Here is a 72089-nt window from a genome sequence, read left to right as displayed (position 1 = left end):
AATTTTACAGCTCAACCCGGTATAATGGGCACTCAAGCCATCCTCAATGCAATGTGCATGACTCATTTACATACTTACGGATGTAAAATGCTTCCATTTAATTAGAAGTGCTTTATTCTCTCAACAATCGGGACTTGCCGTATTGTGAAGGATATCCATTTATTATGAAAGAAAACTCATATCAAATTTTAATACGACTACAGCGTTTGCATTATTTTAAGTCCAAACCTATTATTTAAAAGAGGAAAAAGAAAAAGATGTTGTCTGTGTTGGTTTTAGGAAAATAGCAGAGAGTTTTGTAACTGAATTCCATTCTCCACGATGGAGGGACTTGTGGGGATTATTTACCACAGGGAGAAACATTTCTTAAAACTCTATTTCTTTTCACTTTTCTTCTTATTTGTGAGTCCAAATGAAGTCATTGCCTCTTTACCATGATTAGCTCCTGCAGGCTCACGACGTCAGCAGGCACTTACTTCATCGTTGCCGACCATAAAGCACTAACCATCTCTCAATACTATCGTTCATCCTCTTATTTTTATCAGATATCAGGGAAGAATTGTTTCCAAATTTGGGCAAGAAAAATGCATCATTCGCTTCTGGGAAAGGAAAGGGATGTCCTTAGCCTTTTGCAGACTCTTATATTAATGCTTCCAATATTTCCTATTCATTTGTTTGCCTGTGGGCAGAGTCACAAAAGTAACGATAATAATGGCTTAAAAAAATAAATAAACCATCCACGGATTGCCCGAGCCGCCACCTGTTACACAGGATGCCTCCGCTCTCTCCTTCCAATTTTTTTTATTTTTATTTTTGCAAGCTCTACACCCAACACGGGGCTTGAACTCACAACCCCGGAGACCAAGAGTCTCGCGCTCTAGCGACGGAGCCGGCCAGATGCCCCTCTTCCACTTCGACCTCCTCCGTGCTCCCACCCGTCCTATAAGCCAGGGACAGAACCCCCACCCAAGCCCTGCACCGCCCAGCGCTCCTCACCCCGTATGTTCACTCCCATGGTGTTCTTTAAATGTTACTTTGAAGGTCTAATCAAAGGTGAGCTCAAAGATACTTTTTTTGAAGACTAAACCCAACCTCCCCTTTAGAACTGTATATACTGTATTTTAAATATTTAGAGGAATCTGGTATTAAAGGTCTTCCTTACGTTGCGTGGCTCTGTGCCGGAGCCTCACCTGGAGCCGGTGGTGCTGCAGGAGTGCGTCTTCCGTATACAGCTGGTGGCACATATTTGCTGCCTGGGGAGGCTGGGAAGTCGGTGGTGCCTGGAGCACGTGCCCATCGTCTGGGGCGGCGGATGCCGCTAGGAGGCTCAAGTACCCAAAACCTTAAATGTCTTCTGCAGCAGCGGCGATCCCGGGTCCGAGGCAGCGACCGGGGAGGGCAGGCGTGGGTGGGTGGGTCCTGTGGCTGGAGCGGCCCCCATGCCGGGGGGAAGCGCCGGGCAGTCACACCGCCCGTCACGGCCTGTCCTGGCCACGGGGACCCCAGGCCTGAGCCCTCGCGGGTGCTTTACCCACCTGCCCCACCGCGGGGCCTGCAGGCGTCCGCTCTTTAAAATCAGCCAGTCCCCCAAAGAAACCAGACTTCTGGAGGGGGAGTCATCTCTTTTTAATGAAAAAATATAAAATATGAATCCATTTCTCTACCTGGTTGGAGAATATTGATTAGCAGACTCTTCTTTTCCATAAATTATACGTAGGTCTTATTATAAAACTGCAACAGTGACATCCAGTGTTTAGTAAAATCAATGGCACGTGGTCTCTAAGGAGGCGAGGGGCCCTACTGTCTTGAATAAAGGTACATGTGCGTCTTCTTACACAGGAACACGTACGTGGAAATGCGCTCACTGCCCGCGTGGCCTCACTAATTGGGGGGTGATGTTCAGCATCCCCTAGAGGCTCGGCTCTGTCCGTAGCTCACATTTCGGGCCGTTGGTCCTAAAATTGGTTTTGATGAGGAAGTTCGCCGAACCGAGTGGGCATCCCTCTTCCCCGTTTATCTTGTTTCTGCTTCTTTTTTTTAAATAAACATTTTGTTTATTTATTTGCAACAGAGAGAGAGCGCAAGAGAGAGAGCACAAGTAGGGGAGGAGCAGAGCCCCGGACGTGCGGCGACCCCAGAACCCCGGGTGACAACCTGAGCTGAAGGCAGGTGCTGCACCTGCTGAGCCCCGGTCCCCCCGGCCCGGGCTCCCCTTGTTTCTGCTTCTGAGCCTAAGAACAGCCTGAGAACAGCCGGGCGCTCGCGGGAGGCAGGGGGTCCCGGGCGCTCCCCTCCCGCCCCGCCAGCTGGTCGCGGCCGCTGCATCCTTGGGCAGGTACAGCGCTCCTGCCCTGGGGAGGACCCGGCTTCTCGCTGGCCTCTCCCTGCACGGGCCTCATCTGGATTGGCGTCCTCCTGTCCGCCAGGCCACGGCACCTGTTGGGGGCCGTCACCGGATTGCAGGTTCTGGGGGAGGAAGACACCAGCTCTTTGGGACCCAGCCCAGCCTCGAACTCCTGTGGTGCCCGAGCCAGGCAGGCAACATGCATCCCGTGTCCCGTCCTAGATGCACGCCCCGGTTCCCGACTGGTAAGCCAGCTTCGGCCTCGCGTCCCAGCCTCTTTCCGCAGCCGTTCCAGGCCTGGCCGTGCACACGACTCTGCAGTGTCCGCCGTGCGGCCCGTGAGCCCCCAGCACACGCCTGTCTCCGAGCGTCAGAGCTCTCGTCCTCTCGCACATGCGCGTGCACAGCCCCCAGTGTCTCTGCTTCAGCCTCTTCTCCTGTGGGCGTGTGAGCAATCAGCTGCGCTTGCCAGGAGGCTGCTACGCAGGAAAAGCAGATACAAAGGGAATATACGGAAAGGAGCAAGTCAAACAAGGGCCAGGCTCCGTGGGTGGCTAATAAAGCCTCTCGTTTAGGTGTCGCTGCATTTCATGGACCGCGTGAAAAAAAAATTGGAGACTTAGGGTTAGCAGAGTGTTTAAAACCTCACAAAAAATATTCCTTTGACCTTCCTATTGTGGAATGATTAGGGTCTCACAGGACGTCGCAGGGGAGTAGGGGAGGTGCTGGCCGCGAGCCCCGGCCGGCTGGGGGCACACAGGAGGCCCCGCGCAGAACCCGAATCCACGACCGCAGAGCCTCCTCTCCCGCTCCCCTTTCTGGTCACGACTGTCTCTGGTCATCATGTGTAACAGGGACAACCTCCAGCCTTCATTCCCTCTTGCCCATGATTTCTGTGCTTCAGGGACGGGGCGTGAACGGCGCCCGCGGTTCTCAACCCCCGACTTCCTCTGGGGTGCGGGGGCCCGGCCCGGCCCAGCGGCTCCCACTTGGTCCGCCGCTTCCTTCTCTCCGGAGTCAGTCCCAGCCGTGAGCGCCCCCGGTGCCGGGAGCCTTCGCCTCCTTCTGCGGTTTGGGGCCTGAGCTATTCAGACAAAGCAGCGTCGGGCGAGTGTGCACCTCTCGGGGACGACACCGAGGGGGCGGCCGCTGGCTCCATGTCAGAGTCTGCTGGTGACTCCGAGGGGGGTGTGCACGTGGCTGGCCAGCGAGCGGCCCGCCCGCCGGGTGCAGCTGGGATGAGCATCTGCTCCACCTCACTTGGCGCCCGTCTACCCTCCTCAGGAATATGTCTCTGTACCTCTTGCCACTTCTCTGATTGCATTTTGGTTTCTCGTGTTGAGTGTTGAGATGTCTCCGTCCCGTCAGGATGCGAGTCCTTCGCCACATGCCTGCTTGGCAGACGTGCGAACGTTCTCTCCCCTGCACCCCGCTCGCTTTTCATGCCACTCGGAGCCTCTGGAGGACCAACGGTGCTTTCTTTTTCTTTCTTTCTTTCTTTTTTTTTTTTAACATCGTTTTCTGCTTTGTTTTCTGTGTGTCTTCCCTGTTTTATCGTTTTCTGTTTCATTTTTGCCTGCTTTTCGGTTACTTGAATTTATCAATTTGTTTGTTTATTTGTTTATTCATTTATTTACTTATAATTTATGATTGTATGTATTGACTTGAGAGAGAGAGAGAAAGAGAGAGAGGAGAGCACAAGCAGGGAAGGAGCAGAGGCAGAGGAGAAGCAGGCTCCCGGCTGAGCAGGGAGCCCGATGTGGGGCTCGAACCCAAGACCCTGAGATGGTGACCCGAGCCGAAGGCAGATGGTTAACCAACTGGGCCACCCAGGCGCCCCTTGAATACATTCTTAGAGCCCCACTTCCATTTGTCTGCAGTGTACGGGAGTGTCTGCCTTTGTTTAGCGTTTAGTGGCTACTTCTGGGACTGGACGCACGTAACTTACCACTATCTATGGGGTCAACCTTTCGTTTCTTTCAGTGAAAAGCAGACCTTATGTCCTTTCATACTTTTTTGTCTTTTCTCATTTTTAACAAAATTGTCTCAAGCATTTCCTCCGCATGCACCAGGGCCACATTAGACAACACCTTACTACTTACGTCAGACATTAGACATGATCTAAAAATCCCAACTTCAATCCCAAATCTCCAATCCCAGGTGAGTGAAGGCCTATTATATAGACACCGTGGGCTCGTTTTCTCAAGCCCTCTCTCTTTTTTCCTGATGTGACAAGATCTCTTCTTTTACCATGACGTCCCTGTTTAAATGATGTTTCCGTGGAAAGTCTGCTGCCTGCACATGCGAGTCTCCCTCCATCCGGGAACGTCTTACTTTTCCCAGCTTTTCTGAAGAATATCTTCACAGGGAAGAATGCCGGTTTCTCAGGCCTTTTCTTTTCTGTTCGTGGCAATGCTATGCCACTTCCTCCCGGGGCCCGTGGTTCCGGTGAACGCTGGCTGTCCCTCCCTGGTGAGACCTCCTTTCCCTCTTGATGATTTCAAGATTTCAACATCTCTTCTTGGTCTTTAGTTCTTATCAGTTAGACCATCGGGGTGGGCGTTGGGAATATGCGTTTGGACGTACATGTTGGGGTCAATCAGCTTCTGACGTCTGTAGGCGTAGGTGTTTTCCAGGTTTGGGAAGTTTTCAAGCGTCATTTCTTCAAATATTTTTTCAGCCCCATGTCCTTTCTTTTCTCCTTCTTGGATGCCAGTGACACGAGTGGCACGTCCTTTGTTACTGTCTTACAAGTATTTGAGCCTCCAGGTTGTTTCCTCAATGTATTTTCCGTCTGAGGTTCAGGTTGGGAGAGACAAAATACTGACAGCTGTTTTCCTTCTTGGCAGAGTAGTTGGAAGAACAGGCTTCTACCACAGACAAGGAAAAGAAACAACAAGGTAAATTTTTATGCCCCAGGTGTGGGCTTCCTGACCTATTAAAATCGGAGGCCGTCCAGCCGCCTTGGGGTCTGCTCATATCCCCCAACTAGCCTTCCTTCCTTGGGCGCGCCAGCCTGGTTGGCTGGAGCCTGGGGGCGGGAGAGCCCGACAGCAAGCCCCCCAAGAGAGGGGGCAAAGGGCATGGATGCCAGCAGAAGGCAGCTAACGGAAGCTTAGCTTCCAACCTTATTTTAAGGACAATTAATGTAAAAGAATGAAACAGTCCTACTGAGAGGCAGGGGTTGTCACCTTGGATGTGAGGGCCACATGCAAGTCGATGCTGTTTATAAAAAACACACTTTAGAAGGATACAGATTGTCCAAATGCATTGGAGTGGAAGGAGACGAGCCGTCAGACTGAGCATAAGGAGGCGGGAGTGGCGAGGTCTGGCCCAGCAGGCCCGGCTGTCAGCAGAGAGCATCCCAAGAAATAAGGACGGACGCACACTCACGGTAGCAGGGCTTATTCATCATGCAGGAGTAACGGTCTCAAGCATCTATGAACCTTCAGAACTGTAATGAATGAGACAAAAATTTATAAACTAAAAATAAGGAGGCATGAATTCACGCACACACACACACACAGAATGGTTGGCGATTTAAAACCGACCGTCCCAGTGACTGATAGAACACGAAAACAATCACGGTATAACCTGTTTCTATTTTAAGAGGTTACGGAATATTAACTTTGCAGCGGGCCAGATAACAACTCTCAATCCATCACAAAATAGAATTCACAGAGGCTGTTATCAGGCCATACTGAATTAAGCTAGAAATAAATTACAATATTGCATTAACAAATGAAGTCATGGGCTTTAAAATAGGCCACCAACCAAAGGAGTATCTACACGAGGAAATGTAAAGCATCTTGAGCCTCATGAGAAATGCAGCCTAATCAAAATTTGGGGATGCCGTTGTTTAGAAAGAAAACAGTGCTGTAAAGGCCTATTTTAATGAATAAGGGAGATGTAAACCGAAGCAGCTAAGCTTCCACTTCAAGAGGCTGAAAAAAGGGGCAGCCTGGGTGGCTCAGTGGTTCAGCGCTTGCCTTCAGCCCAGGTCGTGACCCCAGGGTCCCGGGATCGAGTCCCGCATCAGGCTCCTGCAAAGAGGCTGCTTGTGTCTCTGCCTCTCTCTCTGTGTCTCTCATGAATAAATAAATAAAATCTTTAAAAAAAAAAAAAAAAAAGAAGAGGCTGGAAAAAATGAGCGCATTATACCCAAGTAGATAGAAAAGAAAAGCTATCCTGAAACCAGAAATCAGTGAAATAGAAACCAAAAATATAAGAAACATAGACAATACAATAGGTATTGAAATGACTATAAAATTGATTAACTCCCAGCAAGACTAATTAAGGCAAATAGAAAATGCAAATGATAAACATCCGAAAAGAAAAAAGCACATTTCCAGGAATGAGGTCACCTTAAAGTAATAACATAATACTCTAAAAAATTACGACAATAAATTACAAAAACTTAGGTGAGATGGGTAATATCCTTGAAAATAATGATTTATCAAAACTATTCAGGGAGGAATTGAAAAATATGAATATTTCTACCTATTAAATGAAAATGAATTCCTAATCATAAAACCTTCCCATGAAAGTCCAAGGCCAAATGGCTTCATTGGTCGATTCTATCAAAAAAAAAAAAAAAAAAGTATATAAGAAATGGTAACAAGCTTAGCCAAATTCTTCAGAAAATATAGTGTTCATAAAAGATAGTATACACTGGGGATCCCCAGGGGCTCAGCGGTTTGGCTCCTGCCTTCGGCCCAGAGCGTGACCCCAGAGTCCCGGGATCGAGTTCTGTGTCGGGCTCCCTGCGTGGAGCCTGCTTCTCCCTCTGCCTGGGTTTCTCTCTCTCTCTGTGTCTCTCATGAATAAATAAATAAAATCTTAAAAAAAAAGATAGTATACATGAAACTAATTTTATGAGACCAGAATAATCTTGATATGAAACTGAATGAGACTATTACGAGAAAAGTAAATTCACACACTTAAAAGCATCAATCCTTAGCAAACCACTAGAAAATCGAACGCGACTTTATATTAGAAGATAATACATCAGGAACGGATGGATTTTTAACCAGGAAAGGCAGTTTGCTTAGCATTCAAAATCATCAATGTACTCGAGAACCAACCAAAGGATACAAACCCACGACTACCTCAACAGACCCAGGAAAGGCTGGCGGCAAAATTCAACCCGCGCTCGTGCTAAGCCGTCTTGGCCCCTTCCTCCATCTAAGAAGCAGACCTTCACACGCGCCAGCTAGCATCTTCCTTAAAGGTAAAACAAAGACCATGCCCCCATCTTATCAGGGAAAGATCGGATCATCTCTCACGATCACCGTTCCTAATTGTGCAGGAAGCCCAGCCAATGGAAAGAGCCAGAAAAGTAAATAGAAGAATACATTTGGAAAGTATGCAAAAGTCGTCATTACTCAGAGAAGACATATCTGCCAACAAGAAGACGCTGCTGAGCCAAGTAGAAACAAACTATGGAAACTCCTCAATTAATCTAGTGAGAGCATAGGATGCTGAGTCAATTGGTAAAAACCCATTACACTTCTATTTACTAACTGGAAGTGAAATCTTTAAAAACCTGCCACTTTATCACATAAAAATAAACAACCTGGGAATCGTTTTAAATAGGACAAATACCCACCATTTGCTTCGACGTGGATGGAACTGGAGGGTATGATGCTGAGTGAAGTCAGTCGGAGAAGGACAAACATTATATGTTCTCATTCATTTGGGGAATATAAATAATAGTGAAAGGGAATAGAAGGGAAGGGAGAAGAAATGTGTGGGAAACATCAGAAAGGGAGACAGAACATGAAGACTCCTGACTCTGGGAAACGAACTAGGGGTGGTGGAAGGGGAGGAGGGTGGAGGGTGGGGGTGACTGGGTGACGGGCACTGAGGGGGGCACTTGACGGGATGAGCACTGGGTGTTATTCTGTATGATGGCAAATTGAACACCAATAAAAAATAAATTAATTATTAAAATAAATAAATAAATAAATAAATAAATAAATAAATAAATAAATAAAATAAATGGTTGGGAGAAATGAGAGAACCCAAGTTAGTGAAGAGATGCACTCTACTCATAGTCTTGGAGGACAAATATTTATTCTTTTAAATAGTTTGGGATTAGCAGACATTTCTAAGATATCAATACTCCCCAGTGTGATCTATAGATTCAAAGCACGGCCGGTCACGTCCTCCTGGATTTCTCCGACAAGTGGAGGACGTACAGAAATGTGAGGAATCTGGAACTCCTTGGAATTTATGCAAAAGAGGGGTGAACTTGTGCCGTCGTCACAGTCGCTGTAGCACAATATTGTTGTAAGGTCAGTGGAACAGAGTGGAGGCCAGACAGGGAACCGCACACACGCGGGCTCAACTGACTTTGACCGAAATTCCCAGGTAATTCAACGGGAACGGCGAAAGTCAAAATCAGAGGCTGGACGTCGACTGGGATGAGGAACAAGGAGACTCCCCATGTACTCTCCTTGGGATGGTGAATCATTTTGGGGGACGTCACAGTCCCCTCTACAGTTACACACGCCCCTCGGCTAAACCCTGGCACTCCCACAGCTAAGTATTCGAGAAAAATAAAACACATGCACAGAGAAGGGCTTGAAAGCCAACATTCACAGGAGCCTCATCCGCCATCTCCTCCCACTGGAAAGACCCTAAATGCTCGTCCCCACGGGAGTCAATCAGCCAGTTGTAGTGTTTCTCCACGATGGAGAGCTAATTGGCAATAAAAGGGATATCGGTCCTCATATATGAGATCACATGAGTGAATTTCCAAAATATTATGGTAAGTGCAGCAGCCAAGCACCCGAGAGACCATCCCGCGTGAGTCCTGTTGGAATCAGTACAACGGGCAGAACTAATCGGTGGTGATGAAATGGCTTCAGGAGGGGAGACGCACTGGGAACGCACAGAGACCTTTGTGGCTCCAGGCAAGTGTCCCGGATCGTGTGGTGTGTGGAGTGCAGATGTGCCACACCAACCACACGAACACTCAGGACCCTGCGGAGAGCACAGAAGTGCGGCCTGAGCCCAAGAGCGACCAGGTGATGTCATTGGTTCCAATGTCCCAGGGTGGCATCGGGGGAGCCACCTGCAGATGAGCGAGGAGCTCTGGGAGAGACAGCCTCCTACCTGGGCCTGGGGGGCTTCCCCATCGGTGCAGCAGGTGGACCTGCCCCAGGCCTGGGGGGCTCCCCCCATCAGTGCTGCTCCTGGACCTGCCCCAGGCCTAGGGGGCTCCCCTGTTGGTGCTGCTGGGGGACCTGCCCTGGGCCTGGGGGGCTCCCCTGTCGGTGATGCTGGGGACCTGCCCCGGGCCTAGGGGGTTTCCCCATCGGTGCTGCAGGTAGACCTGCCCCGGGCCTGGGGAGCTCTCCTGTCGGTGATGCTGGGGGACTTGTTCCGGGCCTGGGGGGCTCCACATTGGTGCTGCAGGTGGACCTGCCCTCAGCCTGGGGGGCTCCCTTCATCGGTGCAGCAGGTGGACCTGTCCCGGGCCTGGGGGGCTCCCCCCGTTGGTGATGGTGCTGGACTTGCCCCGGGCCTGGGGGGCTCCCCCGATCAGTGCTGCTCCTGGACCTGCCCTGGGCCTGGGGGGGTCCCCTCTTGGTGCTGCTGGGGGACCTGCCCCGGGCCTGGGGGGCTCCCCCCATCGGTGCTCTCAGGGCACGGTGGCCCAGGTGCCCCCAGTCGGCCGTCATACCCTGGCACAGAGACCCAGGTGTGGGTCCAGGGTCGTCCCTCCCTTGTAGCCCTTGCTCCCCGTGCGCCCCCCCTCCCCAGGTGCTGGGAGCTGCAGGAACGGAGCCATCAAAGGTTCTCCTGGGACTTAGGGATGCTTTCAGGGTCCCCAGGCGCCGCATCTCAGCCAGGGGTGACCCTCGCCCCAGGGCCTGCTGGCGACGTCCAGGGTCGTTCCGGGGGCCACGACGGCAGTTCGGGGGCATCTGCTGTTGTCTTGCAGGTGGACGAGGAAAGCATCAGCTGCAAGCCGCCCGGAGCACGCGGCCCCGTGAGGGCCCTGCTGAGGCTGGGATTGAGGGGAGTCGCTCAGAGGCTCCCGTCGGGGTGCGCTTGCCCGCAGGGAGCTCCAGGACTTTCCTCTAAGTCACCTGCAGGGATGCTCGCTCCCTACCAGGGACGCTCTTCCCGGCACCAGGGTCTTGCTGCTGCTGCTCCTCCGACGGGTGGCGGCTGACGTCTGACAGGTGCTCAGTCACCCGGGGCGGCTGTTTCGGGGCGGCTCTCTCCCTTTACGCTTGTGTCACACTTTTAGAAAACCACGACTGTTTTCACCGTGTCAGTTCCTCGTATTGAGCTGGTCCCGTCTCCGTCTCGTATCTTCACACAAGCTGCAGATACCACGAAAGTAGCGGCTGCGTTATTGACCGCGTGTTGGCTGGCGTGCGGCTCGGGACGATCGGGTGTCAAACTGTTTGAAAGATCTTTCCGACATTAAAAAAAAAAAAAAAGATTACCTTTTATTTTTTCCGAGTAAATGTATCCAGGTTAAATTTGTCACACATCATCAAGATTTAACAGAAAAGCCAAATATATTTTAGGAATCGAGGAAATTGACTTTTTTTTTTTTTTTGGTGTACGAAATCAAAAATTTTCACAGGATTTAGGTGAAAATGACCAAGTCTAAGATGCTTGCAAACCTCTCTATTAAGGATGATAAAAAATAAATAAATAAATAAATAAATAAATAAATAAATAAATAAATAAATAAATAAATAAAAAGGACGGTAAATATTTTCCCTCCGGAAGCTTATTATGCGCTTGCTTAGGAAACATTCTGCCCTTACAGTTAACAGAAGGCTTATTTAGTTTCTATCTAAACGGTCATTAATTGTCATTATCGGGCTCCAGATTAATGATGCAAATTGCATCTAATATTCAGATTAGATTTATAATATTTATATATTTATAATATTATTTATAAAATAAATTTAAAATCTTTCTATCTGCCTGTATTGATAAGATCATTGATAAGTGGGATGCCCTGTTCCTTGCTATTGAAACTCACTAGCTTAAAAAAAAATAGTAATAAAACTCACTAGCTTGTTGTCAAGTCACACGCAGAGCCGGGGGTGGAAAGACCCTCTCAGGGCTACTAGTGATTTGGGTAAAACTCCTCTAAGGATGATTTGCAAGCAGGTGGGATAAACTGTTACCAAAGCTCACTATGAAGTAGGGACATTTATGGGGATAAATCTTTTTTTTTACTTAATTATCAGTGTCCTTAGGGCCTCCCCCCCTTGAATTACCCCCCGGACCACAGCTGCCAACGGCCGGTCCCCTCAACCCTTCGGTGCTGTTTTTCATGCTGCCACCAGGTGGTGATGTTCAAATGGATAATTTTGTTCAAGGCTTTGCCCTTTTTTTTTGGTCCAGATTTTGTTTTTCATTTTAAGATTTTATTTATGTATTCATTCGAGGGAGAGTGAGCAAGAGCGAGAGAGAGCGAGCGCGAGCAGGGGGAGAGGCGGAGGGAGGCGGAGCAGACTCGGCCTGGAGCGGGGAGGCCCACGCGGGCTGCGGCCCAGGACCCTGGGGTCATGACCTGAGCCAAGGCAGATGCTCAGCCCCCTGAGCCGCCGGGCGTCCCCTGTTTGTCCGGGTTCTTCACATAAGCTGCGACCCGGGCCTTCAGGACATGTGGCCCCATCTCCTAATCAGAAGCGTGTCCCCGCGCAGCTCTCGGGGGTGGCGGGTCCCTGGGCTGTCTGGGGTTGGCCCCGCGACCTCCTACAGCAGGGCCTGGGCCGGCCCTCGCCCCACACGGTCCCCTTGTTGGTCCAACGCGTAACAGGAGCGTCACGTCAACCGTCCCCTGTGGGACCGCCACCCACACCCGACAGCTGGGGCCGCCTTCTAAACCATCAAACACACAGGCCTTTACCTCCCTCCCCGCACCTCCCAGCAGTCGGGCCGCGCTTCCTAAGGGAGACTCAGACGGGTTTATGCTCCAAGAGAGACCCCACTTCCCGCTGGAGAGCTCCACGCGCACCCGCGGTTAGAAGCCAGAGCTAGTGGTTCCGGTGCGCGCTGGCCTCTTCCACTCCCAGGCCCGCTCCACGGCCCGCTCCTCCGACGACCGGGAGCCCGGGCCTCCCCAGCGGGCACCCCTGAAAGGCTGTACGGCCCACGGCCCTCACACTCCTGTGGAAACGGAGCAAAACGCTGTGATCCGTGGAGGAATCCTGCAGCCAGAAGAGATACACGCCTTGGGCGGGGGCGTCGCTGCAAAGGGAGAAGGCACCTGTGCCTGGCGGAGTCCCAGGGGGGCAGAGGAGTGGGGACAGGTTCCCGGGCGGAGAGGGAAGCCCTCGCGGGGGCGGGGGTCCTGCGGGGAGGCTCTGGGCCCCGGGGAGCCGCGGGGCGTCGGCTGCAGCTGTGGCTCCTGCGCGATTTCTGTGGCTCGTGCGGGAAAGTTAGGGAAGCTCCCAGGTGTTGACCACGTCCCGGCCATCGGGGATGGTCCAAGCATCACCGTCGGGATCCCCGGATGGGTTGCTGGCGACGGAGGCCTGACTCCCCCAGCGCCCGCCTGTGGAGGACCGGGTGGCTTCTGGGTTGGCCTCCAGGCTCCTTTCTGGGCTGCTTGCTGCAGAGAGCAGGTCGGAGTCCTGGCGGGAGACGGCCCGGCCATTGCCCTTGTGCTGTCTGTGTCCCGAAGCACTAACGGCCTCGTAAAATACAGGCATTTTAAAAGGTAGTTGATATAGATGGTTTCCCAGGAAAAAAAACTAAATCACTATTTTGGTGGCATTTTCCCATTTACCCTTAAAAACAGCTGGTTCTTTTTTTTCCTTCTTCTTCTTTTGGGAACCAATTCTAGAAAAACATTAATATTTAAATCCTATAAATTGCTTTCGATCATAATCGGTCGTGGAAATGAAGAGTAGCCAACACTTAGACAACCTTTTTTTTAAAAGAAAGCATTTTAATGGATGAATGGACAGAGAGGTCACATCGGTTCTGCTCGCTTTGAGCTGCTTCTTCGCTGACCAGCTTTGCCTGACAAGTCGCTCCTGGGCACAGGCGACGGCGTCACCTGGCAGGTAAAGCAACACACGGTAAACGGGAAGGAGTTGGCTCCTACTACTGCCTCGTCAAGACTGTCATGACTTTGCCATCGAGTCAATATGCAAAAGCATCTACGTTTATTAGCAACAGAGGGAAGGTTCCCAGGGCAGGGGCTCCGGGGGCTGCTGCAGCAGCTGAGGGGGTGCTGGGGGCGGAGGGTCGCTGAGCAGGCCTCTGAGCAGGCGTGTGCACAGTGCACAGGCCAGCCGCTCGCCGTGGCCCCAGGCGCCCTGCAGGCAGCAGCGTGGGGGCGACAGGAGCACAAGCCGTCCTCAGGTCCCCCTTTCATCGCTGCCAACGTTCTTGGGCTTGACCGGGGTGGGGGCCCTGGGGGCGCCCCTGGTCCTTGCCCCCAGCCCTGGGGCGCCGAGGCCTGCAGGATGCTTCTTGGGCACTTTCAAAAACCCAGCTCTTTGAGGGTCAGCATGTGCGCTGCCCTTTATTTGCGTCTTTGGTTATTTTTTCCCTCCGCAAATGAAAGGCCTACGACATTGTTTCCCACCCCGTCGAGACACAGCTGGCTCTTAAAGGATAAAGATGCAGCCTGGTCATGGCGTGGTGCTGCGACTCCCCACGACTCACAGGGAAGGCCTCCGCGTGGCTTTCTTCTAAAGCGCGGCTGCATGAGCTGCGTGGGTCCGATGGTGTGAGGTTCGCCCTTGTGCCTGGCTACACGCCCAGTGAGTCCTTCCCCATGTGGGTGAGCTCTGCAGAAGCCATGTGGAGAGGGGCAGGGCAGTGCCAAGGGCAGGGCTCCCGCAGGAGCCACCCCTCAGGGATCCTCCCCAGACCCGGGATCAGAAACACATGCTAGATCCCAACTCGGTGCACGCTGGGCGTTCAGCAGGTGCTCTCTGCTTTCTTTGAGCTCACAATGTAAGCAAGACGGTCCTGGGCGTGGCCAGTTTCCCTCATGCGGAGTCGTCATGTCGTGCATGGGCTCCGTCCTCCCCCTCCCCTGCCCTCCGTGCTTGCAGATGCGGTTGCTTCAGGCCATTTGTCCCCAGACTGTTCCTTTTTAAAAATTTTTACACGAGGTGACTTGGGATCCCTTGGCTCCGGGACTCTTAGAGATGATCCATGATGGATACAATCGACCACTTGACCTGGCGAAGACTTAGGACTTATTTGCTAATTGTAAGTAGCTAGTTCTGAAACATACCCAGGTAACATTTGCAAATGGAAGCTTTTCAGGCAAGTGTTTGGACCATCGGGGTGAGGCTTACTGTCTTCCAAGCCCCGTGTCCCCAGAGTGTTTACGCAGCGTCCAGAAGCCGCGTGAGATGAGCTCACCACATCCCTCGTCCACATGCATTTCCAACCTGGATATAAACCAGCTGAACATCGACTCTACATGGTCTCCAGGGAAATCAGAAGAGAGTAGAGACTGGGCCCTCCCGTGAGCCACGGGCTCCCGTCCTCTGTGGAGGTGACTCCGTGGACGCATCTCCCTCGTAGGCGCCCCTGCAACACTGGTGCTGCCCGGGGCCGGGGGCCTGGTGTGCAGACGATGGTGCAGCCAGGACACCCGGTGGCCATGCCATCATCACTGGTGGAACCCTTGCTGTCCTGTCCCCCCACTCCGGGGCTCAGAAGTGAGAAAGTTCAGAAAGCCGACGAGGCTCTGCACTCAGGAGCCCTAGTGGACGATTTGTTTGAAAATACGCCACGTGTCCTCCAAACCCCATCACCTGTGCCTTTTCCTTGAGAGGCCAGAAGCTGCGTTGTGCCCTCTGGATCTGGCCAAATTCTTCCAGATGAAGTTCACCCCGGGGGAGTCCTTCCTGTTGGAACCAGTTGTATGTTTTCCACTCCTTCGGGAAATTTTTCACCCACCCGGTCATCCAACAGGACGTCGTGGGTACAACACGCAGCACGACAGACACGTCTCCAGGCCCCAGAGATGAGACTGGACAACAGACATGCTGGCCCCTCACGGCACGTACCGTTTGATGGAGGAAGTGAGGACACACGGAGGAGCTGTCAGAAGGTCTGTGGGAGGCCCAGGATGCTGAGTGCGACAGACGAGGAAGGACAGGCTCAGCCAAGGAGTGGGGGCGGCCTCCAGGGAAGGGCTGGGAGCACGGGCCTGCAGGCAGGGAGGCTTGGCCAGCGTGAAAGCCTGCGCAGGGCCTCCAGCCACAGGGGACAGAAGGTCGGAGGTGGGACGGGGTCTCGGGCCGTCAGGAATGTAGGGAGAAGCACCTGTCAGAGGGCAGAGCACGGCAGGCCCTGGGCAGACCTTGTAATCTGCTCCCAGAGGGGCGGGCAGGGTCGGATCCCATGACATTTCACCGAGAGCCGCAGGAAAAGGCTCTAAGTCCCCCCAGATTTCCCAGGAGGTGTGATACTGGCCAACCCGTGCGTGCAAGGAGGGCACGCCGGCAGCTGGTGGAAAACACACTTCAGGCGCACAAGGGGCAGGGGTGGGGCAGTGAGATCGCCGGGGGCAGGGCCAGCTGCGGCGGCTGTGCCTGGGCACAGGACACGGTGAGCCCGGGAGGAGTTAGGGAAGGAGAAACAAGGTGGTGGTGGATGCGGAATGGAGAACGGGGGCGAGCGTCGGGGAGGACACGCAAGCGCCAGCGCAGGTCGGGTGCCAGGGCCGGAGCCGCAGGGACGGGCAGACCCGGGCCGGGGCAGGGCGCGGCTCCGACCGGACGGGACTGCGGGTCTGGCCGTGCCTGTTATCACCTGTTATTACTGTTTCGTTTCGCTTTGTTCTGCTTTGACGACACGCAGGAGGCGAAGGCTCAGAGGTGAGGCCGGTGCTTGCATGAAGGTTCCGTCTTCGATCCGAAGACTCTACGGCTAAGAGAGGAGTGGAGACAGGGCGTCCCGGGCTGGGAACCCATTGTGGGGAGGGATGCCTGCGAAGCACAAGCCACAGACGCGCCTGGAGGTGGGGTCGGTGAGTGCGGTCACTGTCCTCACACAGCAGGAGGGCCCGGCCTCTTGCGGACGGGACCACCGTCCGGGGGACACGCTCCCCCAACCCACCACGGTGTCCGCGGCCCAGCCTCTGCCAGCCCGGGTGACGTGCCTCAGTCTCCGTGCATATATTGCCTGTGCCTGCGTGTCGCCCCAACCTATATGCTTCCATGAGCGGTCACCTCTATGAGCGTGTGGTTCGGGGCTTGTGGCTGGAAACATGCGGCGAGCCTACTGGGGTCGCCCCGCGTCGTGCACCTCTCAGCTCCCTCGACGGCTCCCCTGGCAGGGCCGGCTTACCCACAGGTGCTCAGTCACCCCCAGCTGCGCAGCACCACGCAGAGCAGGGCTCTCCGGGACATGCGAGCCCCCCTCGAGCAGCCGGTCGGCTGGCTCCATGGCCTCACATAAGCCTAGACTGAGTCGAACCCACGCGAGACGGCGCTTCCTTTGAGGCGGGAGCTGGCTCCGGGGATGGAGATGGTGCGAGGGGCCCCAGTGGCGCGGGACAGCTAAGTGGCCACTTCCTCACGCTCTCAACGCCTACTGTCGGCTCCTCGGCGCGGATCTGGGATGAAGGCCCAGCACCTGTGCAGAAGGCCGCAGCCTCGTGATGGGTGATGGCGGGGAAGTCGCGGCAGTCGGCCAGAGAAGGTGCTTCCCGACCGCCCGGCCGGGCCCCCGGACGAGGGGAGCCAACGTGGGCGGCGAGTCTGTTGGGAGACCTTGCCGTGAAGAAGGAGGCTGCGTGACGCGAGAACACGCCTCCAGGGACCGCCTCGGGGCAGCGGGCTGGGGACGCCTCTTCAGTGTCGGGGGACACACGCCGTCTACCTCCCGGCGGGAGCCCCGCTGGGAACAGGGGCACGGGCGCTCGGGGCTCGGGCACCTGCGTGTCTTCACACCAAGTCAGCGCCCTGAGTATTCCTGACGCTCTCGCTCGCCGATTCATGTCCTCTCCGCTCGTAGAAGGACAGCAGCGTCCTTATTCATGGCGTAGATCCGTTACTTCTGGATGGTTCCCTCCTTCTGATTTATTTTCCACCACAGGGTCTGTATTTCAGACCCTTCACATCACTCCCTTGGCGGCCACTGTCCTCGGCTGCACAGGACTGAGGTCACCTGGTGTCCCGGGACCGTCCCCGCGCACACGGCCGTGCACCTCGAGTGGCCCCGGAGACGTGGTCAAGGCACCTGGCACGTGGCTCACTGTGGTACCACGTGTGTCATGACACAGAGAATGATTAGCGATTGTTGTTGGAATACACGAGTAGGGATATTTTTAGGCCAATCACATGCAAGATAACGGTGGCTGGTAAGGCGCAAAGAGCTTCTGGGCTTCGAGAGGAGCCATTGGAGGACAAAAATGAAAGGAAAATGTAGGTGCAGTTTAAATATGTAAATGACTAATTGTTTTTGTTTTAATAACAGTATTTTCAGTGGAGAGAGAATCCCAGAAGAGTAATTACCCATATGAATAGTGCACCGAGGTAGCAAATCCTAAAATACTAAAATAGATGCTCCCGGCTTCTGCGTCTCTCTTAGTACAAACTCACTGCCCTGCAGGCGGCGGCGTCACCTCAGTTTTTCCCGCTGCGTCTTACCCTGAGAGCTGCGGTGACGGCTGGAACACACACGTCCTCTCACGACCGAGTCATCTCCGCACAACGGCACGGGAGGGGCCTGGGGGAAGAGGTGTGACGGCTCATGGCCGGGGGGTGCCACCACGGCACCGGGCGGGACCTTTCGGGCTCATGGGTCGCGCTCTTGTCTGACCTTCCTCGCGCCCAGACCCCGCGCCTCCACGCCTCTCCGTCCTTGGCATCCCATAAAAGTGAAGCGCCTTATAAAGGGGGTCAGGACTCTCGATCCCCGCCCGCTGGCCTGGCACTTCGCGGGTGGTAGGTCATGCGGGTCTCCCAACAGTCACATCGGGAACAAAAATAGTGTCTGCACATGGATTTAAGGGGAGATAAACCCACGGCCCTTGGGCCACCAGAGGCCAAGTACAGACAAGCCGTCTGCTGACCCCAGAGCACGGCTGCGAGCTCTCGCACTCGCGGGATGCCTCGGAGAGTTGTCACATCACGGAAGGGGGAACCAGCACGTAGAAGGATGACGAGGAACAACGCTCCGCACACCTGCCGCCTCAGAACGCAGTTACGGGAGCAAAACTCACCGAGGATCCGCGATGGCTTTGCAGTACGTGGGCTCAAATCTGCGGAGTTGCACCACGTGAGGGATTAGGATTTAAAAATACTCACCGAGAAACAACCACCGTAAGTCCATTGTGCGTTAAAATAAAGAACATATTCTCTTGAAAAATAACTACTTCCCAGAGCGAGTAGATGAGTTAAGTAGAGGGTTTGACAATTTTCTAGATCTCTTTACTGTCTGTCCTCACAGGCAACACGGGAGCCCAGACACTCGTGCCCGACGGGCAGCAAAGCCCACGGCGGATCCCGTGGACGGCGCTTGGCACAGGCCCCACCCGGGCCCCGCAGCCGCCCTTCCCCTTGTGCCCACCAGGCCGCCTGCACCGGCAGTGCCGTGGCCGAAGGCTCGCGGCGGGCACCGAGGTCAAGGGACTTAGGTCTGCTCGCTCAGCTGGGAAGCAGTGAGGCTTGGGTTTAAATCACAGGAAAACTGACCCTTGATTCCCTTGATTCTTTGTCCCGGGAACCTGAGTCTCGAGGAAATATACACAAAATAGATCATAAGTTTTTACTCCTAAGTTGTTCCTCGTATTTATGACAAGTCGGATCTGGAAATCGATTCCGAGAAGAAGGAGTCATGACGTCACTCGTATGAGCTAAGGTGCGACGTCACGTACAGCTCAGTCTGCTCGGGGAGACTATGAAAACCACACGCCGTCTTCTGGTAAACACCCAAAACTCCTTCAAACACTTCTCTCAATAGAAACAGACACTAACACATGAACAAACAAACAAACAAACAAAAAAGACTAAAGGTCACTACTTTTCAGCAAAACTGAGGCTATTATTTTAGTAATCCTATAAACAAAATTCACAAGTACGACACGATCCATTATAACACGTACCATAGAACGTTTTTTTGTTTTTTTGTTTTTTTGTTTTTTCCATAGAACGTTTTGTGAAGCAGGTTTTAAAACCTGCTGTTGACCTAGTAAACACTTTACATATTTTTATGAGCCCACAGCTGTGTGACTCGGGACACATTCATCTATATTCTTTTTCTGTTCTATTTCTTCCTTTGCACGTCTCAATCAGTTTAAACTGTGGTGACTTTACATTTATTTTAATTTCCAAATATGACCAGAAAGAAAGGTAACAGGCTGACGGGGTTTTTTTCAGCAGTTCCCTTCCATTTACATGGGACAAGAGGCGTAAGACAGCAATTTAAAGGGCTGAATGCACATTCATCTAAATATTGAGAAACACTTCATTGATCTCCAATCTCTTTGGACAAATATTTATTTTAATACTATATCCTCACGGCTGGAAAATCACCAGCTCCATCCTCGCCACAGCCGGAGACTGAAAGCCAGTAGCACCTGAACAGCGTCACCCTTTCCCGCCTCCACCCCCTGTAGGATCCTAGCTTCGCCACTGGCATTACTATGACCAAGGAAAGCAGTTTGGGAAACAAAACATAGAAAGACGGAAGGCACCCTCAGGTGTGCGATTCAGCACGCTGGGCCTGGCAGGGGTGCTCCGTGGGCCAAGCGTTTCGAAGAGAGCTGAAGGAGCAAAATGGCAGAGCCAGATTTTCCTAACTCATTGGCCATTTCCCTGAATTATTTTCAAACAGAATAGAGCTTCCAGAAATATCCAGGCCAGGAGCGTGTTAATGCTTGAGCTTAGGGCCCCAACAGTGCAAGAACCGTATCCATCATTTTTACATGTATTTCAGAAAAGTACCCTGGGAGTCAACATGCATGAGATACACCCTTGCTCAACATAGAAATTGTTTTTATTTAGGGACCCCTGGGTGGTTCCGTCGGTTAAGCATCCGACTCTTAATTTCCGCTCAGGTCGCGATCTTAGGGTCCTGGGCTCTGCATTCAGCATGGAGTCTGCTAGTCGTTCTCCCTCTGCTCCTCCTCCCGCTCTCTCTCCATCTCAAAAACAAATAAATAAAATCTTCATGAAAAATAATTTGTAGGGATCCCCGGGTGACTCAGTGGTTTAGCACCTGCCTTCAGCCCAGGGCGTGATCCTGGAGTCCTAGGATCGAGTCTTACATCGGGCTCCCTGCATGGAGGCTGCTTCTCCCTCTGCCTGTCTCTCTCTCTCTCTCTCATAAATAAATAAAATCTTAAAAAATAATTTGTTTTTATTTGAAAAAGCAAATGTGGGATGGTGAAACAGAACCATAATTGGACAGGGCCGTAATATAGGTGGTGCCCAGGCTTCTAAAAGTCTCCGACTGGCCCGATGCACTGCATAGGGTATGGGGTTCCCCATACTACTGTACTTCAATCTCATGTAAAGAATCAGACACTGTTACTATTTTCCTTATTATTATTTTTATCATTAAATTTTGATCCTTTCCATGGTACGACATCTTCCAAGGACACAATACGCTATTATTGGGATTAAATATTAGGATTAGAAGAATATGTTGACAGCTCTGAGACACATACACCCGTTACATATTCTCACTTACAACATTTTATTTACTTGCTTCCTGTTGCTTTTAAACATATGATTACAACATGTGTGCATTTGTCTGTGTGATACACCTATACGATGTGTCCGTGCGTTTAGCGGAAAAACCAAAGCGAAAGACACATTGTGAAGTTTTTCTCTCTATGACATTAGAGGTGGGTCTTCCTTCATGTGTTTTTCTTTTCTTTTTTTTTTTTTTTACACATACACAAATACGTAGAATAGAATAGACCACGTCTACTTCTAACCTGCAAAGAATCTCTAAAATGCAGCCCAATCTCTAGTAGAGCTGCAAATAAAGAGGTTTCATGATACTTTTAAGAGTCTCAGGAAACTTGTTAAAAAGCAGATGACCTTATTCTTTCAGGTCACCCTAATGCCAGGCTGGACTGTCAGGTTGGATATGCTTTTCCAACTCTCCTCTTGGGGAGCAATCAAAACACATGCGTGCACGCACATACACGAACACACACGTGCACACGCTCCTACACACACAGAGCTCCGCCTGCCAGGAACAAATAGAAAAGCCAGAGAGTTTACAAAAATAAAACATCTCTTCAAAAGTAATGAAACCTTTTAGGGCAACCAGGTCTCCAGGGCCAGAGTGGCAAAGAAAAGAGAACTACGCAGAGGTGAGTGTATTAGGAAACCTGATCTTCCCACCTGGCCTCTTTCAGATTCATGGCTCTGTGTGAAGATGTTTCTAAGAAGGAAATTTGCCAGCGGAGCTTTGGGAAATTTACTGGGCTGGAGAAAGGAGATGGAGGATTGGGGCTCCCGAGGCAGTCCAGACTTAGGGAGCCCTCACCCAGGTGACGAGGGCTCAGCGCTTTTGAGTCTTAGTAATTCGTGTTTGAACTTAGGTTCAAAGAAAGGGGCAGGACTTTGCTAAGGCCGCGTGCTCTCAGGAAGAACCCCAGATACATCAGAGGGAAAGAAGGTCAACACATAGAGTAAACAACAGGTAGATGACACTGTAAACAGCTATGGATGGCCCAAAGTAATATAAGCATCATGGTTTAGAATTTAAATAGATGCCAATAATGTGTCTATACCACTAAGAAGATAATAAAAGGAAAAATGGTGAAAAAATGTAAATCAACTATTACAAAAGAAGAAGGGACATAAAAAGGAATTTAAAACTGTGGAAGGAGCCTCGGTGTCCATTGAAAGATGAATGGATAAAGAAGATGTGGTCTCTGTATACAATGGAATATTCCTCAGCCTTTAGAAAAGACAAATACCCACCATTTGCTTCAACGTGGATGGACCTTGGAGGGTATTATACTGCGTGAAATAAGTCAATCAGAGAAGGACAAACATTTTATGGTCTCATTCATTTTCAGAATATAAAAAATAGTGAAATAGAATAAAGGGGAAAGGAGAGAAAATGAGTGGGAAATATCAGAAAGGGAGACAGAATATGAGAGACCCCTAACTCTGGGAAATGAACTAGGGGGGGTGAAGGGGAGGAGGGCGGGGGGCGGGGGTGAATGAGTGACAGGCACTGAGGGGGGCACTTGATGTGATGAGCACTGGGTGTTATTCTATATGTTGGCAAATTGAACACCAATAAAAAATAAATTTATAAAATAAAAAAAATAGAACAGGTGAGATGATTAGAAAACAAATGAAATAAGATCATAAATAGAAACAAAATATACCAGTGACCATGTTTAATGTAAACGGATTGAACTATCCAATGAAAAGACAAAGGTTGCCAGGCTACGTGGAAATGCAAGACTCACTCACACGTGGTGCCAACAAATGACGTGTCCTAAATATAAAAGAACACAATAAGCTGAAAACAGAAGTACAAGGAAAGATCCTCCTTGCAAACTCTAAGCAAAACAAAGCAAGGGAGCTTTACAATATCCGGCCACAGAGCAAGAAAGATAACTGAATATCAAGAGGGATGTTTCACGACACCCACCGGGAAGATGTCACGATGTTAAATGTATATTCATATCTTACCATAAACACAATCTACAGAGAGCAAAGTGGACAGACCGAAAGAGAGGATAAAATCTACAGACGTACTGGAAGGCTTTTACGCAACCCTGTCAACAACCAATAAAGCAATCGGAAACATCCTTATCACAGTGTAGAGATTTGAACAATGCCACTAACATGTTGGCCCGATTGGTATTTTGTGTAGGAGTGCAATTATGGACACGCAACACCACACAATGAACCTGAGAACATTTGTGTCCTGCCGTGTCCTGGTCCAGGAGCCTCATGGCTTCGCCAGCACCCATGAGGCTCTGGCAGGGCTCCTTAAGGGAGGGCAAACCCTCAGGCCCTTCATGGGCTTGGCTGGCTGTGGTCATGGCACCTGAGTGGTCCAAGGAATCTGAAATACACTGAAAAGACTTTCCCCAAAATATGACCGTGGTTACAGGATTCCCAACCCTCAGGGCTACTTGCTCATCCAATGGATCGGAGAAGTGACTGTTAGATTGTTTGTTTTTCTTTTGGAAAGATGTTTCTAGGGGCAGCCTGGGTGGCTCAGCAGTTTGACACCACCTTCAGCCCAGGGCGTGATCCTGGAGACCCAGGATCGAGTCCCACGTCAGGCTCCCTGCGTGGAGCCTGCTTCTCCCTCTGCCTGTGTCTCTGCCTCTCTCTCTCTCTCTGTGTGTCTCTCATGAATAAATAAATAAAATCTTTAAAAAGAAAAAAAGAAAGATGTTTCTAAGGCACTGCCCTGCTCATGATACTTGTGGGAGATTCGATCCTCGTTCCCAGGCATCCATGCTTGACCAACCTCCATGTCTGCTGCCACGTGATTTCGCAGTATATTTTCCCACATCTCACTGATGTTGGACATGCTTGGGCCAGTGGAAACGGACAAGGCCCGAGGCCTTAGGAGGTAGTATATATTTTGCTTATCTCTCCTGTTCTTTGGACCCTCCATGAAAAGAAGTGGGTAGTTGCTAGTCTGTCAGCTAAATGAATCCACCTTGACTTATGGAGCCAAGTCTAGTGGGTCAAGCTGAGCCTAGTAGTTCCATCGGATGGAAGTTAAGAAATAAACACTTCTTGTTTAAGTCACTGATTTTTAGAGATGTTTTGACAGCAGCAAACACTTAGTAACACAGCATCTCTATGCTGGTAGGATTCTAAGGGCTTCGTATGGCCTGAAAAATGCAGAGTATAAGACTTATGTTCAGTGTACTCTATAATTTTGCCCCGTCTACTCAGTTTTATCTCTCTCAATTCCCTTTCATTAACCCAGGCTTTTACTAAGACGGCTCTATGGTTTAGACCATGAGGGATTACGCCCTAAAATACCTGTGCTTTGCCAAGTCCAAATATCTCTCCTTACAGCACGTTCCATAAAAATCTCTCCATTCCAACAGGTTATTACCTCGATGGACCTTCTTATTAAGAATTACATTCCTGTGATCACAGTCCGTACCTTCAAATCCACTAATACAGGACTTTAATGCCTCAGTCTACCTCATCAACACGCTGTCCTGACAAACTCCTTCAAATTCATCGATGATAGGAATTGAGATCTTATTCCTGCTAGAAGATTTGACAGTGCTTTGCCACCGTGTTTTACACAAGCTCCCTCAGATGGCGTGAATTAATGAGGAGAAATATTACGGAAAGTAGTGTGCAAAAATAAACGGGATGGAACATCTATACGGGCATTTGACTCAGCAATTAACCCTCCATAAAATGTGACTTGTTATGATTTTTCTCAGAATTAGACACAAAGAGCAGATGGAAATTGATCACTACAGATTAATCCTCTGCTATAATTAACAAAGGCTGGAGGCATGGGTGTAGTCAGGAGCAACCAGGTTGGTCCTGAACCCTCCCGGGGAACCGACAGCTGCAAACTGTGCGTCAGGGTGGCTGTTACCTCTGCGTCCGTACCGCATCCCTGTGAGGCCTCTGGTGCCCGGCCAACTCCCCTCCCCTAGGCAACACAGAACTGATTTATTCATGGACAACCGTCCGTCTACCCCTCAGCCTGTAAGAACAGAGCGCTCCGTGAATAATGAGTGACTTGTTGAGGAAAGGGCTATTTGCCCCAGTCAACCAGCTCTGGAGCAAAATTCTCTATTTAAAAGACAAACAACTGGGGATCCCTGGGTGGCTCAGTGGTTTAGCACCTGCCTTTGGCCCAGGGCGTGATCCTGGAGTCCCGGGATCAAGTCCCACATCAGGCTCCCTGCATGGAGCCTGCTTCTCCCTCTGCCTGTGTTTCTGCCAATCTCTCTCTCTCTCTCTCGGTGTCTCTCATGAATAAATAAATAAAATCTTTAAAAATATATAGAAATAAAAAATAAAAACCAAACAACTTAAATATACTTAGTACGTTCCCGTCTAGGAATCACAGAGAAGGTCAGGACTGGTTTTTCCGGCACTCGCTCTCTGGCAGTAGCTGCTCTGTCTTCACTCAAAGAGAGAAGAACAACCATGATCCTATAATGGGACCCATTTGATGCCTCAACTGTTTAGTACATGTGTGGGAGGCTACATCTGAAATGCTTTATTCTCTCTCTCTCTCTCTCTCTCTCTCTTTTTCTGGGTGATTAGACCATAGAACTCATGAGGTATTTCTGACACCAATTATTTTCCACCATGTGTGCTGAAAACCGGAAGACAGCTGGGCAATGAGAAAGATGAACAGCGTACAAGGATAGAAGGTCACGGAGATGGAAGTGAAGTCAGACTTCCTCCCTCCTCGTGCACTCCAGCTTCACCCCTGCCCTTAGATCCTTTAAGACAATCTCACAGACTTTACTGTAAATTCCCCTTTCCCTAACGCTTATGCTGATTCAGTTTCTTTCGTGTGACGTTCAACAACGACAACAACAAAGAGTCCTACATTTTGATATTGATAGTCAAATGACATATTTTCAGAGCTGGTGGTTCTTTCTGTAGATTTACGCAATTCTTCATCCAATTTTAGCAACGTAGACACAGATGATTCTGCCGGAGAACACGTCTTTTCTCTGGAAACACTCTTGTTCAACATATTCAGAAAGCCGTATGACATTGGGTTTTGCCCATGTGGGTTTCATGAAGTGGAAAGCAAAGTACAGCTGCAGGAAACTGTCTGGAATTCCAAAGATATGAAAAAAAAAATTGTCAGAGGTACATGTGGCATTTTCAGTCCCCTGGATACTGAGGTGGGAGGTACTTCTATGTCGGTTGAGAGTATAGACGGGTAGATTGCTTGCGATCTAATCCTATGGGGATGTGGCAGGAAAGGGGCAGTGCCAGCATGGCTTTCAGCTGTTCCTTTTATACAGACCATCCTCACTCCTCCCCCAATGCTTTCAGGAGAAACACCGACAGCCAGACGTTCAATGGTTTTGCTTTGGTTCGGGAGGAAGGCTCAACCCAAGAGAGAGTACATTTTCTTGTCACTCAAGTTGCAGCCTGGGGATAATTTTGATAACCACAGTAAGATCTTCCCTTGTGTCTGAATGCATGGGAATAGCCCTGGACGGACTTTCTCTTATGCCCGGTTCATCCGTGGCCTTCTTCAAGACCACGTGCATGTGTATATCCATCCCATTAGGTTGTGCGGGTGAGAAATGAGTTCCAGCAGCCAACATGATCTTCCCTAATACGTGTCAAAAGTCTTAGTATCATAGTAAGCAGAGTAAACAAAGTCAACCCTTTCCTGTGCTCCGTCCCAGTTATGCGAGTATTAACTGAATATGCTACGTCGAAAATAAGAATATGGGGCCTACCCTGCAGAGATCAGAATCTACGGCATTAGGATCAGTGAAACGATAGTACTTTTTTTCTGCTCCATATCTTATGGGCCTGGTAGTTTTCTTTGTCCATGGTGATAGTCGCCTTTCATTACCCATCATCACCAAAGATATTGGAAATGTTTTATTTTATTTTATTTTATTTTCCTAAATAAGTGCTTCATGGGGAAACTTTCCTACCCTTGGATTATGCTGCCTTTGAGGTGATGGAGGAAGTGGATCTAGCTATCCCAGTCATACTTCTATACCTCAATTTATTTCAGGCAGCCGTAATTACGACTAAGTGCGCTGATGCTTTGTTATAACCTCCGCAGGATTTACTGTGCTGGGCTAAACTGCTTACATCTGTTTACGTCTCTGGCACTATAAATCAATCCAAACAAACAGCATTCTGCTAATCCCGCCATCTGCCAACTCCCGTTCACTGTTTACCAATAGTAAAGACTCCCCATCATTCTAATAATAAGTGAATGAACCATTTTGTTTCTTCTCTCAGGCGGCAGGAAGCCATTCACCATGCTTGCTAGATGCTACTTAGCAAATAAATGTTTAGTGAAGGATTTCGCAGCCTGGCAGGTCTCTAAATTCTGCAACAAAACAAATTTAATCAGAACTCCTGTTCCACGTTTTTGTTTCACTGATAGTGTGCAAAGAGCTCAATACAAAAACTTCTTAATTGACTGACCAGGGACAAATCAATGAGGTTCTCGTTCTGTTTTGCCTTCTCCAGCAGTTGGCTGACTGCGAAGAAACAGAATAAAATCTTAGGTCACACCACACAGAGAAGTGGAAGAAACCGTGAGCGATGAGCTGTGGGAGACAATTCCTTTGGGAAGGATATTGGCTTGAGTATATAAACAAAGACGGATTGATTAAGAAAATAGGGCTTTGTGGTCTGAGGCCTTGGCTACCCAGATCAAACCTACCTTGAGATCCATGACCAGTTATCAGTGGTGTAACGTGAATGGCCAGAGCCAGGCATGGACCAGGGGCTGGAGAAGTGGAAATGTCACCGCACAATGGGGTGGGGACACAGAGAAGTCATTCAACCTCAGACCTTTGAGCTGAACAACAGGAGCTTACATCCTGGGATCATACAGCTCCTTCTGCTTAACCAAGGAAGAGCCGTGTGCCCGGAGCTGAATTTTAAGATATTCTTCTAATACCTCCCTTTAAAACTCTATTTCCTCCACTGTCTGCTGATGGACATGGGTCAAAGAGCAGCACAAAGTGCAATATCTGGTCGAAGTTTTGGAAGTGCTTGAAAATATAGAAGCTCTATTTGAAGCTACGGAGTTTTACATTACTTTCCAACCTAATAACACTATTTAATAATTTCCATGTGACAAAGTAACTCCCAGCTTATGATTATTTACGTTAGCTTAAAGATCCTCTGTTCTCCATCTGGAAAGGGACAGAGGCATTCCTAATGCCATTCAATCCTAAAGTCACTAAAACTACCAAAAAACAATTTGGAACCTAAGAACCCACCACTGTCAATTAGCAACTAAGTGGAAAAGAACAGCTTATCAATTTAATAGCATTCTAAAATCATGTTGTTCGATTTATCTTTGAGTAATAGCTGTTAGGATACATTATAATATGAGAGAAACAACAGCGAATTACACATTATTAAAGCTGACTCATGTGAAGATTTTTCATTATTTCCAAATTTAATTGAAAATATCCTTTTAAGGACGCTTCAAATGTGTGAGCCATTTTTAATATGAAATTACAAGTAATCAAAATGCATTAATTATTCACATGCATGTCCCATATGGCTACATTTAGAAATTAGCTTCTGACCCACACATACACAACACAAAATATCATTTTGCTATTTTTTTAAAAACAATTCATGACAATTATCTGAGCTCTCTAAGCATTGTTTTAATGACAGGCAAGAACAGATTAAATAAGAAAGGAAGCGAGATAGAGAGATAGATTAATTCAATACCAAATTAGCTTCTTTCAGTGATCAAATCCACTATGGTTCCTAACCTTGACGGAGCCCCCTCCCCACCACCCAAAGTCCTTTCATTTCAAATGGAAGCAAATTTAGATCCTTCTTTGAGAAGGATAATGTTTTCCTATGCTTCAAATTATCCCTAAAATGTTTCATATATGATGAAGAGCCACAATTAAAAACAAAAAAACAAAAAAACAAAAACGACCAGGCATATGAGGAACCATTCCAATGTGATTGAAATTCAAAAAATAAAATGTTACATAATAGAAATAAAATGATAGGAGACTCAAATCATGAAATGACCAAACAGATTTCATTATATTGATACTTACTATGCTTAAGGAAGTACAAGACAAAACCGAAACTTCTCAGAAATAAACTGAAGGTAAAAAAGGGAACAAAATAGAAATTTTAAAACTGAAAAAGCAATGTGTTAAAATGCCAAATGTTAACATAAGATCTCAGCAGGAGGATTTGATAGCAGATTAGATGCTGCCAAGAGAGGATCGCTGAATTGGAGATTGGTCAGAAGAAAATACAGAGCATCAATCATGGAACAGCAGGGAATAGAAGGGCAGAGACCACAGTCCAGTGCAGAGGAGACAAGGTGTGGGGTGTGGTATGTAGAATTGCTCTCTAAGAAGGTGGGGGAAGGCGGGGGGGATGATGACAGGCCATGGATAGTCAGTGGATGAATGAATCACGGTGTGTCCACGTGTGAATCAGAGGTACAAACAATAACGTGTGTGAATCTGAATTGACGTAGTGTTGTGCAAGAGAAACTAGAGATAATAAATGTAAATGGCGTAATTCCCTTAAAACAAGGTAAAAAATAAAAACAAATTTGTATCGTTTAGGGCTGTGTGAATAGACAAGAAATTCATTTTTTTTAAATTTTTTTAAATTTATTTATGATAGTCACAGAGGGAGAGAGAGAGAGGCAGAGACATAGACAGAGGGAGAAGCAGGCTCCATGCACCGGAAGCCCAACGTGGGATTCGATCCCGGGTCTCCAGGATCGCGCCCTGGGCCAAAGGCAGGTGCTAAACCGCTGCACCACCCAGGGATCCCAAGAAATTCATTTAAAATGCAAAATGATTGCTACCAAAATCATACTTACAGTTTCTTTGGAGGAGATAGGAGAGGAGATGGAACAAGGTGATCTGAGACTTTTCCTTTTTTCTCCTAGATGGGGTTACATTGATGTATTTGGTGTTTGTAGTTTATTATATTGTTCATCTTTGGTATGTATGTTATCTTGTATTTCTCAACAAACTGTTGTTTTTTTAACAAAAGTGTTTTTTAATAAGGAGTAAATTATAGGGAACCAAAAACTATTAAATGGAAATATTTCCTTTCAGCTTTTTTTTTTTGAGTGTTCTTAGTGTGTTTTTGGTTTTTAACTTATGCATACTGTTCTGCATTTTAATATATCTACTTAAAAAAAAGATTTTATTTATTAACTTATTTGAGAGCAATGGAGTATGAGCAGGGGCCGAGGAAGAGGGAGATCCCTCCCCGCTGAGCAGGGATCCCATAGCTGTGCTGGGTCCCAGGACCCCGGGACCATGACCTGAGCCAAAGGCAGATGCTTAACTGACTGAGCCACCCACTCACCCTAATATATTGACTTTTTTAAAAAATCTGCTTTTATCATCTTTTCCTTATGCTTTGATTTCAAATCATTGTAAGCAAGCCATGTGACCTACCGTTGGACTTTCTGCCTGCTTTGACTTTATTTGTAAGTGATGCATCACTTAAAATAGCATCATTCTGTTTTCATACTTCCTATAGGTTAGTAGTTGGATTAGATACCTTTGAATCGTTTTAGACTTAAAAATTCCTTCAGCTTTTCCCCATTAACTAAGACTCATGCTTTAAGACTGAGAAAAGGTCTTTCAGATACTGAAAAAAAAATTCTTCATTATTTCATTGAAATAATAAAAAAATACATAAAATTAAAAAGCTGTTGAACTTTGATGAAATTTATTTTGTAATCTTAGAAACAAGGAAATGTTTGTACCTCCTTAGATATATAGATATTGTGAAATGTATTAATCCATTTTTAACAAATTTTAAGTATCCTGGTATTCCAAGAGAAAGTTCAACTTCTACATTGATATGATGTGCTATTTTCTTAACATGGTAGTAGGGTATTTGTGCTAACCAGTGTGCACACGTGAAGCAGGCACTGTAGGCACTCGACCCAATTTCTCTTTACAGATTAGGTTTGCTTTTATCCCGGATTCTGAATGCTTGACATCCAAACGCTTGCATCTGAGGCCTGCATCAGGGGGCTCTCTTTGGGCTACTTGCGGGGCTTAACTCTTGCCTTCCATAAATCTCTCCCTCAAACACCTGCAATGTGATCCATATGATCTAAACTTTCCAAACTGTCAGTATGTAATTATGCAATTAAAAAACTTAGTATTTCCCCCAAATCTGCTTCACATTTATTTTCACCTTGTCATCTCTTATGTTTTATACAAGTATCGTTTATTTTCCTCTCCTAATATTGGTTGCAATTTTTTTTCTTTTGGTGTTTTGGGAGGTTTCCATTTCTTTTTTCCCAATGGTTACTTTTATACTACTGCTTTATTAACAAGTCCTATGAGCCCTGTTTTTTCTTTCTTAGGCTTCTACTCTTTAGTTTATCAGCTTTTTATTTTATGTGTTCATCCCTACTAGTACAGAAACAAAAATCAGGAAGCAAACTTACAATTTTCTCCCTTCTCGTTATTGTTTATAGCTTTGCTATTTCTACCCTGTAGGAACATTTCATATTTTCGCATTATTTTTGCATTTATTCATCTACCTTTTTTTAATTCCTAGATTTATGATCATAGATATTCAGGACTCAGATAAGTCGTTTTGACCAGGTGTCCAAATTCATCTCTGGAGCAAAGAGAATGAAGCTTGTCTTCTAGCAACATATATTGGTTGCAATACTATCTTTCCTAGTAGCCATTAGTAAGCACGAATATGTTCCCCTTTTCCTTTTAAGAATGTCACATAGAGGTGCCTGGGTGGCTCCATCTGCTAAGCATCTGCCTTCATCTCAGGTCGTGTTCTCAGGGTCCTGGGATCGAGCCCCATGGGGACCCCTGCATCAGGCTCTGCACTCATCAGGAAGTCTGCTTGTCCCTCTCCTTCTACCTCTTCCCCTGCTCCTGTGCTCTCTCTCAAATAAATAAATAAAATATATATTTTTAAAAGAAATATTATGTAAATGGAAGCATGCAGTAGTCTTTTGAGATTGACTTTTCTGACTCAGCATAATTCAGTGGAGACTCAGCCAAATTGTTGCATGTATGGTTTGCTCCTTTCCTTGCTGAGAAGTGCTCCTTGGTATGGAGGTAACCATCCACCTGCAGACGGGACTCTGGATTGTTTCCCCTTCGGGGCTGTTAAAATTGTGTGAACATTCTGCTCAGGTTTTGGTTTGAACATAAGATGTTGAGTTTTTGGTTGTGTTGTTTGGTTTTGATTGTTTAATTCAGAAGTAGTTAGGCTCCCAACTCAGAAATGCATTGTGCTCACCAGTCTCTGGAATTCTCCACAGTCTGTGGTAAGGGTTGGTCTTAAACCTTTATTTTTCTTAAATTGAGGTGTGATTGACATATATGGCAGTTGCAGGTGTACAGCATAATGATTTTATCAGTATATAATGATCAGTATATATTGTGAAATGAGCACCATAATTTGAGTTAACATGTATCACCCTATACAGTTACAAACTTTTTTTCTCTTTTTCTTGTGATGAGAAATTTTAAGATACGCTCTTTTATCAACCTTCAAATATTAATTACAGTGTTATTAACTGTAGTCTCCATGCTGGACATTGCATCCCCACATCTTATTTATTTTGTAACTGGAAGTTTATATCTTTTGACCACCTTCAACCATCTTGCCCTCCCCTAACCCACCACTAGCAACCACCAACCTGTTCTTTGTATCTATGAGCTTATTTTTTGTTTTGCTTTGGTTTTAGATTCCACATAGAAGTGAGATCATACAGTATTTGTTTTTCTTTATCTCATTTATTTCAGTTAGCACAATGCCCTCAAGGGCCATTTAGGTTGTTACAAATGGAAAGATTTCATTGCTTTTTATGGCTAAGTAATATTCCTTTATATGTGGCTATATCAACATTATATATAAAACATGAGATAAGCATTGTATTTATCCTTATACTCATACTTTCATATTCTAACTATTGTAAATAATGTGGCTGTGAACATGGGGGATAACTTTTCAAGTTAGTGTTTTTGTTTTCTTTGGATGAATATCTAGAAGTAGGATTGCTGGATCATAATAAGGTAGTTCCATTTTTAATTTTTCCGAGGAACCTCCATACTGTTTTCCATAGTTACTGTGCCAATTTACATTCTTACCAACAGTGCACGATGCCTCCTTTCTTCCACATTCTCACCAGCACCTGTTATTTCTTATTTATTTATTTATTTATTTATTTATTTATTTATTTATTTATTTATTTATAAAAGCCATTCTGACAGGTGTGGGGTGATATCTCATTGTGGTTTTGTTTTGCATTTCCCTGACGACTAGCAGTGTTGAGCTTCTTCTCATGTGTCTGCTGGCTCTCTGTATATCTTCTTTGGAAAAATGTCTATTCAGATCTTCTGACCATTTTTAATTGGATCTGTTTGTTTTGTTTTGATTTGCTTCTTCCCCTCCCCCCACTGAGTTGTAATGAACTTAAGTTTTTATTTATATGGGATTAATGCCCAGGAGTGCAATTGTTGGGTCATGTACTATTGCATGTTTAGCTGCCAAATTGTTTTCAGAGGTGCTGTTTTACTTACATTTATACCAGCAATATATAAATGATCCAGTTTCCAGTTTCAAGGCTTCCTGGACAGCATTTAGTGAGGTAACTTTTTTTTTTCCCCTCAGCCATTCTGATACATGAGCAGTGATGTCTCATTGTGTCTCTAATTTACATTTTCCTAATGGCTAATGATGGCAAATACATTTGCCATCTGTACATATTCTTTAGTGTAATTTTTGTTCATATGTTTTCCTCATTTTTTAATTGGATCATTTGCTTTTCCTATTGAGTGTTGAGTTATGATAGGTCCTGCTATTGACAATGTGATGGTGAATTCTGCGTCAACGTGGCTGGGCTGTGGTGCCTCAATATTTGAAGCCAAGCATTCTGGATATTGCTGCAGATGGTGGGGGGAGTGCGGGCGGTGTTTGAAAGACATCAATGTTTAAATTGGTGGATTCTGAGTAAAGCATATTGCTCTCCTTAATGAGGGCAGGTTTCATCCAATCAGTTGAAGACCATACCAGAACGTACTAGACCATACTAGAACTATTTCCTTAAGCAGGAAATTACGCCAGTGCACCTCCTTTGGACTTGAACCATAACTCTCCCTAGGTCTTCACACTGCCAGACTGTCCTGTAGATTTTGGACTTGCACCTCCACAATCACACGAGCCAATTCATTAAAATAAATCTCTCTCTAAATATATATATATGCACATCCCATTAGTCCTGTTTCCAAGCAGAGCACTGACTAATGCAGACCACAAAAGAGAGCTAAGATGTTGTGTTTCCTGTGATGTCGGGGCTGCTGCTAAGCATCACGTCTCCACAGAGACCAGTTCTATCCCTCCATTTCCTCCAGGCCCTAGGCAACATCTGGCCCACCGGTAGCATCTCTGGTCACTTCAAAAGTTGAGAAAAACAACGTTATACGTGTTTTATGATGTAACTACTGATGTCATTGTATTTGAATAAATTTTTACCTTAAAATGCAATATTTATTGTATAATAGTTTACAAAATGTGAAGAATGATTACAGAACATGAAGTTGTGGAAGTATCGCACCCTGGGCTCAGGTTAGCTGCTGAGCCCACAGAGATCTGTGTCACCTTCTCGGATTTCAAAGGTGTAGGGATGGAGTCTGTGTATACGCCCTGCTTGCACAGCCAGTGCAGAGGATCGTCAAGAACCAGAGAATACCTGTGACCTGCCAGAAGCTTCAGCAGGTGATTATTGGATAGCAAGGTTATTGCATAGATGGTAAGTAACTTCACCAAAGCAAATAAACAGCTCCTGGCGCGTGATGCGGACTTGCTGATTTGGCAAATGTTTTTGTGCCTCTGTAAAGCTCTGCAAGAAGCAGAAGATGACATTTTCTTCCACTTAGTGGAGACAGCAGTGCTCCTTCACATTTTTCCCAAGACAGCACAAGCTCTTCTGCTCTGTGTCACAATCTGGTCTAGGATTAACAGACCATTTTTTTAAAGGACCAGATTGCAAATACTTTAGGTTTGCAGTCCGTTGATAAAGTTAATGGGGATCTAGGGTCTGGGAACAAGTCGGAATATCCCCTCCAATGTGAATGATATTTTCCTGTGTTTTATATTCATTTTTGGTAACAATATATGCCACATTTGGGTGGCAGTTGACAATCAATAAAGGTGGCCAGGTTTTAATAAGGTCCAGAGTAATAAATTACTCTGCAGGTATCTTCTGGCAAAACAATAGGAGAAACAGTTCTGATCCTCAGGATTTGGAAACAAAGCCTATGCTCTATTTGTATTTGAAGATAATGTTTATTCTCTAATTATTGGCAGAGGATTCTAATAGTTTCTTTTAGATCAAGCTTGATAATTGTGTTTTAGATATATCTTGGTATCAAAACTGAATATAGTCTCATTGGTCTATCACTTAATGAGAGGAGCATATATATGTCAATGTTGTTTAGAAGCCAGATTTTTTTTAATTCCATTTATGATCATCAGGTTTATTGCCATGAATCAATACTTCTTTGTACCACACATGAGAATGCTCCACTGCATACTTTAAATTCTGTGATGCTTTATTTGTGTTGTGTGTTTCTTTAGCTTTGGACATGAATAGTTTTATATCTTTGGGCCAATCCACTTTCTAAATGTTAATTTTTTTATTGAGGCTTTATTCCAATTCTGTGTGCTCTTCATTTTCATCCATGTGAGAAATACCTTTAAAATACTGAGTTTTATGTGTTAAAAATATGAGCTCTATAGAGAAAAGATGCATTTACCACTCATATCTATGGAAAGTTGAAGCAAGTTTTAAAACCTTACTAAGAGATGTCTGGGTGTCTCAGCGGTTGAGAACCTGCTTTGGCTCAGGGTGTGACCTCTAGGGTCCTGGGTTCGAGTCCCACTTTGGAGTCCCTGCAGAGAACCTGTTTCTCCCTCTACCTGTGTCTCTGCCTCTGTGTGTGTGTGTCTCTCATGAATAAATAAATAAATAAAATCTTCTAAAAAAAGTCTTATTAAAAATCTCTTCTTGGCTGAAATATGGTAGTCACATCATCATATATTTCATCTCCATGATATATTAGTAGGAAAAACTTTTGTAAGTACCAAAATGCACCAGGTGAAGTATATTATATTTATACATAAGTTTACCAAAAAGAGTCACAGGGAGAGAAAAAAAAATAAGAATTTAAAAAAGAGAGAGATGGAAAAATTGAAAACAACAAGCAAGTTACTCACTTTAGATTCAACTCTATAAATAGTTACATTAATTTAAATGGTCAAAACCTATTAATTAAAAGGGAGAAATGGTCACTTTGAGTAAACATGTAATATTCAATTATGTACTATCTCCATGAATCTTCACATTATGTTAAATATGCAGACATGTTAGAAATAAGTGTATGGGAAAAGATTGTGTGCCAACACTCATCAAAAGACAGCTGGAGTGGTTATATTAACATGAGACATAGGAGATTTCTGCACAAGGAATTATCAGGGGTACAGAGCAATACTGCATAAGGAAAAAAACAAACGTTTACCAGCAGTTCTAAGTGTGAAAATGCTAAACAACATAGCTTTAAGTAATTGAAGCAAATACTACTAGAACTCAAAGTCAAAAGAGATAAATCTATAATTATAGTTGCAGAAATCAGCAGATTCCTTCTGGTAATCAACACAGCAAGTGGACAGAAAATCAATCTGAATAGTTCTACTAACCAATGTCACCTAATTCATGTGTTTAGAACTTCCTCATATTCTAATAAAAATTTCAGCAGGCATCTTGAGCAAATGACAAGTAAATTATAAAATTTAAATGGAAAAGTAAATATCCTGAAATTCCAAAATAGCTTGATTTTCAGATGTAATATAACAGGAACACGACACTTACAGAGAGACGGTGTGATACCAGTGTTAAACATACAAATGAAACAAAATCAAATTTATAGCAATATACATGAAATGTTATTGAGTTAATTTTTGTCAATATTGCCAAAGTAATTCAATGTAGAAAAGATAACTTTTTCAATAAATGACACTGGAACAAAAAAAGTAATTAAAGTGAAAAGTCTACACTTTCCTCACACCTTACACAAAATTAACTTGCACTAGATCATCTCATGGATTATACGGACCCACAAGTTTAAAATTCTCCACAAAACATACAAGAGTGTTTTTGTAATCTTGGTTTATGGACACATCTTTTAGAGAGGACACAAAAACATATCATAAAAAATCATAAAAAAAGTAAATGGGATTTAAAATTACAAATGTCTGCCCTTTGAAACACACTATTAAGAGAATTTAAAAAACACATGCATACTTGGAGAACTTATTTTAGAAACTCATATCTAATGAAATATTCACCCAATTGTTCAGTAATTGAATGATTAAAAGCAAAAAGGCCAATTAAGACAATTTCAACTCTGTGCCAAACAAAAATAATAAATAACAAAAGAAGGATATGAAAAGAAGCCCAACATCTTTATCCAATAGGGAAACTCAAATTAAAATCTCAAAAAAAAAAAAAAATACTACCCTATTTCTCCTGGAAGAGCTAAGAAAAATCAATCAATACACAGAACAAAACAGACAGTAACAACATCTAATGTTTGTGCAGATGTTGAGAAACTGGATCTCTCACCCATTCCTGGTGCCATACAAGTGGTTTATCATCCTGGAGAGCAGTTTGACAGTTTTTTTTTATTAAATCAGCAACCCAACTCCTGGATATTTACCCAAAGGAAAGAACATTTCTACAGATATTTGTATGCAAATATATGTACAATTTTATTCATTCTTGTCAAATATTGAGGGAGATACGCTAATGTCCAAACCACTGAGTGGAGTAGCAGATTGCGGTCCACCTACACAAGACAACTGGTCAACGTAAAGGAATAGAAAGTAGAAAGGATTACAACATGGCTCGGTCCCAAAAGGACTGGTCTAAGTGGACGACGGCAGACACATACTGCCCGGTTCCATGTACAACACTCAGGAAAAGGCAAAACTATAAGCTCGGCAGTCATCAGATTTGCAGTTGTGAGGGCCTGGGGGTCAGACATGGGAGCTTAAGGGGACTCCTTGGAGGGATGGAAACATTCTGCATCTTGAATGGGGTGGTAGTTATGTCTCTATATGCATATATGAGAACCCCTCTAAATATAAACCCCCCAAAAGTACGTAAATGATGCCTATATAAATCTAACTTATGAAAGTACAAGGGAATAGATGCAAAATATTAAAATCATGCCCTGCCTTCCCAATCTTCCATGATTACTTCATCTTTACCAAAAATAAATGTGATCTAATTACTAGGTTCTTTGGAGGGTGATATTGTTATTTTTTTTATTCCCTGCAGTAAGAAATTGTCTGTAATTTGTCAGGCTGCAATATTATGAAGTGTATTCTAGAAATCAGTATATTGGCTACTTAATTGAAAAGGGTCTGTGTTTTGACATTTAAAGCCCTATTTTACAGATCCAAATACAGTTTTGCTAACTACCTCTCTGAGTTCTCATCTCCTGTCTACATCGGCGTACTCATCATGGACTGAACCATATTCTTATTTCTATGTTCCCGGTGATCCACAAGTTGGGGACTTACTCTTTAGAAATAAAAGTGAAAACACCAAAAATTTAAGACCAACACCTAATTTTTGCTTTTGTTGGTCTTTAATTTATCTTTGCTCATGATTTCAAAGCCTCTTCCTTTCTCCTCTGGCAGTAACGATTGTGGTCACCCACCACGTGGCCCTCCAGCTGCACGGCCTACCCTGCATGCCGATCGGTGTCTCAGAAGATCATCTCATGAGTGACATCATGAGCAAAGATAAATTAAACAAATACGTCCTTAAGGAACTTATCATCACACGAGCCGATTCAGAACCCAAAGCACAATGACAGATTTTCAAAAGGATAGAACTTGGTGCCATGAAAATGAGAAGGGAGATCAAGTTTCACCAGACTGACTGGCCGAGGGTCAAAAAATGATGAGCTCCACATGGCAGGATGAAATTTGATGGGGAAAACCAAGGGCAGGATCAAATACAATGAGCCAGTGTGCTTAAGAGATGGGATAGATCATTGGTGATAGAAATGCAAATGGAGCCTTGTTAATGATTTGCCTTATATTCTTATTTAGTGTTTGGATGGGGAGAAAGAAACAGGGAAAATAAAGGGCGGACGGGGTGTTAGGAAGCCAGTGGTTTCCCTGGGCCTTGCTGGGAAGGCTGGAGGGCAGTCACAGATAAAGCTATTAGCGATCTTGTGCAGTAAACTCCTAATTACGGTCTTGGTGCCCGGGAGGAACAGCCAGAAATGTGGGGCTTTCCAGCAGGGCCGCAGCAACCCCAGGTGGATAGGTGCTTTATGCCTTTTAAGCCTCTCAGAGCAAAAACAGCTTGATGCTGTGTTATCCAGAGCCACTCTGCTTGGCCTGGTATAAGCTGCTGGAATCAAAGAGCGCAGTATTTCCCAGAGGCTTCTGACTTCTGAGAAGGAGGGACAGGATCATATTTCTAAAAGTCTTAGAGTTTTGGGGAAAGCAATCCCACTTATTTGAGCGGCGAATTATGTATTTAAAGGTCCAGTTTTATACGCATGTATTTAGCAACAACGAGTTGCCATATTCTCTTCGGATTGGTTGGATCTTTGAAATCATTTTTTTTAATTGTTTTCCTAGCCTGCTATTTTACAGGTGAGAATACTGAGGCTGGTTGTTTTGTCCAGAGTCACATAAGTTCAGTGTTGGGAACGGTAGATCCCCAATTCCCAGGAGAATTTTCTGTCTTTCACCTCATCGCTAAATATTGTTCTATTTGGGAAAACAGATGAAACCATGCTTGAAAAACCAACATTGTAGTCCAAGTTCTCCCAACCGTTGAAACCAGTCATCACCTCCCAGGCATTTAAATGAAGTACAGCCACACAACAAGAAGCAAAGAAGGGATTTTAGCCCCAACAAGCCTAATGGAGACCATAAAAAACCACTCAGCAGCATCCCAGGGGCTTGACCTTCATTTGCATGGAAGAGGCCTCTTCCTTTCTCCTCTGGCAGTGAGGATTCTGGTCATCCATCAGCTGCTCCTCCAGCAGCACGGCCTACCCTGCATCGCCCTGTGTGTCCCCGAGGATCACCTACGTGCAGAGAGGCCTGCCAACCTGTGGATCCACCCTTGAGCAAGGTCAAAGATTGCCAAGGCAACTAAAGGAAGTCTACCTCTAAGGAGATGGCCCGTAAGCAAGAGTAGGAGAGAGGCTTTCTCCAGGGCATTGGTAAGCCACCAGGTTGGTGAATGGAGAGCTTTGAAATGGCCCCCGAAGGGTTCCCAATACCTGGGAGCCTGACAGCTCTGCACGTGAAGCCCCTACCACGCTTTAGGGATCCCACTGAGCGAGGGTTTGCAAACACGGGTGCAACCCAGTCCTGCGGTTACACGGCAGAGACCTGCGGCCGCAGTGTTGATTATTGGAGAACCTCGCATACGTCAGCCTCGGAAATAGTCCAAGAAACTCAACTTTGACCAAACAGGAGGAAAAAATAGTAAAAAGAAAAAAAGGTGGCCTGATTCTGCCCCCTCCAGACATAGAGGAACTCAAACGCACCTTCCTCTAATCACAGCTTGGAAAAGGACGGGCCGCAGGAAAAGTGCAGCGGACTGGCAGGCTGGGCAGGCGAGGTCACTCCTCTGCCACCGGGAGGCATTTGCTTGCCGAGCGCGGCGGAGGCCAGCGCCGCCTCCAGCCTCGGCCCGGGGCAGGTCAGCAGCTGGCCCGCGGGCTGGTACTGGGGGAGCCCTTCGGGAGCAGGCCTGCCGCTGTGTACCCCACCCGGAGCGGCCGGACGACGTTCCTCTGGTTCTTTCCAAACCACCGTTAGGCTTCCTGCCCGAGGAGAGAGAAGAAGACTCCAGAAGGCCAAGAAGCCGACCGACTGATGTAGGGAAAGCGGGGCATGGGCCGCGGGGACCTTTCTGCCTCTTGGAAGGGCGGCCAGCCCCGACCAGCGCCCAAACCATCGCGGCAGAGGCGCCGACCAGGCTTCCAGTTCGTGTCGTGTTGGGCTGTGAAGAAATCGGGGCCAGCGTCGAGCTCTTCGTGGACCGTCTTTCAGGAGACCGCTGCGCCCCCGCTCCCTGAGCCGAGCTTCCCCTGGCTGTTGAGGCCCCGGGTTGACTTTGTTTTGATCTTTGTTAGCACTTAGCAGCTCCCTGCTCAAATGCACGCTTCCTGTAGGGGCCAACAAGGGGACTGCACGCACATTAAGGAGTTTGGTGAATAGTCAGTCTAATAGGAGAATGGGGTGGCTGTCCCCTAGCTCCGTGCCCCCTTCCGTGAGAGGCCGTCTTCTCCTGTCACGCCCCACAAGCAGGCGTCGGTGGCCCTTGACAGCGGACTGGGCCCCCGGGCACGGCACCCTTCCCTTTCTCCTTGGCCAACTGGTATGGAGGTCGGGGCGCTGGTAGTCTTGGCTGTCGGGAGGCTGTGCAGGACGTAAGAGGGAGCATTTCTGAAGGAGGAGCCCGGGACAGTGAGAGTCTAATGACTGCGAGGCCGGTCGTTTGGTCACTGATGTCAGACAAGGGGTGATTAGCAAGATACAGACCTAAGGGTCCTATAACGTCCCAGAGAGGTGAGGACGTGCTCATTCTACCATGACCCCGATCTCTTACATGAATTTTCCAAGGGTCTAAAATTTTGTGGATGAGACTGTCTCAAAGCAGAACATTTCAGAGTGAAACGCATGGAGAGGTGCGATGAGATTATCCTCCTGACGGGTGTGGGGCACGTAGACTTTGGCGTCCCGTATCACATTTTATGTAAGCTCCTTTTAGCAAACAGGATTAATTCCTTTGTACTTTCTTCTGCGCGATGATCACGCAGCCTATTTTCCACTCGTCTGGGGCTATCAGGGTGGAGATTCCAGAATCAGACTGTCTGCATTTGGTCCCGACTCTGCTATTTGGCTGTTTGTGCATGTGTCCTAATCCCTCCGGGGGTCGGTTAGATAGTAAAAAATAAATGAACTATCCTACGGAAAAATGAGTGAGCTAAACCAGGAAAAGAGCCTAGTTTTATAGTTTTATTGGGTCAACAAATTCCCTAAGGGCCACCTGCTTAGATTTTGCCACACAAATTTCAAGGCTTGGGGAGGGATGGATGTCCACTAAAATCCAAACCTAGTCATTAAACATAGGGAGAAGAATATATAAACATCTCCTATGTTGAAATAAACCAAGAAAATTAATTTTAATGGGATACTTTCAACATTTTAAGTGGAAAGCCAGTGGGTTATAGATCTTAGAGTTAAGGGAGGAGAAAGTCAATTAGCATCACTCAAGAACGCACACGTAGGTCACGACAAGCGTCCTGATACATGAGTCCTAACAAAACACCTGGACTTCCCAAGCTCCTCTAAGTAATTTAAATTTCTACTCAGCATTCACGGCTTAAAAATAAGCGCCTGACTTTTTTGTTAATTTTTTTAATTAATTTTTTTAAAATTTGAGATCATTACAAATTGACATGCAGTTAGAAGACATAATACAGAGAAGTTCTCTGTCCCTGTTACTCCGTTTCCACCAATAGTAACATCTTAGGAAACCATAGCATAATATCACAACTAGATTATTAAAATTGCTGCAGTAATAATACAGAAAAGCTTCACCACAGAGATACCTCGTTTTGCCCTTTTATTGTTATTTATTTCGTATATTTTTTTATTGGAGTTTGATTTGCCAACATAGAGCATAACACCCAGTGCTCATCCCGTAAGCGTCTGAGTTTAACGTCACCCAGAAGGCAGACAACTTAGCGTAGTTCTTCAAGATCATAAAATGGAAATACATGGTGTAATGATTGCAGAAGGACTAAGAAAGCTATAGATTCTTTTGTTTTAAAAGGATGGACTACAACGCAACATTCAGCACAACTGCACCCGCAGCCACCTGCACGTTGGCGTCTTGGTTCAACCCAAGCCAACCCGTGGGTTCAAACACATTTCTGAGTGGAAATGCTGATGTGACCGCAGGGTTTTCCTAACGTAAGCGGGGACAGGAGTAACTTGCCCCGGCAATTTTTTTTTGTTTGCTTTTCTTTAATTCCCATCAAGACCATGTCCTTTTCATCATGTCCAAACAGGCAAGTCGTCGAAATCACCCGAACACACTTGAAGTGGATCCGCGAGGTTTGAACGGTGCCCCTCCAGGAAGGGAAGTGAACCTGGCGCAAATAGAGGTACCTGCAGACGCCTTTACCTGCCGCTTGTGAAACACGGCTCTGTACGGAGCAAAATAACGGGCACAAAGCTAAGAGCGCTGGTCTGGGAGCCGTCAGCAGGAGGCCTGCGTGAGCAGACACGCGCGCCGATGGCCGGGGACACCTGGCCCCAGAGGGACGGTGCCTTTGCGGTGTGGAGTGGGCACGTGACAGGACACTACACCTGGTCTGATGACCGTGTGTGTCCGGGGCTTTCTGAAAATCCTCATAAAGGGACACAAGGCCAAACTAGGAGCAGACTCCACGACACTGGTCACGACTTGCTCTACACAGTGCCCTCCGGCCCCGCGGCCGGGCACAGACCCCCGCGGCTCTGTCGCCGGCCACCCCTGCCCAGCCACGGCCTCCTCACGCCAGACCCCACGCGCTCCCCAAGCCCCTCGCCGCCCTTCCCCTTGCCGGGTACCCACGCCCGCGCGAGGCGCTGCTCTCCTGTCACTCGTCTTCGCTCACCAACACCCTAATTTTAGGACCCTTTGCAGAGAACGAGCGAGCAGCTTGCACGGCTCAGACGGTTCTGGTGTATTGAAGTTGCAGATGGCGCGAGAGGCAGCTCCCTGGGCGCCCGTGCATGCGGGTGCGTGTGAGCACGTGCGGTGGTCGCTGCCTGTTTGTGAGCCTCGCACCCCCAATTCACTGAGCGCCTGCAGTCTGCAAGCCCCAGCCTGACGGCCTAAGCCAAGTGGGAACACGGCGGCCGCCCCGTGCACGGGCCACAACCAGGGAAGCTCTGCCTGTTGGTTGGCGCTCCCGCACCCCACGCAGGCATCCTTGCTGCGCTGTGGTCAGCGGCAGGTTTTCCTCCGTCCCGTGCTGTCTCCTGACAACTTCACTGCTCCAATCCACGCCCGCTGCCGCCCTGCCGGGCTCCCAAGTGCAAGGAAACACTCGTGGGTCAGGTGCCTTCGGCACGCGCCGGTGGTGGACCTGCCGCAAACACGATGTGGCCAAGACCTGACCTCGAGTCCCCCCAAGAGCTTCAGCCCATACGCCCCCATTCAGGGTTCGGGGCCACCGCGTCCCGTGGCCCTCGGCCGCATGCACCCGCGTGTTCTTCTCTCCATAATGAATGTGCAGCAGTAGCTGCGTGAGGTCCAAGCACCCACCCGCCTAAGTCTTCTGAAATAGAACAAACTCGTCCTCCAGAAAGAATCCAACAAGTCACCCCCCGCGAGGAGGCTGGCGGTTTCCACCGCACACTTGCCGGTGTGACCACCGCTGATTATTGTTCTGCTCACACGCTGTGTCAGTGTGACCTGCGCGACATGCGTTCTGGCCGCTTTTTACGTGAATCCGGGAAACCGAAAGGGGTATATGAAATAACTTAATCCTGATGATCAAAAAGTACTGACACCGAAGTAAACTTCTGCTTCCATCTTTTGGAACTTCCATCTTCCATCTTCCATCTATTATTTAATTCCTTATGTGCAAAATGTGCATCACATCGGAACATAAAATAACCCGAGGAACCACTTCAGTGCATTAACAGCGTGACTTACCCTTTAAATTTTATATCTGGGAATCCTTTAGCATTCCTGCCCTGTCAACTCTTACGCTATTTATAAAGATACAGTTCACGTTACACAATTAAAACTCAACCCCGACTTCAAAACAATTATTCTAGTTTGAGTCAATTATTTCAAAAAGAAGGGTCTCTTAATTGGGCATTAAAATACCCAGAGTACTTTAACTAGTGCATTCGTAAAAGCTCCAACAGTTTACAAATTAATGGTGGCTCATGTCTAATTTCTTTTAAAAGGTCATCCTCATATTTCTAAGGCTTTAGATATATAGTAGCTAGAATTTTTTGCAGCAGCTCTGTGGCATTATATGGTAAATCTGTGACATTTTCTTGTAGAAGAGTCAATGGCTTTTACAGCAATAACTCTTTCTTTCCCCAACCCATTGTCTACCTGGGGGAGGGACCAAAGTCTCCGAAAGTATATCGAAATGCACAAGGGAAATTCTGTCTTTTGCAGGGGAAACCGCAGAGTGGCTAATAGTCCCCTACACGCCTCATGTAGGGCGACACAAAAGGCTGGTGTGAGCACGAGCTGAGTCTGTTCACAGCTGTGGTTGGAAACAGAGGTTCAGACAGGATCCGTTCTGTTCAGAGTTTCTACGCGTGTGTGATAGTGGGAGGCGGAAGGCCGTGCGTGGGGCAGGAGGGCACACGGAGCCCCGTGCTGCCCAGGGCCGCAGTCGGATAAAGGAAACCAGGCCTTCCACAGACGCCGAGGCCGGCCACCCGGAATGCAAGTTCTAGAAGGACAGAGCAAACAGAGCGAAAAATAAAATAATAATAATTAATAATAAAAAAAACAGCAGAAGCAACATCCTGGGACGTTCATTTTGATCAGTGGGTAGGGGGAGAACCGGATAGAAAAAGCTTTTATTGCAGAACAGACGGAAATCGAATCTTGAACCAGTGACCCCCCTGAATGTTGTAGGAAGCCTGTGCTCGAATTTCAATGTGGAATAGGAAGCAAGCTGCGGGCGGCCTTCCTTGGATCTGCAAACGGCGCTGGGCGTATCACGGGCATATTGTGACCCGGGAAGCAGTGCGAGGCGTGGACTCCCGTGCAAGTGTGGTGGGAAAGGAGAGCGCCCGCCGGCCCCGGCCCTTTCTTCCTGCCTCTGTTCTGTATTTTAGCTACTTGGCCACTGGATGTCACTACTCCATGTCAACCTGTAAGACACATAAATTCTAGAAAGTGTGTAAATAATTTTCGGGTCGATCAACCCTCAAGAATGTCACCTTCCAGAATGAAGTTGTTGAGATTGATTCAGATTAAAATCACTTGGCTATCCCACAAAGCTTTTTTTTTTTTTTTTTTTTTGCAAAGAATAAAAATAATGACTGAGATCATTTAAACCCGAAAAACAAAGCAGGGCAACACTGGGGAGTTACAAGGAGGATCCGGGGAAAGCTGGTTTCCCTGCCTTAAGGTACTGAGGTAGTGACAGGTGCGCACGTTCAGTTTGGTCTCGTAGGATCCAAGCGGAACTTGGCTTTCAGAGTTGTTTTTTTTTTTTCTTTTTTTGTACCTTGAGCAATCGTCTATTAACAGAGTTTCAGGGACATTAGAGACGTTCAAAACTCTCCTCTTTGAGGCCCAGATGGCAGTGCTGAGGACAGAGAGGATTAACGTCCATTCCCCTACCAGTCCATGATGTCACACTGTCCTCAAAACCTGTAGACAAACAAGAGCTTCTCGTCTCTTCCCTAGCTCAGCGGTTTCCGGATGTTGATGATCAGCCTATAACTCGGGATGCTGGGTTAAAATGCAGGCTTCTGGAGCCCGTTAGAGGTTTGGGTTCAGACGCAGGGGAAAAGCCTGAAACTATATATTTTTAATATTTTATTTATTTATTTGACATGGAGAGGGAGTGAGGGAGAGCACAGGCAGGGGAGCGGCAGGCAGAGGCAGAGGGAGAGGGAGGAGCAGACTCCCCGCTGAGCAGGGGGCCCAACCCCGGGCACCATCCCAGGACCCTGGGATCACCACCTGGCACTTAGGCAGATGCTTAACTGCTGAGCCACCCAGATGCACCGAGCCTGAAAATTTGCTCTTTAAACCAGCACCCGAAAAAAAAAAATTCAAAAAAATTTAAAATTAAAATTAAAAAAAAATTAAAATTAAAATTAAAAATAAAAATAAATAAAATAAATAGAACAGAACAGAATAAAATAATAAATAAAATAAAATAAAATAAAATTAAATTAAATTAAAATAAAATAAAATAAAATAAAAATAAAAATAAAAAAAAAATAAAATAAAATAAAATAAATAAATAAAATAATAAAATAAAATTAAATAAAATAATAAAATAAAATAAAATAAAATAAAATAAAATAAAATAAAATTAAATTAAATTAAATTAAATTAAATTAAATTAAATATAAAATAAATAAAATAAATGAGCACCCGAGCATCCCAATGCGTTCTGGTGCAGGCGGCCTAGGATAAGCCCGTGGGACACAGCACCTGGAAGATGGGGTTTGCAGGCACACGACGCACCGGGGGCACAGGTGAGCCTGCAAGTGCCTCCTGCACCTGGGAGGCCGCAGCACCTGCACAGTGACATCGGGACCGCAGGGGCCTTGGACGTCTGCTACTGAGGCACGGGGACCCAATTCCACATTCCTGGGGGATTACAAAGCTACGTTTCTGAGCAGCCTGTATTGAGGTAGATTTTATTTGAGGTAAAATTCACATTTTATAGTTTTGAATTTTGATGAGTTTTGACGAATGTAAGCGGCCCCATGAGCACCAGCGCACGGCCACCCGCGTGTCCCCGACGGCTAGAGCGGGCCCTCTCCATCCCACCCCTGCCTCGCCGTCCCTGGTCTGCTTTCTGTACCCGCGTCTCCCCTTGCCCTGGATGTCATAAAACACCGTGCAGTTTCTTTTCTGGGGAGATGTAAGATCAGCTCTGCAATTCCCACCAAAGATTTTGCTTGGATCAGGATCGCCACCATGGGAAGAATTCATGTGTGGCAATATTTAATCTTTTCAACCATATATATGTTATATTCTCCATTTATTTAGGCTTCATTTATGTTCTTCAGCAACGTGTTTCATAGTTTTCATCATACAAACCTTAAAGGGGATCTTACTAAATATACCCTAAGTATCACTCTGATGCTAACATAAAACATTTAAAATCTCAATTCCCAAATAACTGTTGCAATCATATAAAAATACAATTGATTTTTCTGTATTGATTTTGAGTCCTGGCACTTATTAGTTCTAAAGGCTTTTTAAAAGAGATTCCTCTCGATTTCCTACAGAGGTGACTATGTCATCTCTACACTGGTGATTATCTGTGCATAAATTCCGTTTTCTTTCTTTCTTTCCAAATCCACACGCCTTTCCTTTTCTATTCTCAGATTATTTCACAGGATAGAACCTATAGCACGGTGTTTACAGAACTGGTGGGAGCGGGTGTGTTTCTCGTGTTTCTGATCACAAGGAAAGCACAGTCTTCTATGAGTAAATTAGAGATTATCATCAGGGTCACAGATGCACTCACATTGATGGAAAAAAGTCACTTATTTTTCCTACTTTACAGGGCATTTTGTTCAGTTGGGTTTTGGCCAATGCTTATCAGCATCTATTTAGAGAATGACACAGCATGTTTTATTATTCAGTTTAATGAATTCCATCGGTTGAGTTCTCATGTTCAAACAATCTTGAATTCCTGGGATAAGCACCAGTTGATCATGACACGTCATCGTTGTATGTACTATTGGACTTAATTTGCTAAAATTTAGAGCATTTACTTCTGTATTTATGAGATACGCTTGTTTATAGTTTTCTTCTCCTGTGATACCTTTACATGGCTTTGGTATCAGGTGAATGCTGACCTCCTCGAACAAGCAGGTAAGTATACTCGTGTCTTCAATTTTCTAGAATTTATGTAGAACTGGTATGATTTCTTCTTTAAACCTTTGGAACATTTCATGAAAGATGCCTTAGGAATTTAAAATAACTTTGTCCTTTTTGAGGAAATACTGTTAAATACAGATCCAATTTGATAGCTGTAGGGCTATTTGGCATATCTATTATTTCTTAAATAAGCTTTGAAATAAATAAACTTTGTGATATTTTCCCATTCATCTAAATGGTTGAATTAAAATTTTTATGTTAGCTTTTATTTATTAAAGTCACAAGCTCTGGGGCACCCATCTGGCTCCATCCAGTGGAGCGCAGGATTCTTGATCTCAGGGTTGTGATTTTCAGCCCCACACTGGGTGTAGAGATTACCTTAAAAATAAATAAATACATACCTACATAAATTTAGAAAAAAAAAAGAGAAAGTTGCATGCTCTGCAGACTGAGCCAGCCAAGGGCCCCAAAGTTATTGAATTTAATACCATAAATGTCCTATCAATTTTCTTATTATTCTGTTAATATCTGTACGTAGGTTCTCTAGTGATGTCATTTTCCTAATATTCTCTCTCCCTCCTTTTCCTTACTAATTAGTGTAACTAGAGTTTTATCTCTCTCTCTTTTTTTTCTTCTTCTCAAACACTTAGCATTGGTTTCATCGATTTTCCCTACTGTTTCCTATTTCAGTTTCCCCTATGATGATTATCTCCTTTCATTTACTAAATTTGGGTTAGACTTGCTTACCTCAGTCTTCTCATGTTATGAGGTGGAAAATGGAGTTTTAAAATGAGAATATGCTCATTTTCTAACACTGGAGGAGATATTATAACTTTTACTCACCTGCTGTAGTGTTATCCCATAATTCTAATATATTGTGCCTTTTAGACAGTATTATTCATACTTTTTAAATATTTTTATCTCCTTTGTGGTTTCTTTTTTGAACCGTTGATTGTTTGCAAACGTGTCCTTTCCAAATATTTGAGAGGTTTCCAGAGATCTTCATGTCATTGCTCTCTGATTTAATTCTATTTTGGTCAAAGAACAACCTTTTGTGCCTTGAATCTGATGAGAATCTCTGTCATTCTCGTCTTTGTTCCTCTATACATGTAGAGAGCCTTTCATTCTGGTCTGTTTAAGATTTTCTCTTTGAACCATTCAAATCAGAGATATTCTTCATGTGTCTTTTACACTAAGGCAATTTAGAAAATAATTGACCATATTATTTTTAAACACTTTTCTGTCTCACCTGTCTCCTCTTCGTTGGAGACCTCAGAGACATCTGTGTTAAGCAACTCAAATCGTTCCATGTTTTTGGGGGGCTATGTTAAATGTTTGCTAGCCGTGTTTCTCTGTTTTGTTTTAGACAGTTTGTATTGAGTGTCTTCAGATTCACTGCTCTTTCATTATGAAATGTCCTACTTGCCATTAATTTCATCCAATATATTTTCCATCTGACACATTGTAGGTTTCATCAGTATAGTTTCGAGTTTTTAAAAAATATTTTCCACGTTTCTACTTTTTTTTGAAATATAGAATACAGTTCTATAATTCACTGTGTCTAACTCATAATTCTGATAGCTCTGCTAGTTCTGGTTAGGTTTCCATCAACTGATTTGTCTTCTCATTACTGGACCCTATTCAAATGTTTTGCTTTTATTACCTCATTAAATCCTCATAAGAATCCGTAGAGACAGGTGTAATTATCATCTCCATTTCAGATGAAGCGGCTGAAGTATGGAAAAGTTAAGTAACTTGCCCAAGATCACAGAGCTAATATGTAGGGCTGGGATTTGAAACCTAATCTATATCATACTGCCTCTTAAAAATGAATATGATGAATAATAAACAGAATTCAAATACATATAATCTGTGAAATTTTAAAAGATTTCCTTAGGGGTTTTATAAGTTTGCTGGAGAAAGTATGGTTCCTTCTTTGTGTTTTGGTGATTTAAAAAAAAAAAAAAAACCTGAAGCATCTAACTACTCTGAAGTCCATAGAAAACTGCTTAGTACAAAATACTTCATTATCGAAACTCTACGTTGATTTGTAAGACAAACTACAGATAAACAAACTTAAACTTGTACATTGAATGTGTTAGAGGGTAACGCTTAAAATAGGGACATGACCAGTCGTCTTGCACAATGGACCCTCCTTCCTCTCAAGTAATCTGCTAAAATTTTAGGTGCATGACATCAAGGGCACAATAGTCATTCTTTATGATCCGGGAACCCATAAACATATTAATGACGGTTTCAACTTACATTAGAGACGAGTATATAACAAGTACTAGAACCAAATTAGCTTTGAACGCAGTTTTGGAGATTCTGCGTTGCAGACTCCTCTGTTCAGACTAGAGTGTGGAGAACAGCATGGAGCCCTCCGCTCTGTGCGGGCATCGTGTCCCCTTCTCTCCTAGGTGGCTTGACATTGTACAGGGCTTCATCTCAGGGATCTATGCCATTTGTCGGTCAGGTGGGTCTCTGAGAATATTAGGCTCTATAGAGAGCTCATTATTTGAGATTCACATTGTGCAAACACCTTGATGCCACATAAAAAGCAGCCAGGAAATTTTGAATTTCTCTCGTCCATCTTTGTTTGATAGCTTTAAATAAATGAACAAATAAGTAAAATCGTTCCCCTTGAAACCGAGCACAAAGTGCCTCATGGCCTTGGCTACTGCAGTGGGTCCCACTGCCTTCTTAGCATCTGCTACCCCATGTCCTCAACCCCCTTGCCTTTCCATATTCCTGTCTCCTACCGTCCAACGTGCACCACACTCACTGGCATCTACTTAGTACAAGTCGTGCACCTCCACAGCAGTGTACCCAGCACACGCTAGAGCAGCCCTTCCTGCGACCTTCCCGTGAGATTGTTTTGAGCCCCATTTCCTGCCTCCAGGTGCCTCCGGGGAACATTTGATACGGACATTCTTAGGGTCTCTGATGGATCCCAGTAGCTGCAGCTCCTTAAGTTGCTCACTTCCTGGGTGTGTCTCGATCCCATAGGTGCTGCTGGCCTCGCTAGCCCGCCTGCATTCACAAAGGGCAGTGGGATGTGTGATGTTCTGGGATGTGGGGTGCTGATGTCAGAGCAACCAAATCAGGGGCGCGAATCGTCCCCTGACCACATTCTCTCCAAAGACATTTTTATTTGGCTGCTTTCATTCACTTGGTCTCATGTTCCTTTTCCTCCTCATTTCTTCTCTATTTACACATTCACCTCCCCCCCATTTTATTTTTCTAATGTGGAGCCTTAATATCTATTTTGTTAAGTTGGATCTACACATTTCCTCAGTGTCTAACATTTTCCTCTGCCTTATATCTAAGATCCTTTCCAGGATCTTTTTTTCAAACAGTTTTTTAAAAAAGGATTTTAGTTTATCCTGTTAAGATTTTTAAAAATTAAAATACTCTACTTCAAAGAAAAATGAATAAAGAATATTTCATCACTGTTGGTGCTCATTTAAAATAATCTATTCTCAGTTTTTATATTAATTACTCCTTGAGGGGATCCCTGGATGGCTCAGCGGTTAAGCATCTGCCTTTGGCCCAGGGCGTGGTCCTGGAGTCCTGGGATCAAGTCCTGCATCGGGCTCCCTGCATGGAGCCTGCTTCTCCCTCTGCCTGTGTCTCTGCCTCTCTCTCTGTGTCCCTCATGAATAAATAAAGAAAATCTTTAAAAAAAAATTTCTCCTTGAATGCTCAGTCTACGTTGGCTTCATCTCCCTTACCAGCACTCTGTAATGAGAGAATAATAAATGGGTTGCAGCCACAGAGCTCGACTGAAACTCTACCTTTAGTAACAACAAGTGATAGTTATCACTTACACCCTCTTCCCATTCCCCATCTTCTTTGAAACTGGAGACATCTGCTTTTGATTACTCGGACTTCCCAGAATATTTTTTTTCTTTTTTAAAAATATTTTATTTATTTATTTGAGAGAGAGAGAGAGAGAGAGCACAAGAGACCCAGCATGAGGGGTGAAGGGAGAGGGAGAAGCAGACTCCCCACTGAGCAGGGAGCCCGGTGTGGGACTCAAGCCTAGGACTCCGGGATCATGATCTGAGCTGATGGCAGACGCTTAACCGGCTATGTGGCCCCGCACCTTTTAAAAAAGATTTTTCCAGAATATTTTCTTGTCTCCTCCAATGGTGGGCCCTCCTGAGCCTCCTATGTCTCAGATCACCATCTCTGGGTCTACTTGTCCTTATACCCTGCATCACTCTCCCCCTCGACTCCAAGCACGAAGGCTACTATCATGCCTACCTGCCTTCTCCATCTCTCCTTCTATGAGCCACCCCACACCCTCACCCAGACTTCTCCTCCCCTCCTGGGATCAGCAATGGTGTCCTGCCTTCCATCTCCAGAATCTACCTTCCTGCAATCTCCTGTCTCCATTTCTAACTGAGGTGTGAAGTTTTACCGCACCCCAAAGTGAACACGTGTCCTTGCATGCACGTGTGAACACTGTTATCACTCATGAGCATGCCCGTCCTCTCGGCATCCACAGAGTGGTTCGTGGTGCCCTTCTCAGGAAGAGTCCCAGGCCTCGAGTCTCAGGGTCTGCTTCCTTTCTCTTCACTTCCTCTTCCCTAGCAAGCGGACAGGTTGGTTCTACTTGTAGAACATCACTCACACGAGGATCTAGCTCCTGTTTCCATTCCCACTGCCATCTAGCTAACTCAGGAGCTGCCTCATAATTCCTCGGATGGAGGCAACTGCTTTGCATATGGCTTTTCCATGCATGGTTCCCATAAATATTTCTCCACGGCAGATAACCTACAACTTTATTTATGTTCCTCTGCTACCTGGAAACTTCCATATGCCATAACGTTTAATAAAAAACACACGTACCCTTCAAGCAAAAACTCGAGACACTCGTAGGTACAACACACATTTCCAGACTAATGTTAGCCTATTTCCCAGCTGGGGCCCATGCTTCATTTGCATTGGATTATTGCAGTTTTTATCAAACATGTCTGCCACTTTTTAGAATGTTCATGCTTTGAACCTTTCCTCCTACACTTTTTACTTCTTATTGGAGTTCATGATCTTCATTTTGTGCAATTTTCACCTCCTTTAAGAGATTGAGGTTTTAGATACAGACTATGCCTTAAACATCTATGTCTCTGACTGTGTGATCTGAACTATTTTATGGATGGCTAATGCTTAAAAATATTTATTCAATTAGATCGGACTTGGTTATTATCTATTTAATGTTGTTTTTCTAGTTTTTGCTATATATTTACAATGAGGTAGAGTATATACAAATTTCAACTGGCATAGTAATTCCCTTCATTTCACCTTACTTTTCACCTTAAGAGTAATTTTGAAAAAAGTAATGGCCTTGCGGATGTGAATTTCAAATGTTGTAAACTCAGACATAATTCAGTTTAAGGATCTCTTAACTCTTTTCCTTTTATTTTATTTATTTATTTATTTATTTATTTATTTATTTATCTATTTATTTATTTATTTTAGAGGGGGGCCAAGGGGCAGAGGGGGAGAAAGAATCTCAAGCAGACTCTCCGCAGAGCCCAGAGCCCCATGTGGGGCTTGATCCCACCAAAATTTAACCAACAAAGTCACCCAGTCACCCCTCCCTGATCTCTTCTCTGATTTTTACTTCTCTTTTTCTATTTCTCTTCCACCTCCTCCTCCCTCTTCTTAGTCTTCTTCAAATTAGCCTTAGTCTTTGCCAAACACATGCTATTTAAGAACTTAGTCCACACTGTCAAGAAATGTTTGGAAATAATTATTTCCACACTACTGACACACTCCTCCGCTTTCACTATTATTATTGAAGAATTTCTCAAAGGTGTGCGTATGTAGTAAATGATGTTTCGATATGTTCAGAATTATGAGAGGTAAAGCTAGAACTAGTTTAGGCAACATGAGCAGGAACAGGACGGCCAAAGGTTCTTGGGGGCAAGAAGGGAGTGTTGTTCATCCCATCTCGCATCTCCCACCTCGAGAGCAGTGCCTCCCACACAAAAAACACTCAAGAAAGATGAGTTAAATCGAGCTGCTCAAGAAGTTAAAAAATATGGGATCCCTGGGTGGCGCAGCGGTTTGGCGCCTGCCTTTGGCCCAGGGCGCGATCCTGGAGACCCAGGATCGAATCCTACGTCAGGCTCCCGGTGCATGGAGCCTGCTTCTCCCTCTGCCTAGGTCTCTGCCTCTCTCTCTCTCTCTCTCTCTCTCTCTCTCTGTGACTATCATAAATAAATAAGAATTAAAAAATAAAATCTTAAAAAAAAAAGAAGTTAAAAAATAAATGAACCATTGGCTTAGACTCACATCTTTGCTACACTGGTTTGCAGAGTGACCAGCTCAACCTGGAACAGCCCGTGCATGGTTTGTAACACCTGCTTCAATGAGCAGCAGCTGGGTAATGACTTGTCAAAATGTCGGTTGAATGAGAGAGCCGTGAATCACTGGTCTCTACCAATTACATGCTAAAGGATTTTAAGAAAACCAAAGACCAAACAAAAAAAAAAAAAAAAAGAAAGAAAGAAAAGAAAAAAGAAAGAAGAAAAGAAAAGAAAAGGAAAGAAAACCAAAGACCAGCACACAACTGCTGTCATGACATAAATTAATAAGCTTAGTGTAGAAGAGTAGAGAAGAGCTTTACATATATATTTACTTATAAAGGGGTAACATCCTACGTAATTGGGAACTCTGCAGGTCTGAAACCACGGCATTCCTTTAACAGAGGTGGTAATCCAGAACTTACACAGAGGTGGGAACAGAGATGTGAACTTGGTGGAGATATAAATTCAAAAGTCACATAACATTGGTTGAAATCACTAAACAATATTTTTGTTACGAAAACAGCACTTTCGGCAGAAAATAGAAAAGTAAAATCAACATATCAATCATAATCTATATTAATGACCATACACTGTACCTCACCATGTGAGTACATGAATTAAGCTCAATGTCATGGCTAAAAATAGTCACTGTTCTGAATTTAGCTAAAATGATGCAAATATTATATAACTGACCTTTTCAACATAGCTCTTCTGAACTTTTTCTTGAAGATGTAGGATAGAGAATTGCTTCAAAGGAGCTTGTACTTGAACTTCAAAGTATATTAAACCATACATTCTGCTTTATTTTCTGAAATCTATGGCCTTTATTACTCTCACAGACTGTATTTTTCAATTATTTCCCTTATCTGCTCTCCCCCAAGCATCCCCTCCAAAGAAAATGTTCCCTTACTATGTCCCCGCAAAGGAAACATTCCACGGAATATTCCCCCACACTCTGAAATGCTTACTTCTGAAATGGCAACACGGACAGCAGAAGCAGCACAGCCCTGGAAGACCGGCCGTGGAGACGCTGCCTCGGACTCGGCCGTCACCGATCTGAGTCAATCTCCTCGATGTTCTCCTCCGTTTGTGAGGCAGACGGATTAAGGGATTTCTGTTGTCGTTCTTTGCAACTCAGAAGCTATGATTGTCCTCAATCTCTCAAAATCGGGAAATGGAGCAGTGACATAGTACTTAATCAAGTACTAACTTCTATGGGTGTTAAGAGAAAAAAAAAAGAGTTAAAAATGGAATTGCATTGAGAAGTTTCATTTAAGAAAGCCGAGCTACTGGAGACCACCGCTTCTCCACCAATATCCAGTCCTCCCAGTGTGAGCATAGGATTCACCCACAGCTAGACACGACGTTGTGGGGTCCCTGTGGCATCTGGAGGTGGCCATGTGACAAAGCTCTGATCTCTGGAATTGGAACAGAAGGGATTGACCCCCGTCTTGGGGTCGGGCCACTAGTAAAAGACCGTATGTCACGTCCTGTCGCTTCCTCCTTCCTCCTGACCAGTCGCTGGTAGGATTTTTAGGGAGGCTCCTTGGACACAGCGAAGGGAATTGGTGTAAATACCCTTCATCGGGAGCTTGCCTTGAGAGAAAAACTATTCTATATATTTTAAGCAACTGAGTCCTGAACATTTTTCTCTTTTTCACATCTGTTAAGCTGCTGTGATAATGCACGCAACCCCCAGGAAAAGTGATAATAGAAGACAATTTAGAAATATCTACAGCTCCCCGTCAGAACTCAGGATTCAGATCCAACATCGGATGGGGGTCCATCTGGGGGCGATCGCCTATCCCTTCCTTTCGTGAGGAACAAACTTACTAGCCTAAAGCTAAGGCACACAGAATTAACGGAAGGCCCTAGACACACACGTGAGGATTCCGGGTGAACGCGGGGCGCCAGGCTCGTGAGGGTCGCACTCCCCCTTCCCACGAGCTTGGGATTTGTGACGCTGCGAAGAGCGGCCCGGCAGGCCCAGCATCACCTGGAGCCCCGGCTCGGCCTCCTGGGCAGGTCACACGACCACGGCACCCAGGGCTGTCGCTCACAAGGGGGAGAGTCTGCAGCACCCGTCGTCCGACTGGGGCACTGTGGTGAGGGCCAGGTGGACTCGGTGGGGCAAGGCCAAGTGGGACTTCTCCCTCCGGAGCAGCTGCTCGTCTGGAGAGCTGCAGGATCGCCCCAAGGCTCGCTGAGCCCCTCTGCTGGGCCCGGGCTGCTGAGGTGGGCCTGGGACTTCTCTTCCGGAGCCTGCCTTCTTCTTGCTTTGGTTGATAGGTTTCGAGTTTCTTAAAGTGGAAGGTTAGGTCATTGACTTGGGATCATTCTTCTTCTTCTTTTTTTTTTTTTAAATATTTTATTTATTTATTCACAAGAGACACAGAGAGAGAGGTAGAGACACCGGCAGAGGGAGAAGCAGGCTCCATGCAGGGAGCCCGATGGGGGACTCGATCCCGATACCCCGGGGTCTCACCCTGGGCCAGAGGCAGATGCTCAACCACTGAGCCCCCAGGGATCCCCATCATTCTTTTTCTTAATATCACTTATAGTCACACAATTCCCTCGCAGCACTGCACGTGTTTGTACACACTAGACACTTTCCATCTCTGTCTACAGTATCAGGCTTTGTCCCCAGGGCCAGGCCACGGTGGCTGGTGGGACACAGCTTCTCCCCTTGCAAGCTCCCATTTGTAGTGTATCTTTTTCATCTTATCTTTTCAACCTATTTGTCTGAAACGAAAATGTGTCTCTTGTCTGCAGCTTATAGCGGACCTGGGTGTTTTTTTTTTTATTATTTTTATCCATCTGCATCTCTCTGCTTTTTCATGTAGTCTTTAGTCCATTTGCATTTAGTGTTATTACTGATAAGCTGGGTTTACATTTTCCATTTTGCTATTTGCGTTTAATATGTTCTGATCATTGTGGTTGTTCCTCTGCTCTTCCGACATTGCCTTCTTGTGTGCTCAATGTGTTCTTTTCTTAGTATGCCAACTTAATGTCCTTATTTTTCTTTTTATAATAAAAGAATAATAAAATATAATAATAGATAATTAAAATATGATATTAAAATATAATAAAACTATAATTTGGTTTTTTTTTCTTTCTGGTTGCTTTGAGCTTATACCTAGAATTACAGTGTGGAAATCTTTATTTTAAAATTTAGTTTGAATTAACACCAAATAAATGTCAGTAGTATACAAAACAGTGCTGTTATATATCTCTATTCCCTCCACCTTGCTTTGTGCTATTGTCACACAAATGACACCATTATACATCCTACGTGCAGGATCACAGTTTTATAATTACTGTTTAATGCAGTATTTCAATTCAGATAGCAAGGGAAAAGTGTCACAAAGAAAAAGACACATTTGCAATGTCCTTTACCTTTACCTATATAGCAATCTTGACTACTATTCTATTTTTGTCCATGTGGGTTCGAGTTGCTGTCTGGTGTCCTTTTAGTTTTTTTGAAGGGCTATTTTTAGTATTTCTTGGAGGGCAGATGTTCTAGTGACACATTCTCTCCGTTTTTGTTCATATGGGAATGTCTTTTTATCTTCTTTACTTTTAAAGAGCTGATCTGTTGGACATAGAACTCTCGATTGACTAGTGCTTTTCTTTCAGTTCTTTGAATACCTACTGCCTTCTGATTCCACGGTTTCTGGCAAGAAATCAGTCATTAATCTTTCGAATATCCCTTATACATAATGAGCTGCTTCTTGCTTCCTGCTTTTAATATTCTGTGTTTTGACAATTTGATTATGATGCATCTAGATGTGGAATTTTTTAAGTTTATTCACCTGGAGATAACTATGCTTCTTACATGTAATATTAATGTTTTTTTATTAAAATTTGGAAGGTTTTGGACTTTTCTTCAAATATTTGTTCTGCATTCTTTCTCTCTCCTCTTTTGTCTGGAACTTCTCTTGTGTATGTTGGTATATCTGATGACACAGGCATCTGAGGCCATATTACTTTCTTGTTTCATTCTTTTTTTTTAACCAGTTCCATAGACTAGAGAAACTTTACTGACCTTTCTTTAGCTTTGTTTTGTTTTTGTTTTGTTTTGTTTTTTGTTTTTTACTTCCACCTGATTGAATTTGCTATCAAGTCCTTCTAGCAAATTCTTTATTTTGGACATTGCATTTTTAAAAAGATTTTATTTATTTATTCATGAGAGACACACAGAGAAAGAATGAGAGAAAGAGAGAGAGAGAGAGAGAGAGGCAGAGACACAGGCAGAGGGAGAAGCAGGCTCCATGCAGGGAGCCCGATGTGGGACTCAATCCCAGGATCCTGGAGTCACACCCTGAGCTGAAGGCAGATGCTCAACCACTGAGACACCCAGGGATCCTCAGACATTGCACTTTTAACGATAGAATTTTAACTTGGATCTTTTTGGATAACATTTGTATCATTTTATTAATATACTTTAGACTTGCTTCGCCTTAGTTTTAAAAAGATATTTCAGATAGCTGATTTAAAATTTTACTTTGTAAATATGAGATCTGGGCTTCTTTGAATACCATTTTTACAGATTATTTTTATTTCTGTATAAACACCTCTTTTTTTTTTTTTTGCATGTCTCATAATTTTTTGTTGGGAACTGGACATTTTAAATACTATAATGTAGCAACTCAGGAAATGAGATTCACCTCCCTCCCCAGGGTTTGCTGTTCTTGCGACTAGTTCAGTGGGTCTCTGAACTAATTCTGAATGTCTGTATTCTTTGTTGTATATGAGCCCTGAAGACTCTTCTTGGTTAGCTAATGCAGGATAGTTCTACTCACACACCTGGAACCACAAAGATTCCCTGTTTGTACCACACAGCCCTATGTGCATGTTGGGCTATACCTTTAACACTCAGCATTTATGTCAGGATGTTTCAAAGCTCCTCTGGACATCCCATTCCATGGCTTCTCCCTTTACATCTTAGGGTGAGCTTGTTCTTTTCCTCCCAACTGTCACCTCAGTGTCAGCAGCTGCAATGTTAAACAATTGGTGCTAATTGTTCTTGAAAAATGTCCATGAGTAAAAGGCTCTTCACACTGGGTAACCACTAGGTCAGGTCAATAACCAACAGGCCTTGAAAGTGGATTTTTCAGGGACTATATATTTTCAGGTCAAATAATAGTAACGTTCTGAGAACGGAACTTTAAAAGAGCTTCAGCTCTTCTATTATTCCTCTAGAGTCAGCTTAGTTTCTGGTTTTCCTCATGGATGCAGATGCTTATTCTCAAGGATACCATGGAGCTGGAGTGGGGGCAGGGATAAAACAAGTTGAAATGCTGCAAAAATCAGTCTTTAGAGAGATTCACTATTCTTGAATAAATGCTTCCCACATTAATGTCAGCCTTTGGTTCATTTTCAGATACCTGAAGGCGCTGGTTTTAAGTTTTGCCAGTGTTCTCAAATCTTTTATGAAGAGAAAATGCTTATAGGCTCTTACTCAGCCATTCCCAATGACATCATTTAACATGTAAAAGTTGGGGGCACCTGGGCGGCTCAGTGAGTTAAGTGTCTGTCTTTGGTTCAGGTCATAATCCCAGCATCCTGGACTCAAGCCCTGCATTTGGCTCCTTGCTCAGCCAGGAGTCTGCTTGTCTTTCTCCCTTTGCCCCTCCACTTGCTGTGCTCTCTATCTATATCTATCTATCTATCTATCTATCTATCTATCTATCTATCTTTTTTTTTTTTTTTAAAGATTTTATTTATTTATTCATGATAGTCACACAGAGAGAGAGAGAGAGGCAGAGACATAGGCAGAGGGAGAAGCAGGCTCCATGCACCGGGAGCCCGACGTGGGATTCGATCCCGGGTCTCCAGGATCGCGCCCTGGGCCAAAGGCAGGCGCCAAACCGCTGCGCCACCCAGGGATCCCTCTATCTATCTATCTATCTATCTATCTATCTATCTATCTATCTATCATCTATCTATCCATCCATCCATCTATCTATCTCTATCTATCATCATCTCTTTCTTTGTCAAATGAATAAATAAAATCTCTTAAACAAACAAAAAATTTGTGTAACTGTGTTCACAAATTACCTCTTGAAACCAGTAGTTTCAGATGTAAAAATAAAATGTCATTTCACACAGGCACTAAATTTGAACAGAAATATGAGGAATGTAAAATAAAAGATTTTCTCCTCATAAGAAATAACAATGAACCACCTTCCCTCATGAAACTGTTATTTCTGGGAATATCTATCCTTCAGCAGCAGTTACTCAGGTTAAATGTCTGAGAAGCATCTCTCAACTATTAGTCATATTCCACATTTAAATATTTCAAGATTGCCTCCTACCCAAGTGTTTAAACTTCCCCCAAGGAAGTCATAGCCCAATGCAGATAACACATGCTAGTTGAGTAATTGGATTTTAAAACTAGAATGATTTCGATGACACCATCTTCTATTTAACCTGAACATCTTACTTTTCCCAAGAAATCACTCCTTGTGTTGCTCGATATACCTTTTTGAAAGTGGCTATTTTCTAAAAAGGGGAAGACTTGATTTCACTTCCAATTTCACAGACACATTACTGCTTCAAGTTATTTCACAACAATGGCAATATTTGGACAATAGAGGCATCATTTTAAGATACTTGAACCTTATCCTACACTCGTGAATTTTGTTAGTTCCCCTATTACATCAACCTTATTTTCTAAATTCCTCTGCATATACATTCTAAAATAATTTTCTTATGATGTGCTGACATAGTTTGAGATTTTATATTGTGTTCAATTTAAATAGTTCATATTCCCTGGAACCACTTTTAGCTCCATGGCACTCATTGTCCTTCTTATCAGCAGGTTGCAGACTTCGTCCCAATGTTCCTGTGGAAAATTATATTCTCTGTTTGAGAAACATTCTATCTCCTTTAGAAATTTAGAGGGTACCTTTGAGCGTTTGGATTTTTTTTAACTCTACAATATCTTAGTTGTTTCAGTCCCCGCTGGATATCATGAAATTTCAATTACAGACTAAAACTATATATTTTGTGTCTTTCTGCGACTCTGCTAAAGGATAACCATGTAACATAATTCTTTACCATTGTCTTTTTGCAATTTGTTTCGTATTTCTACATCACAATACCACAAATATAACATAATTTGACTCTCTTGTGTTTTAAAATATTTCTATAGAATTTTAAGAAAGACAAATACCTTGAGTTTTTAAGCCTTTCTTATAGGAATCTCCACATTTGCAGACTATGTGAAACGTAGTGCAAGTCTTAACTCACCGGAAGTAGGTTACAGTTTTAATGCGACTGTTTATTGCACCCTATTCTCTTCTGTAATTTCCACTTTTCCCAGCTCCCTTCATATGGATCATTTAAATCAGTTCTTAAATTAGACTCAATTCTATCACATCCTTGAGAGAAAATAGAAGATAAATAATAAAAAGCAGTCTTTTCTGTGCCACATTCAGTTCCATACTCTAACTCCATGCACCTTTGCCTTCACCTCTGTAGTCACACTTCCTAAAAATTGTCAGCATCCGATGTCTCCACACACTCGTTGCCCATAGTTATGAACAAACTGCAGTCCTGGCTCTCTCTCCACCATTTCACAGAAATCACTTTCACTAAGATCATCATTTATCTCCCTTAATCTCTCCAACTTTCGTAAAGCAATTTCCTCCCTGGGCGTCTGGGACAGCAACTTCCCTGACTGTCTCCAGCTTCTCCAATAGCCTCTGTTTCACCCACTTTGTGAAATTCCCTTCTGTTGATTGTGAGCTAAGGATTTATATCATCACACTTGTGCCCAGTTTCTCCTTATAGTCTCCACAATTTCCATGAAAAATCCCAGCTAAAAACACCTGGACCTATCATTATCCTTGTTAATACCCTTTAAGGAGTTTGCATTTATCTTCCATGTGTCAGTATCTTTTTTGTGGTTTACAACATTTAACCTTTTTTTTACTATCCGAGCTTACTTCCCTTTTCCTTATTTTCCAGTGATTTTGAAATTCCTTCGTTTCTGGGAGGCCAGCGTATCTTTTTTCAGTCTCTTGGTCCCCTTAACCTGTTTTCTATGCCTGCAGATGCATTGCTTTTTTACCCTCCTTCATTCAGTAAATTTCAACTTAGCTTTGAGTTTAGAGGCTACTTCCTCCAGGACAGTCTTTGAGCCCTAACAGGTGAGCTTGATACATCTGTGTCAGTGAGTATACTTCCCTATAAGCAACAGATGCTCATGGACTCATTTACAAAGTAGAGAAATGTGTCCAAGGTTATGGTGCAGTCAAAAGGTCCCAAACCACACTGTAGAAATGCTCTGAGAAAGAGACTGGTGCTACTGTTGCTGCTGCCTCAGAAATCAGATGCTCTACTTTGTGGGGCTTTTATGGATTCAACCTTATTGGTGCCACTACCTCTGCTCACTCAGACTTCAGATCTAGGTCATGAATCTGCTCTGCAGCCGCTACCACATCTGAGCGCAGGAGGACACTGCTGGTCTCCGTATCGGCACCTTGAATTGCAGGGAGGGCTCTTCTCAGGTCGCACATTTCCAACTGGCTCCTGATGATAATTGCTCTAAGTAGTGGAACAATTAAGGGTGCACAAAGGTGCTGGTCAACGAGAAAATGGGTTGGATAGTCATCACCAGAGCTGACACTTTCCCTCTCCGAGGACTGTTCCTATTGTGTCATAGTCTCCCGTTTATTCATCGGTTCTTCATGTGCTTGGTAAACCCAATGAGATTCAAGGGTGGGACCACCCTGTTCACTCTTCTATCTACATTTCTCCCTTTCCTCCCCTTCCATCCTACCGGAGACCATAGAGAAATCAGGCAGAGAATGAAAGTGTGAAATCTGCAGAACAGACATGCTCTCCGGGCTGTTTCCTCACACTGCTCGGGGACAGACAGGAAGGAGAGGCAGCGAATCCCAGCACTGATGGCCCTTGAGTAGCTGGATTATTATGCCAGAGGGAAATGCCCCATTAGTGCCCCCAACCTGCATCCCCTCTTCAAATACCCTAGTAGCTCTCTGTGGCGAGGAGGCATGGAGAGAGCCCAGGCATGCTTGTCTTGTGGAAAACTGTCCCTTTCCGGTCATAACGCATCTCTAACACTTCTATCAATCCTAAACAGTATTAGTGAGACCCTCATCTTTGCCATGGATGGACTCAGGCATTATTTAAAATTATGGATTGTCAGCATTATTGTCTCTATTATTAATTGTGTGCTTTTATAAAGTCTGTCATTAAGAAACATGGGCAGATCTGTCTACCTTCACCAAGACTGAAAAATTAAAGCTCATCTTCAAAGGGTCTGTCCTGTTTTAGTGGATAGCACGATCTGACCATGCACAGACCACTAGGTTATGCTCCAGTGTTTAAGAAGTGACTAATTCCTGGCTTGTTGACACCCAACTACTAAACCAACTTCTTCTGAAGCATCCTCGTGGCCTCCATGAGGCCAAAATGATCATTGAGCAGTTTTCTATTTGTTGCTGTTAATGACCGCTCTGAAAAACCAAAGTTATCTGTTGAGGTATTTGCTGCTTCTCTTTCTCCTGTGACCTGGTTTTATCTAGATTCACATACCACAGTTGGTCCTGGTTTTCTAGGCATTGAGGTTCATTTCATATTCCTGTGTTTTGTTTTTGATGATTATTTATTTATTTATTTACTTTAATTTATTATTTATTTATTTGTTTGTTTTGCCGATTATTTAAAATCAACACGCTCGATCATTTCTTTGGTGTCTGTAGTTTTCAGCGATGACCACTAGCACTCTTTACCCTGCGTTCACCTGTGTTCTGGCCTCTAGGCTGAGATGCTGATATGTGGTGTCACGTGTGTTTGGGTTTACCTGTCAGTGTGATTCACAGGGGCTTGACCCCAGTTTGGCATAAATGAGCACTTCAGTTTAACCTCCTCGGCATCACTGCAATCTCCTCTTTCCTGGTGAGCTTGACTTGGGAGTTGCCTCACTCAACAATTCCATGTGATTTTGCTAAAACACACATACATCTCAGCTATTTTTCCGAATAAAACAATTCAATGGCTCCCTGTTGCTTATAAAAGAAATGACAAGTGTCTTTCCTTGGTCTTTTGAGTACTTGGTCTGTTATACTGAGTTGTAAGAAACAGAAACCTATTATAATGTGAGGTTTTTTCCTTGTCCATGGAGAGTACTCCACTTTGGATGGATACTGCATCCCGTGGTCAAGGATGCTGGCCTCTGTGTTGGTCTACTTCATATGGCTACTACCAAGGGGACTTCGTGGTGTGGGATGTGCACTCCAGGTACAGCGTCATTTCCAATCCAGGCAGCAAGAAAACAGAAAGAGAAGAAAGGAAATGTCCTCTCCCGTTAAAGATACTCCCCAAGAGTGGCACCAATCCCACCCTTTCATGTCCCCACCCCACCCCCACCTCGACCCAGTAATTGGTTTCATGGGCTGACACAAAAGGTCTTCATTGTGAAATCTGTGCATCCCACAAACATCTTCAAGTCCTGCTGAAGGAGGGGAGAACGCATGTGGGTGGACGTGTAGCATCTTTGGGTGCCGTTCCCACACCTCGGCCACTGCACCGGTTGTGTGAACAAATAATTTGATTTCTGCCCCCAAAAGGAACACTTGTCTCCTCACAGAGGGAGCCCTGAAGTCCCCTCGGTCATTACACCCAGATCACGCGGGGTCCCGGTGACACGCTTGACCTCCTCCCGTCTGCCTGTGGCTTCTCACAGTCTCAACATCACAATGGGAACCACTGATGTCGTGAGCCCCAGTCCTGCGTGGTGTGTGGAAAAGTACAGCAGCATTTCTCGCTGTGGAGACGGAACTAGAGAAGGCGGACGTGGCCGCCGTGGAGGGAGTGACCAGCACAGTGACAAGATGTTTCCCAGCTAATAATTCTGTTTGGGAGCTTCACAAACATGGTTTTCCTTTAATTGTGATCTTGGCATCACAGAACAAAACTATTTGGGTTTTTATATTAGGAACAATAATTTTACTGTCTTCTATGAAGCAGCTTTTGGCCTTTATTCTATGTGCTCTAATTTATGGGTCTTTTCTTTTGCATTCACTGTGATTGCCCCAAAACTCTACTATTTATTAATAATGTAGTCATCAGCTGTATTTATTATGCTTTATGCTTTCTCCTAATTTACTCACGAGTTCCATAATGGTGCCATTTTCATCTCATCTCCTTTTCTTTGTCTTCTCTCATTTCAGTAGTGAAACTTGTTCATTTTTGTAGTTTCTGTTTTAATAAATGAAAATCTTTTAAGTTATTTGCTAAAATTAATTAGAGATTTGATTTTATTTTTCCCTCGTGGGTTCAGTTTTTGGCTAGACTGGAATTTCTGGGTTTTGCTAAGATCCTTCATTATCTTTTATTTATTTATCCATGAGAGACCCAGAGAGAGGCAGAGACACAGGCAGAGGGAGCAGCAGGCTCCATGCAGGGAGCCCCATGCGGGACTCAATCCCAGAGCCCCGGGGTCACGCCCTGGGCTGAAGGCAGACGCTCAGCCACTGAGCCACCCACATGCCTCCTTCCCTACCTTTTAATTGCATCATTTTCACATGCTCTATACCACTTACAAACAATAATGGAATATCATTAATTATTATCAATAATGGAATATTATTAATAATGGAATATTATTCAGTGCTAAAAAGAAATGAGCTCTCAGGCCATGAAAAGACACGGAGGGACTTCAAATGCCCATCACTCAGTGGGGGAAGCCAACAAAAAGGCTTGTACTGTATGATCGCAACTGTATGATGACCTGGAAACTGTAAAACATGGAAGCAGTACAGCATCTGGTGGTTGCCAGGGATCCGAGGGCAGGGAAGGATGCATAGGTGGGGCCAAAGGATTTTCCGGTCGTTGAAACTGCATGCTGTGATTCTGTGAGGATGGATACACGTCATTACACAGTTGTCCAAACCCGCAGAATGTAGGACACCAAGAGAGGCCCTGGGGCAAACGACGGACGTTAGCTAAGTGCAGGGCATGGGAGTGGGCGGAAGCATGTGCTCCCCGTGCTGCTGGCCCCTGTCTTCCACGCGGAGGGCAGCCCCACGCTCCCTGTGGCTCAGGTTTTCTGGCAGGAGCCGCACCGGTTACGGGGAGGCTGAGGTCCAGTAAGAATGTTCAACAAAACCGTGGGAAGTTCTGGAATTATAAAGAGCTTTCAGAATTTGCTGAGAGCTGCGGGACGCTCAGGCCTCTCTAGTTCCATGCTGATGGGTAGCAGGGAGGAGCCGCTCTGGGAAAGGGTGTGATCTTGGACCTCACGGTTGAGGCCACATCTGGGGCGCCGAGCCGGCGGGGGTCTCCTGCCAGTCCCACCAGCAGCAGGCACCACGTCCTCCCGGACCAGAAGTCAGGTTGTGCCAGTCTGTGTCCTTTGAAGGAAGTTTAAAGAGAGGAAGGATGAGTTGAGGAAGCTTAGAATGAAGAAAGGCACTGTTGAGAGTCATATTAAAAATTGTGAAGACGGGTCATATAGCAGAAGGATTGCACTTTTCTGTGAATGCATTTCTCAAGGTCTAGATCTGGAAAATACAATTCCAAACAACTGGGCGTGTGTATCAGTGCTAAAGACTCAGCTGCTTGACAGTCCCTGTCGCATGACCATCAGCACCGGCGGGCTTCTGGACCTTGGCCCCTTCCCAGGCCCTGGGAACGCGTGTTCCCACATGGCCCACCTGTATTCTTTCTGGGATCGTGTAATCTTTACATAGTAGTGTATGAAGATTTATACAAGCAAGTAGACATGCTTTTTCACTCCCCTCCACTGAATGAAGGCAAGTTTCCAGGTCTTTTATTGTCCCTTGAGCAGCATCAAATATTTCTTGCCATGTTTCTTACCCGGTCATTAATACTCTTATTGCAAACATGCCTGGAGGCGATGTCGAATCCCCTTGCAATTGCATCTCTCTCTGTGAGAATTCTTTTGCTTGCACCTGCTTTGTTTTGACATGTACATTTTCCTTTGGGAGCCATATTCAAGAAAAACTAGAAAATCCTAGGTTTAAAAATATTGCCTCAAGTCCCCTGTACAATGCTGCCTGCCTTTCACTCTATATCCAAAGGTAGATCTATAATGTTCTTAATGCTTGTTATTGGCTCAGGGGTTCTTGAAAGAAAGCACCGAGGCACACATCTAAAACTCTATGCTCAAAAAAATAAATAAATAAAAATATAAATAAATAAATAAATAAATAAATAAATAAATAAATAAATAAATAAATCTCTGTGTTTTTCTGTTTGTGAGTCGCACATCACACTAAGGAGCTGGATGACCCAACCATTCCTCATCTGTTTCCAGTGAAATACTTGGGGGTGCCTGGCAAAATGGCAGGTGTCATTTCCCAGAAAACCTTACATTTCACAACATACATAACACTATTTTAATATTAATTCTTGATGATTTACCTCCTAAATTTTGAACAAAAGAAATATTATTTTGGATGCTTTTATGTAAGCCATTTTTCCTAAATATCGCGGAATTGTGACTTCATTTCTTAAAGTAGTTTTGTTTCTGGATCTATCCGAGGGAGAAAAAGAGCAGGAAGTCCTGTCTAGAGTAAACGCCAGTGCTCCCTGGAATCTGCCGTTAAATACATTAAATAATATTGGAAGGACAGCACACTTACGGCGGTTTGTGAGGTTTTGTATTAAAACTTGCAAATTCTCTACCCCCACACGTAGCAGACAAAGGTTGTCAAGCTTTACAAGCTCATTTTGACTTTTGTAATGTAGTTTGAAGGCATCTTTTCTGGAACAGCATTCTACGCTCCCATCTTCCCAACACACACCCAGTGCCTATCCAATAGGAATATATTTTACATCTCTGTTCTTTTCTTTTAGGGGACATAACTGCTAGTTTCTGGGGAAAAATGATACACAAATGTTTGTGAACAGACCCCCTGTCATCTATCACAATGCTTGCTCTTCATCCCAGAGAAATTACCTGGAGAACTTGATGCCAATGAATTGCGTATCTGAGGTATTATTTGTCCCATATCTTTGGGAAATTCAGAGAACTGAGACTTCACTTTTTTTTTTTTTCCTAGCAAGAACAGATCTTGTCTTAAATGAATGCTGTGATCTTAAATGCTTCAACATTCCATGATGATGTGAAGCATCCAGTTTATATATTTTCAGGGATATCGGTGTCTTTCGGGGGATCACCCAGTTAAATGCATCTCATAACAACTTAATTCTTGGGATATCACACTTTATCACATGCATTCTCTGCGATTTATATTAATCTAGCTACAAGAAAGGAGACAATAATCATCGGATTGCTTAGGGTTAGACTCATAAGAAATCTGCCCATTTTCTTGTTCCAATATTTTCTTTTACTTGATGATGAGACCGGGGCTTGGGTATACTGCAAATTTGCATAATTCGCTCACAGTACAAACACAGTCCAGAATTTGTATAGACAAAGTCACTGACACTAGGGAGGGGGTGCCCGATATTTGGTGTCTGCTTAGGGCAGTACATTGGTCTGTGCAAGCATCCATGTTCAGAGACTCGAAGCATCTTCATGCTCCCTGACTAACTTGGGAGCACACGGGGACCAGGTGACAAATGAATTCCTGACTAAATCTGTCTGTAACGGGCCCACTCAGTCCACAGACCCACCCCATGGCTATGTCTTCAGTTCTTAAATGAGTAAGTAGAGTGGGCATGTCTGAATGTGTCACCGGTCCCATACCGGGGCCTCACCTAGTGGCTGAGAAGCTGTCGTATACACATGGTCACATGGAAGCCTCTGAAACTGCCCCCGTCCCCATGTGGCCAAGACCTCACATCAGCAGCAATACCCCATCTCTTGGGGATTAGGAGCCACCCTTACAAACATAAAGGGTCTGGAGGTGGTGCCCGACATCTCAGCATTTCAGTTGCCAGTGTCCTGCGAAGCCCATGTGGGCCGTGGAGGGTGAAAAGAGGCTTCTCACCACTTCATCAGACATTGGTGTCCATGCCTGAGGCTGTGGCCTTGGCAGAGCAGGTAAACACTGATTAGCTGGCGACAATCAGAAAAGGGATCAGAACAAGTTCGTATCCACATGGATTAAACACACACACACACACACACACACACACACACACAGAAAAACCAGTGTACATTTAGAGCTTGGCCCCAAGGCTGGGTTAAATATCCAACCCTCTGCCTGCCATAATACCCTCCAGAGAGGCCTGAATTATCTGAACATCCTGCTGGTACCACGTTGATCCACTAAATCGGTGGCATCGTGCTAATGTATCATGTACCCGCGCGGAGACAGATGTGTTCCGTGTGATGGGGATGTCCTCCGTGCACGTTCAGAGTCCCGCCATGTTATGTGAAATATTTAGATGCGGCTGGGGGGGGGGGTGCTGACACACATTATCAAAACTAAGGGAGAAATCACTGATCACACAGCTCCCATCACAAAGAAGGCTCAACACTGCCTGGGACGGTCAATCCCATGTGCCAACCTGGGTAGGCTAGAGTGACCAGCTGACCGGTCAAACCCCAGGCCAGATGCTCCGACGAGGGTATATTTCAGATAAGATTAATGTTCAGAATCAGTCAACTTTGAGGACCTTCCAAAATATGGGTGAGCTCCGCCCAATCAGTCTAAGGTCTTACGAGTAAGATCTTTTTGGATTTCCCAAAGAAGTGGGAATTCTGTCCCAGTTTCCATCCTTCTAAAGAATCCTGACGCATACGGTGCCTCGTAGGCCAGGCTGTGGCCACAGTGTGCTCTACACCTGAGAATACCACTTCAGTTCAGACAGCAGTTGACTCCCAAGGCGGTTGCTCTAAGGGGGCTCCAAGCAGGAAGGATCCTGCTGTGGTCCCAGGTGAAGGTTTGAGCTACAGTGACACGTGGGCCATAGGACCTGGCACGTTCTAGTTCCGGAGATATCAGTGATGAATTAGTGTGAGCCCCATTGAGGAGCCCACAACCTGGATGCTTTGGGCTGTGGATCAAGCGCAAGCTGTCTTCTATGAGCATGTATCTCTTTTGTGGAACAACTCCCGATGTGCTACTGAGTCTTGATATGGACAGAGCACCAGTCCCGCGGGCAACAAGTAACCATATGGCCACTGCTACTCTCTGGGAACGAGGCTGTCATGTACCCACTCAACCATCAGTGTGGGTGGCCCAGAAACAAACTATTGCAAGATGGAAGGTGGTGCACCCAGCATTAAGCAGATCACAGGTTAAGACTCACACACAGGTAACAAGTGGCCCCATGTCACCCATCACTAACTGCACTCGGCCTGCCAATCAGCACACACCCGTATGGGTGATCCTTTGTGACGAGCTGACATGGGAGGAAAAAGCTTGAGCTTGGCTCACGATGGGCCAGCTCAGTATTTGGGTGTAAGTTAGAAATGAATGTCAGTTCACAAATGAATGACAGCCCAGCCCAGAGAAGGTACTACCAGAGAGTGGTAAGGCTACCTTGCTTCAAGCAGGGCACCTGGTGTGCCGCGTGTGTGGAAATAGAAGTAGCCTCAGGTTGGACTGTATAAAGAGATGTGATCTGTGTTGAAGGGCTTGGCTAACATATCCTGGGATGAGAAGGAGAACGGTCAGGAGGGTGGGGACAGGAAGTCTTGGTGTAGACATGGTGGCGGTCATATGGGATAAACCTAGAGGGTAGAGATCTTTGCCTTGCACGGCATGCCCCCCAGAAAGCATCCACCCCAGGAGAAGCACTAGGCAACAAGGTGGACAAAACAACTTATGACAACATCTGGCCTTTATTACTGGCCACCCAAGTGCTGGCATGAGGGTCACATGAGGTGAGCCTGCTGGCAAGAATGGACACTGTGTGTGGGACTCACCTAGCAAAGGGCACGTAGCTGCTGAAACTATGGAGCTCCCCACTTGCCAGAAACAGAGACAATCCTATGAAGCATTTCTTTAAGAGACCACCCACCCGCTGGTGGTAAACTGATTAAATCAATCCCCTTTTACATCAGAAGGGAACAGGGGTCCATCCTGATTAGAAATGATACATATTGTGCATGTGAATTTACCTTTCTTACCTTCAGGGGCTTAGCCATCTCCACCCTGTGAGGGGCTTTGGAATATTTGTTCCTC

The 72089-nt window shown here is 45.2% G+C and overlaps 1 long non-coding RNA gene across 1 annotated transcript; it reads right to left on the bottom strand.

Moving 5' to 3' along the window:
• Positions 1 to 25959: 25959 nt before the first annotated feature.
• LOC140605426 (uncharacterized) lies at positions 25960 to 66223 on the bottom strand. The gene is made up of 3 exons (XR_012008087.1): positions 66135 to 66223; positions 55959 to 56202; positions 25960 to 26083 (listed from the first exon to the last, which is right to left on the bottom strand). It is a non-coding gene; the product is annotated as an uncharacterized lncRNA (long non-coding RNA).
• Between the last annotated feature and the right edge of the window lie 5866 nt (positions 66224 to 72089).

This window comes from Canis lupus, chromosome 15 (genome assembly GCF_048164855.1).
Source record: "Canis lupus baileyi chromosome 15, mCanLup2.hap1, whole genome shotgun sequence".
NCBI classification, from domain to species: Eukaryota; Metazoa; Chordata; class Mammalia; order Carnivora; family Canidae; genus Canis; species Canis lupus.
Note: the sequence above shows the minus strand (reverse complement) of the source record. Positions and strands in the feature narration are given on the sequence as shown.